This window comes from Setaria italica, chromosome III (genome assembly GCF_000263155.2).
Source record: "Setaria italica strain Yugu1 chromosome III, Setaria_italica_v2.0, whole genome shotgun sequence".
NCBI classification, from domain to species: domain Eukaryota; kingdom Viridiplantae; phylum Streptophyta; class Magnoliopsida; order Poales; family Poaceae; genus Setaria; species Setaria italica.
The window spans coordinates 11,682,800-11,752,390 of record NC_028452.1 but is presented as its reverse complement, the minus strand read 5'-3'; the positions used below and the strand labels follow the sequence as shown (position 1 = coordinate 11,752,390).

The 69,591-nt window shown below is 46.5% G+C and overlaps 6 protein-coding genes and 2 long non-coding RNA genes across 9 annotated transcripts in view; 2 read left to right on the top strand and 6 right to left on the bottom strand.

Annotated features, from left to right (window-relative positions):
* LOC101755647 (chaperone protein dnaJ 10) overlaps window positions 1-2,561 on the bottom strand; it is a 3,247-nt gene extending 686 nt beyond the window's left edge. Inside the window, exons 1-8 of the mRNA XM_004961285.4 lie at window positions 2,363-2,561; window positions 2,098-2,241; window positions 1,915-1,974; window positions 1,373-1,455; window positions 847-1,009; window positions 627-756; window positions 162-320; window positions 1-84 (exon numbers count right to left, since the gene is read on the bottom strand). The exon at window positions 1-84 is cut by the window's left edge and continues 89 nt beyond it. Of these exons, the coding sequence (XP_004961342.1) occupies window positions 1-84; window positions 162-320; window positions 627-756; window positions 847-1,009; window positions 1,373-1,455; window positions 1,915-1,974; window positions 2,098-2,184 (766 nt within the window). The 5' untranslated portion in view covers window positions 2,185-2,241; window positions 2,363-2,561. The remainder of the gene's footprint in view (window positions 85-161; window positions 321-626; window positions 757-846; window positions 1,010-1,372; window positions 1,456-1,914; window positions 1,975-2,097; window positions 2,242-2,362) is intronic.
* A 2,292-nt stretch (window positions 2,562-4,853) lies between these two features.
* LOC101755379 lies at window positions 4,854-10,239 on the top strand. Of its 2 annotated transcripts, none has more exons than XR_001163589.2 (6): window positions 4,854-4,969; window positions 5,144-5,221; window positions 6,422-6,490; window positions 7,431-9,294; window positions 9,419-9,522; window positions 9,907-10,239. It is a non-coding gene; the product is annotated as an uncharacterized LOC101755379 (long non-coding RNA). The 2 variants fall into 2 exon arrangements; XR_214834.2 differs by having other exon boundaries at window positions 9,419-9,527.
* Window positions 10,240-15,614: 5,375 nt separating this feature from the next.
* LOC111256629 lies at window positions 15,615-16,022 on the bottom strand. The gene is made up of 3 exons (XR_002676723.1): window positions 15,988-16,022; window positions 15,792-15,872; window positions 15,615-15,693 (listed from the first exon to the last, which is right to left on the bottom strand). It is a non-coding gene; the product is annotated as an uncharacterized LOC111256629 (long non-coding RNA).
* A 1,492-nt stretch (window positions 16,023-17,514) lies between these two features.
* Window positions 17,515-18,995, bottom strand: LOC111256731 (protein FAR1-RELATED SEQUENCE 5-like). Its single transcript, XM_022825216.1, has 2 exons — window positions 17,879-18,995; window positions 17,515-17,570 (listed from the first exon to the last, which is right to left on the bottom strand). The coding sequence occupies exons 1-2, from the start codon at window positions 18,993-18,995 to the stop codon at window positions 17,515-17,517; spliced, it is 1,173 nt and encodes a 390-aa protein (XP_022680951.1).
* A 3,751-nt stretch (window positions 18,996-22,746) lies between these two features.
* On the top strand, window positions 22,747-28,088 carry LOC101785621 (phosphatidylinositol/phosphatidylcholine transfer protein SFH8). Its single transcript, XM_004961275.3, has 15 exons — window positions 22,747-22,857; window positions 23,008-23,096; window positions 23,655-23,946; window positions 24,209-24,305; window positions 24,420-24,686; window positions 24,777-24,854; window positions 25,033-25,134; window positions 25,237-25,286; window positions 25,363-25,462; window positions 25,613-25,711; window positions 25,804-25,917; window positions 26,251-26,380; window positions 26,859-27,250; window positions 27,444-27,518; window positions 27,701-28,088. Exons 2-15 carry the CDS (start codon window positions 23,063-23,065, stop codon window positions 27,719-27,721), a joined length of 1,851 nt encoding a protein of 616 aa, XP_004961332.1. The 5' UTR covers window positions 22,747-22,857; window positions 23,008-23,062; the 3' UTR covers window positions 27,722-28,088.
* A 4,570-nt stretch (window positions 28,089-32,658) lies between these two features.
* On the bottom strand, window positions 32,659-38,756 carry LOC101786292 (PH, RCC1 and FYVE domains-containing protein 1). The gene is made up of 10 exons (XM_014804914.2): window positions 38,530-38,756; window positions 38,029-38,103; window positions 37,838-37,924; window positions 37,646-37,735; window positions 37,415-37,501; window positions 36,902-37,024; window positions 34,324-36,366; window positions 34,097-34,243; window positions 33,254-33,660; window positions 32,659-33,079 (listed from the first exon to the last, which is right to left on the bottom strand). Exons 2-10 carry the CDS (start codon window positions 38,044-38,046, stop codon window positions 32,989-32,991), a joined length of 3,093 nt encoding a protein of 1,030 aa, XP_014660400.1. The 5' UTR covers window positions 38,047-38,103; window positions 38,530-38,756; the 3' UTR covers window positions 32,659-32,988.
* A 5,949-nt stretch (window positions 38,757-44,705) lies between these two features.
* Window positions 44,706-46,267, bottom strand: LOC101786684 (mitogen-activated protein kinase kinase kinase 17). The gene has a single exon (XM_004961277.3). The coding sequence runs from the start codon at window positions 46,163-46,165 to the stop codon at window positions 44,729-44,731; it is 1,437 nt and encodes a 478-aa protein (XP_004961334.1). The 5' UTR covers window positions 46,166-46,267; the 3' UTR covers window positions 44,706-44,728.
* Window positions 46,268-50,947: 4,680 nt separating this feature from the next.
* Window positions 50,948-52,555, bottom strand: LOC101779583 (mitogen-activated protein kinase kinase kinase 17). Its single transcript, XM_004963569.3, has one exon. It carries the CDS (start codon window positions 52,442-52,444, stop codon window positions 50,948-50,950), a length of 1,497 nt encoding a protein of 498 aa, XP_004963626.1. The 5' UTR covers window positions 52,445-52,555.
* Window positions 52,556-69,591: the final 17,036 nt, after the last annotated feature.

Here is a 69,591-nt window from a genome sequence, read left to right as displayed (position 1 = left end):
AACTTTTCATAAGCTGCTCTTCATTGTCCTCACTTCCCTCCATCTTTTTCATTCCTTCTTGGAGTTGTATCAGAGAGATAGCACCTACAACAGGAACTCATTAACAGGGATGATACAACTTGTGGTTCAAACAAAGCACTAAAGGATGTCCTTGAACGTACCTGAAGCAGCATTAACCTGCGATTTAATGTGGTGGCCTTTGTCCCTAACCCACTCAGCTATGAACGGTACACCCATGTAAATTCGACTCTTTCCAAGTTCTCTTGCTGCTTGCCGCACATAAATGTACCCAATAGTGTGAAGCATAGCCTCACCAAATGCTGAAATTTTTGTTTGAAACAAGTTAGCAACTTGGAAAGCCAATACTGAAATATCAAATGTTCGACGATTAAGATAGAAACACCGGAGGGCCACCATCATCGCAGTGGAGTAATAGGGAGTCGTATACTCTACAGGTTTACATGACCCATAAAAAGAAATAATCCAAGTGGATGAAACTAAATATACTGTGTCTCTCTCAGATGATGAGTAAACTGAAATGAAGCATCTGCAAGAAGCAGATGGTCCACTTGAAAACATCACACAATGGTAGGCATGCAAGACAAACACACAATCGTGTGATATACCTGCTTGGGATAAACGCCGTGCTTCTGCACTCGCCCAGCTCACAAATTCATCCTTTCTCCCATCTACATACGGTTGAAGTCGGTCCTTAAGGCTCTGAGTGAGCTTTTGTTCTCTTTCTTTTTGTAACTCCTATACCATAGGAAAGTTAACTAGGTTCAACTTATAATTGAACATTACCCTAATGCAATTGATTCAGAAAAATAGAAGGAAGGAACATACCTTTATCTTTTCTTGAACCTTTGCTCTTGCCTCTTGACTGTTTGCGTTTTCCTCAATCTCCACTGAAGCTATAGATGCTAGGGCAAGCTGGCCAACATAATCTTCAAAGTAGTCGCTCCCAAAAAGCATCCCAAAGACAGCAGCAGGATCTATCATGTTATCCCTGAAGGAGGTGTCAAGCAACTGAGTAAGAAAACAACTTACAGAACACGACACAAGCAACAGATATTAAATTTTGCATAGAAGCATGAGTAGCATTTTAATGAAAAGAATATGTTTCAAAAAGAGTGGTGAAAGAGCAATTAAGCTTCCAGCCAGTAGCCAGTTGTCTGTTCTCCCTAAAACAGGCTCTTTACAGCTCACGAATTGTGATGTAATCTATCTATCCTCAGCCTCATCATGTTCTATGCCCCAAACCAGATACATAGATCACTTCAGTCTGAATAATCATGGAGCGAACTGCCTTTTTTTTTACAGAAGATATATACTTATATTTATCAAATCTCTGAAATAATTCATGACTTACTGGGGAATACCCTCCTTCCCGTACTTATCATAAGCCTCCTTTTTCCCAGGATCACTTAGGACTTGATAAGCCTCCCCAAGTTCCTGTTAAGATCAAGCAATATAATTCAATTTTGTAGGAGGCGAACCATGGAGAGGTGTTTTGTCCCAAAGAATATGTCGTGTACAATAAAGTCAATAGTTCAGGTATTTAAATAGGAGAAAGACCAAACTAGTAAGAAGCAGCATCCTATATTCCTATCCCATTCAGAAAATGAAGCATCGTCAGTGACGCTTGTAACAACTTGGTTTTTATGGTGCCAAATCCTGCCTCGTGGCAACTAAGAATAGACGCTACACTGCAAATTCTAGAAAAAAATTCGAAACAAGGCTTCAGAAGATCCATGATTCACTTCTAGCCAGCTAGCCTCAATGGGCGCATAGGAATAAGCATTGCTGTTTGTTGGCTGAATCCATCAATAGAGAACTTTATCTTCCGATGGACACACTATGTTACCGGTGAGCAGCTAATGGTACATAACGGATCAAACACGGAAAACCTACCTGAAATTTCTGTGCGGCATCGGGGTTCCCAGGATTCTTATCCGGATGCACCAGCTTCGCCTGAAGAAAACAAGCACCCCAACAATTGAGAAAAGGCGGGCTCAATAGCTACCACCAATCCGCATCATTACACGCGACTGAAGACAACAGCCAAAAGGAGCGCGGCGCGAAGGAATCGGTCACCTTGAGGTAGTACGCCTTCTTGATCTCGGCGGGGGACGCGTCGACGCTGACCCCGAGGACGTCGTAGTAGGCGCTTTCCTTCACCATGGCGGGATCTCGCCGGCGGCAGCTCCGAAGCTACAGAGAGATTTCAAATCTCCAAATCTTGAAATTTTGCGGCACCAGCGAACAATTAGCGCTAGCGGGTAACGGGGGGAATTGGCGCAAATCAACCTGGAAGAAGGGCTCGGCGTTTCCGCCGGGAAGGAGAGGAGAGGTTCCGTACCAGGGTCGGTCGGGCCTTCTAGAAGGTTCCGGGTGAAGTGGAGAACAGGAAGCCAAGTGGGATGCGGTCGAGATCGTCGCCCTGGGAGGGAAGGGGAGGGGAGGGGAGGGGAGGACTGGAGGAGGGAGGGAGTCGTCGTGGTGACGCGATGCGGTCGTGCGTGGAGGAACAGGTGGTCACGCGCCGGCACGGGCGCATCGCATCGCGACAGTTGTGCCAAAGAGGCAAAAGCCTAGCTTTGTTTGTGTGCTTTGCCAGAATGCAGAGTTCTTCAGATCTGAGAAGCTTCGGCCGTGTTTAGTTGGGGAATTTGGGAGGTGCCAAATTACTGTTACAGCACTGTAGCACACTGTAGCGTTTCGTTTGTATTTGTGAATTATTGTCCAAATATTGACTAATTAGGCTCAAAAGATTCGTCTCGCAAAGTACAACAAAACTGTGCAATTAGTTTTTAATTTCATCTACATTTAGTACTCCATGCATGTACCGCAAGTTTGATGTGATGGGGAATCTTCTTTTTGCATAGTGTCAAAGTTGGGAGTTGGAAGTAACTAAACATGGCCGCGACGATCTGTGCAGATGAGCTGGGAGGTGTGGGCGTGTGGCGAAGAAGTTCTCGCCTTTGCCGACTTGGGCGTGTGTTCGCGTCGACGTGTTGACTTCTGTGGAATGGGCACTAGACGATTCACTCATTCACATGTGGCCGGTAAATGGGCAACGAGTGAGTGACGCATCTGCAGATAGTGATAGCTTCGTCCTTGTTTACCGCGTCTGTGTTCTCTTTCATTTTTAAGCAATCCGCTTCTGCGATCGAACCAGGTTATGCAATCCACGATAGCACCGCCTGGTGTGCCTCCCGTTGTTGTTTTGCCCTCAACCTTTTGTTTTCCTTTTTGAACACGTACATTTTTTTTCTTGAACATTAAACACGTACATTTACATACGCAAAGCATACGATGATCCATGATCTTATTCTTATCTAAACCTACAAGCTCTTAAATTGAATATTTGGCATAGAGCTTGCTCCTTTTTTTGTTAGATGGGGTCCAGATCGCCGCAGATTATCCACCACTGGCGAAACTCGTTCATTCAGTAACAAAATGGAGGCGGATAGCAGAGGCATATTCGTTCGCGGGCCGCGGCTACACAGTGCCAGTGTGCAATCGAGCCCACTACGTGACGGATAACGGGCGCATTGGGTTGGGCCAGGCCTTTCTGTCAAGGGAAGAAGTGACCTCGTCGTATTCAGAGTTGCACTGCACTGACGCGGCGCCGTATGCCCGTATACCTGCAATGCAAGACTGACTATTCAGACCAGTCGCCTGGTCGTACGCCACACCATACCGCCGGGAGCCGGAGAGCATCTGGGCCTGACAAAGACGGACGCTCTTTAGTTCCTCGAGATGCCGTCCTCGTGTCGCCGCCGCTTGTCGTGTTTTCTTCCTTGGTTTCTGGCGTTGATTCAGATCTGCCGACCAACCTATTTTCATCCTGTCCTTGGTTCATGATGACAACTCTGGTATCGTCCCAGTGTGGGCTGTGGCAGCTAATTCACCCCAGCAGTGACGGCAACTTCCATCCATGTCAAGAGCCGTGACGGGACCCCAGGTGATGGGCGAACTCTTCCTTGTAGAGAGCATCAGCTCCCGACAGCGGCTAACGAAACGGCGCTCTCTGATCTCAACATCTCCGGCATGGCAGTTGCGTTGTGCCTAAACCTTTTTTGCCAATCATGTAGCTGCTCGTTCGATGCAATGTAATGCCAGCTGGTCCCAAATCGCAACAGATGTAGGTGGGTGTTTGGGAGACTGGGGTTAAATTTTAGCCCCTGTCACATCGGATGTTTGATACTAATTAGGAATATTAAACATAGGCTAATTACAAAAATAATTGCACAACCCCTAGGCTAAATCGCGAGACGAATCTATTAGAGCTCCTTTACCATGGACAATACTACCCTATACTACTGTTAGAAAAGGACTCGTATGTAAGGATCCAACGGTTGAGATTAATTGTATACTACTAAAACCATAAGCTGTAGTATATGTAGTATGCATGAGTTGTATAGGCAGATAAGGGTTTTTTTGGAAAGATGTAAAATGGCAATGATGTAATAGATGAAATGAAATCTTTATTAATTTTAATCTTATTTATTTTTATTCATCCTCATTTCAAATTTAGTCAGCTCGCGACTTGGCCTCTTCATTTCCATTCGCTCGCCGGTCGCAGGCTCATCTAGGGTTGGCGACTCGGGCGGTGGCGACTCCCCCGCGGCGGGCGGCGGCGACTCCCCCGCGGCGGGCGTCGACTCCCCCCCGGCGGGCGGCGGCGACTCCCCCGCGGCGGGCGGCGGCGACTCCCCCGCGGCGGGCGGCGGCGACTCCCCCGCGGCGGGCGGGGGCGACTCCCCCGCGGCGGGCGGCGGCGACTCCCCCGCGGCGGGCGGCGACTCCCCCGCGGCGGGCGGCGGCGACTCCCCCGCGGCGGGCGGCGGCGACTCCCCCGCGGCGGGCGGCGGCGACTCCACGGTACCTAGGCCGCTCCCGTTTACAGCAATTGGTTCAATGGTGTGGCCACGAGTTTGACGGTCTCCTAGTGTTTGATGAGGTTATGTATTCGATTTCAATTATCATCATGTCGTATAATATGCATTTTATAGCTAGATCTGCATACCTAAATAATGCATTTTATAGCTAGATCTGCATACCTAAATAATGCATTTTATAGCTAGATCTGCATACCTAAATAATGCTGTGTATGCTGAAACATTGTCTTTTGCAGTGCCACAAGGCCAAAAATCTGATTCCTGATGCAGGGAGCCAGCCCACTCGCACGGGAAAAGCAGTTCTTGAGATCCAGGTGTGATTTTTAAGCTTGAGCTTATTGTAATCTGTGCGGACAAAAACCTTTCATCTTTATATTTTCAGTTTAGTGAGTTATTGTGACGTACCAAAAAAAACTATGCTTAATACTGAAAAAGTGCTTGTGATGATATTGGTCATGTGCTATTAAATAGGGTTACATTCAAGGTGCCATAATCTGATTCTTTCTGATAAATTCCAGAGACTAAAACTGTAGTCAATATAAATGTTCATGTTTTAGTAATGTGTCACTGCGTGTAAAGTTTGGGGGTTTCCCAAGTATGAGAGAATACATTTTTAATACAACTATCAGGTGCGGTAATGCAGATACGTTAAACAGGTATGTTTGGGCAGACATAACTAGACTAGATCTTTTATTAGTTGTTGTATTTTAAGAACTTGGGTAAACATTTAACTAAACCATCAGCTACATGCAACACTGATGACATAATCAGCATTGCAATTGTGCTCTTTACAAAGCTTGACCTTTTAACGGAGGCGTACCATGCTATTGTTTCAATACTTTGGGCATAAATTTTTCCATGGTACTAGATGTGCAGCATGCCAAAATTAAAGTAAAACATACCATAAATTTTTCCATGCTGCTCCATCAGTCATTAGGCATGAACTATGAACATTGGCAGTATCCAACACTAAGTCAATAAAGGATCTGGCAATATATTAAAAATTATGCTACTAAAACACGGAAAAAATGGAATGTAATCTATTTTTCATTGTCTTCCATCGTGTATGTCTCCTCGGCATCGGTAGCTTTGTATCCTGGACTTCCCTTCACTTTGTTCCACGCATAGTTAACCAATGTGACAGCTAGCTTGAGCCTGAAATTAGTCATATCCTTCTGCACATAACAAATACAAATGCCTGTTAGCTGTAATGTAAGATGGGCATAGATTGGGTTGCAGAATTTGTGTTGTTCAACTTACCTGTGTGAATAAGGAAGATAATTTGTTTCCGGTCCAAAGCTCCATGAATTTAACCGTGAATAGTCCACACGATGCACTGCGAGTTTATTTGGTATTTACACAAGTTAGGAAGTAGTAATTATGGGAACCCGAGTATATTGACAGGTGTTGATGTGCTTGTACTTGTCAGTCTGGATTGTCTTTTTGATGCATTCAATGACTGGCCATTGTTTGACTTGGGTGTCCTTCCACCTATGTTCTTTGATCAATTGCAGGTCTTTAAGACGTGTCATACGGTTTTGCAACCCTTGCAACTGAGTTCAATAGAAGCATCAGTGGTTGAGGTAATCATGTATAAGTCGGTACCTTATTATTAGTGTATCACCAGTTGATGTAGTTGTGGCCGGCGAGTGGCAGTCCCCTTGGAGTCAAGTACCTGAACGACACCCTTACGACCATTGATGACCACCAAATACCAATGACAATCTTTAATGTTGATTGGAAAGAAGACCTAAAAAACTTATTTCATTAGATGTTTGCCTGCGCCAAATCAACCATTTATAGCTGTAATAGGATGCAAGTGGTACCATGTCATTGTTGAGATAAGTTAATGTCCGATATAAACGGAAGTTGCCTTCTTCTTTATTTCGTAATGAAGCGATGGTATCCCCACATATCATGTTGGCATTGTAAGTTGTCTCTAGATAGGCATATCCATCTTCCCTTTCGTTGATACTAGGTTGTGCTTTTAGTATTCGGATGTAAGCATTCATAACCTTCACTTGCAAGTTAAACTTCTTTAGATTGTACTGTTGAAATAGGAACATTTTTATGTAGAGATATACTAACCGAATCATTCAGGAACATTTCACTGTTGAGAAGGCACTCTAGATCCTTCTTTGTTGCTGTGTAAAAACCAATATCAACCAAAACTTTATCCTGTGATGTTGAATTTATGTACTGGACAGTGGACAACTCATCTGCATTGATCAAATACTCTGCGCATAATAGTTAGATGAATAATATCTTCTATGTATTGGTAAAGAGATTCGCACGGAGTAGTACCATTTGACGTGCTATCAGTTGATAGTGGTTCATCAGGCATCGCAACATCTGGGATCTCTTCCTTTTCCTTGTTCTTGTTGGGTCGATGACGTTTTGTGCCAATATTGTACTCATACTGGATGTTTGTTTGTTGGATGGGTTTTTTTTGACGATTCGATGGATTCCTTGATGTAGTTTTTTGCTTTGGTTGTGCCTTATCCTCCTTTATGTTCATTTCAGGCTTGCCTATATGTGTGTCCGTCGCCTCAAGCAGGACATTTGTATGTTGTACCACTGCCCTAGATTCCTGCAAGTTAGCAACGGCTACAAATGATGGTAGTCGAGCTCGGAACTGAATGAAGGTATGCCAAATAATATGGTAACAGACTTACCCGTTGTTCTTGTATTACATCATCGAACCGCTTGTTAAGTGCATTGAACCTGTCATCAATTTGATTTGATAGTAACCTGTACTGATTGGTAATGAACTCTTGAAGTTCCTGCATAATTTTATGATTGCTATCATCTTGTCCCTTGTCCGATTGTTCTGATGTTGTGTGGCATAGAGGGATTGAGCATGTGTTGTTATGTTTATGTCTTGTAATGTCATGGACAATCTGACATAGAATAGAAAGAAGGATTTTGTTAGTAGGTGCTGGGTTTTCTAAAAGTTACTGATCTCTGATATACTTTTACCTTTCCTTCCCCAAAATGATGGTTGCGTGCTAGTTTGCATCGTTCTTTGGCTCTCTTTTCGTCCCAATATTGCATAAGTGGTTTGTCCCCTCCAGGATGTTCTAATCTAGGGTACATATGAGACATAGACACCTTCTCCCAGTACCAGACCTGTAGTTAAAAAAAATGTAGTTGTGTTTGCTGTGAATATAAACATAGTGTCATGAGGTTATCTTCAACATTTCGAATGTACATACCTGCAATAGAACTAGATTCCCTTTAAGGTTAGCTGCCTTTACCTCCTTGTATTCCCGTATGCTTCTGATCAAGAAATTAAGAACTAGGCTGCTCCAGTTCAGGTTCTTGATATTATCAATTTCTTCAACGAGCCCAAGATAATCTGATTTGACGTATGGCTGTAGTGTTGGGCACAAGTAGAAACCAATGGTGTACAGCACAAATATGCGAATAAAGTCATCACCATAGGTTTTGTTCTTGCTTAAATATTCCCTCAACTCCGATGAATGAATTTTAGTAGAATCATTCCATGTGTACTTGTCAAACAGACCAGGTACATGTTTTTTTGGAGGCTCCTTTATTTCATCGCCTTGGGATGGAAGGCCTAGTATATGATCAACATCTTTGATGGATATTTTCACCTTCTTTTCTTGAATGTTGAATTCTTCTTTGTCTAAGTCGAAACTGTCCGCAATCTCCTTGCATAGCTCGCGTCGAATCTCTATGTCCTTAAGCTTAAGTAAAGAACCAAATCCTGCTTTCTCAACAGCATCCTTTTGTTCTTGGTCGAACATGCTTATAATCTCTACTAGTAATTTCTGCGAGCATTTACATGTACCCTGAAGGAAAATAATAATTAGGGATGTTTTTCTGCAGCTTATGTGAAGTTCAGGTATGTTTCTTGTAATTGGTGTTGATCTATTTTTTTTGTTCGATTAGGGGATATTAAGACATATGAGTTAATAATCTTACAAAGATAAAATCAAAAACTGGTACAGTTAGGATCAGCTTTGCAGACAGTAACTTAGGCCATCATTTGCCATAATTATTTTAAGAGACTGAATGAAAGGTGCATATAATGTATTCTCTTATTTAAATGTGCATGGTTACTGAGTTGCAGGCAAGTGGTGGTATTCTGCCTGTAAACTGCTCTGTTGGTTATTCCTGAAATGTAACAGCCTTGTTGTTTCACAAACAATGAAGGCTTATGATTGGATGGTTGCGCTTGAATGCATCAAGTGTTTTATGCTAGAAACTTTTGCTATCGCTACACTGCATTTGATAATTGCTGATTGTGTTCTGTAATATTTTTATGGCGCAACGGTGGATCAATGAGCATGTTGACATATCCAGTGCTGATGCTCTCAACGAACCTCTACTTGGCTCCAGCCATGACAACAGTGGATCAGAGGTTAGTTCTTTCTGTTTATAGTTTCGTTAAACGTTTCCCACAACTTTTCTAGTTTTCATGGATGAATGCAGAGTTCCATATTGTTGACCAATGTATGTATTGCTTTTTTTTGGGCCTGCAATAGGTTTATGATCCTAGAAGGCAGGACTTGTGGGATGCTGATAGAAAGAAGGAGCAACTGCACTGGTCATTTCTTTTCTGAAATCTGATTGCACAATGGGCACAAAGGTTGGGTAATGCTCTCATTTAAACCAGCATATTTATCTCATTTAAAACTTTTAGTCTTCACACTCTAGGCCAATATGCCTATGTTCATGTGTTCGCTATTTATGCATTTCTGATTCTGATTCAATCTGGTACTCTTTAGTAGTCATTGGGTTAAGTTGGACATTTCTGATGCTTTGTTTTGTGCTTGCAAATTTAGAACTTATGCAAGATGTTCATGTCAATAAGCAATCTGAGCAGGCAGCAAGACTTACACGGCTTGTAGAGCTTGGTTGCTTCTTGATCTGACTTGGTGGCTCAAAATTTGTTGAATGAATCTGGTCCTGTTCAGTTTTTTTATATGTCATGTCGTAATAATGAAACTGATCATAAACTTTATCGTTGCAGATGAGATTGAACTTACTGGATTGAATGGGAGAGATGTAATTGGATCAATTAGCGCAGGTGGTGCATGCTCCTTCTGTTGCGCTGGTGGTGTATGGTCCTGCTCTTGTGTGTCACGATTGATGGGTGTCACCGAAGAAGTAGATCCGTCCACATCCATGGTGGCTGAACTGCCGCTGCCTGCTGCCTTCCTGCCGTCCACATCCATGAAGCAAGATTGTTTTTATTATCTAACGTGTAGAGTTTTATTAGATTAGGCCTCACGTGAAGAGTTTTATTAAATTAGGCCTCACGTGAAGAGTTTGTTTAAATTAGGCCTCACGTGAAGAGTTTGTAAGCTAATACACGTGAAGACAAAGCCGGAGCCCTGCGGTTTCGCAGCCGCGTCACAGACTCATCACGAAGCAGAGGCAAACAGCGGCGGGGCGTCATCTCATGGCGGTTGGAGAGGGACGCGCGTATCCCATGCAGATCATATCGGTCGTGGAGGTCCATGCGGACCGCAACTGCCTTTGTCTATCCGCCCGGCACAACACATGGACGACACGCTCGAAATCGTCAAAACCGAAAGGTGGAGAGAATGCATGGACGCCAGATGCCACCGCGGACCCGGACACGATGATTCGGCGACCGAGACGCTAGCCACCAGCACGATGCGAGACTGCTAGCCGAGGAGAGCAGTGAGGAAGAGTGGGTGAGTACACGCTGACGATCGTGCGCCTACGCATTGCATGCAGAGAGATAGGCAGAGGCCGAGCAGCTGTGTGTCGCCGCCGCACCACCACAAAAAAAAGAAGAAGAACTTTAAGTGCAACTCAAGAACACTCATAAAATTGTGAAATTCCAATAGGAAGAGCCCAGCCTATGTAATGTATGAGCCGATATGAATGACGTGATCTGCAGCATTCCTTCGAGTATATAACCGGTATCTTCTATTTGGTGGTAGTGGTATTAAAACGAAAGTAGTAATTTTTTTTGGCACATATTATTTCCGATGGCATTCTCTTTGTCATCAACCATATGCACACTCAATATTTTTTAGAATATTACCATTTTTTTGTAAATTCATGTAATTTCAAAATTATGAGCTTAAGTTCATATATATGTTCCCCTACATGACCATACATGTACCTTGTTCCCCTACATGGCCATACATGTACTCTTGAAGACCACAAGTCACAAAGCACGCGCCTTCATCTAACACGAACACAAAGTACATGGATTAAGAAACTATATCATTGTTTTTTAATTATGACACAAACTATAAGGTCATCATGTAAGTTTAAAAATTGAAACAAAGTATATCATTGTTTTTGAATTATGAAACTTAAATTGTCACATATTATTTCTTTTTTATATTATCATGAATTATAAACTTTTTAGATGGTGTTACATGCAATAATACAGTTATCTGTTTATTTCGCCCGTACCAGGCCGAATTCAAGAAACGGCCCGGCCCAACAACATCTCGTGCACATAACCCTACTCATGCTGCCCTCTCACCCCGCATCGCGCCGCCCCCCGCATCGCGCCGCCCCCGGTCCATTCCGCATCGCGCCGCCCCCTCGCCCCGCATCGCGCCGCCCCCTCGCCCCACATCGCGCCGCCCCCGACTCGACCAACCAGCCGCCGACGCCGGCGCGGCGGCGGTGGCCACGGAGACCACGCCGCTGCAGCTGCACCCGTCCTTCCAGCAGCGCTCACTGTCGCCGCCCCTCGGACCGCGCGCCGATCCAAGAAGCTCGCCGCGCATCCGGCGCGGCGCCGCCTCCTCCGCCGCGCCTGCTCCTGCTCCTCCTCGCCGCCGACTTCGCCGGCGCCGTCTACCTCATCTTCCGCCCCTGCGCGTCCACCTTCTCCGTCGCCTTCCGCATCGCGCCGCCCCCTCGCCCCGCATCGCTCGCCTGGGAGCCCGACCCCAAGCAGCAGCAGTAGCTCTGCCGCCGGCGCCGACCAGGCAGACGACTTCAGCCGGCTCCGCGCCAGCGTCCACGACTCCACGGGCAAGGACCCTTCCCAGCTCGCCCCCCTCCTGTGTGTTATCCCCTCCCCGGACAAGGACAAGGTCAGGATGCTTAATGTGTGTTTCATGAATTCTTTGTTTGCAGACTTGTTTGCGATAACGAGCATGTAACACACTGAATAGCAGTACACTTAAATTGTAGGAACTAAAACTGAAGATAACTTTTTAAATTGTAAGAGTCGAACTAGATCTCAGGGGATCCCTTCATAGTCTGCTCCTCATTGAAGACCGAGTTCACCAGTATAGCTGCAAGCTTAGATCTGAACTCATCAATAAGGTTCTGTGTGAAGCCTTTTTGTAGTCTGTAACCATTCCAGTGCTCCATATACTTGAGCATGAATAGGCCCGATGATGTCCTGTCCTCCTGTTGCGGTAATCCATCCAGCATGTCGATGTCCCAGGTCTTGACATTGAAATCCTTCCACCGATGGTAGTCCTCCTTCTCATCGTTTTGAATGATATCCAAATAACAGTGCAAGCCTTCAACCTATTTCATATTATGTGTTATTTCAGAATGTGCAATCAAAATGGAACAGTACAGAGCATACTTAAACCTCACCATATTCCTGACTTGTTGCACTATTTTTCCAACGAATTGTTTGTCTGAGTTCAATACTTGTACAGTTCGCAAATAAGCGTTCACTACCACCAAGAACCAGTGTGTCTGCACACGCATTGGGAGAAATACCTACAAATGTCGTAGTCAGTAGTGAACGCATGATAGTATTGACTAGCAGTTAATTAACTATGTCGTACCATTTCATGACTGACGTATTTAAATGCAACTGCGCGCCTGTGCATTGTTTCTTCTTCACATATCTCAGCCTCATGTCTCTGTGTGTACTGGAACCTTGCAGGCATGTGCGTGGTCTCCAGGTAAACATTGGTGAACATCCGTTTGTCGTCCGGGATCTTCCCCCGCATGTCATGTATGCGTGCATCTACTATCTGCATGATACAATAATTATCTGTATGAGCTTGCCTTCATCTAATTACTAATTACAGTTTTGATGCATCGTTATTTTATTGCAGCTGGAGGTGCCAACTGACATAGAGCAATATAATACAGAAGCATCAGAACCATTAATTGATCAGGACAGTAAGAACAATGTTTAAGGACAGACCTTGCCATCTAAACATTTTTTGAAAGAGTCGTAGTCATACTTTATAGTCAAAGTGTGAATCTCCTTTCTTGTTAATACAATACCCTTTATTTTGATAATGATATCATCATCATTGCCTCTGTTCATATTCATAACTTGAAGAAATTCATCCATGAAACAGCTGAACTCTGCAATCACATCATCACATAGTATCAGCTACCGATATAAATTAATGTCATACTTTATAGATTGGAAACACTTCATATTACCTTTCTTTACATCAGGTTTATCCCACTCGCCTCGCCTCCTTTTTGTGCTATCATAGGGACCTGGTTTAGTATCATGCTCATAGAACTTACTTACTTTTTCATCAATTGGCCTAGGTGCCTCCCCGGCTGTGCTTGAAATCAGTCGCCCTTGTGGTACATTCTGTTGTGTCAATCCTAATTCGTTGATCTGCTCTTCAGGCTAGAAGGTTGTGAGTAGGCAAGTCAAACTCACATTTAGGATTCAAAATTCATCAGAACCTACCTGGTTGTAGCACTTAATGTCAATCAGTGAACGTTGAATTGTGTGAAAGGCGCTAGTAATTTCTTTCACTTGCTGACAGATTGAATCCTGTGCAGTTTTTAGGTAGTTGTAGTCCCTGTATTCCCGGGTATCCATGGCGTGTAATTTGGCCATTATGTCACCATAGGCCTTTGACACCTAAAAATTGTGATTAATTAAATCATAACGGTTTAAAATATGATGATGGCAACAAAAAGAGCAGAAAAAAATTTTACTGGCTTCCTTCCAATCTTGGGTGGATAGGTGAATGGGTTCTCAGTAAAGGTAACGATAGGGTCTTCATAATCTGATTCGTCATCAGTGTTATCCTCCAAGTTACCATTATAGATGGTCTGTACCCCATTGTTTCCCTGGGATGAATGGATCTGATGAATAAATTAGGACAAATATAATAAACTGATCATAAACTGTTGTTGCAGGCAAGATTGTACTTACTGGATAGGATGGCGCAGGTGTAATTGGATCAAGTCGCGCAGGTGGGGCATGCTCCTTGTGTTGTGCGTCAGGTGTATGGTTCTGCTCCATGTTGAGATGGAGGCGTCAGGAGATGGAGGCGTCAGGAGATGCAGGCGTGAGGAGATGGAGATGGAGGCGTCAGGAGTTGGAGATGGAGGCGTGATGGAGATGGAGATAGATGGGGGGTATTTATTTATATAGGAATTTGTCCTGTGTGGTTATTCGGATATCTGTAATTTGAATTTATTATCTTTACGTGTCAATTATGTCTTTGGAGATGATGGATAGAGTTAGTTTTCAAATTGAATTCTATATCTGTTAAGGTCTATTGTCAGATTGACTGCCGGTTCTGAATTTCTGGGACGTCATAATTTTATACCTTGAGAAAGTACTTTAACATGGTTGTGGACGACCTGAATTTGATCTCGTGTGTGTCCTGTAGCGCGAAACTGATCAGATCGGCCAAGATGATGTGATCGATGTCGACGAACATGATGGGGTTTCAGCTGCTGCGGGGATCTTTCTCCTGGTAGTGGATCTGCCTGGCCTGAAGAATTTGAGCACAAGATGATCTGCTTCGGTCTTTCTCTTCCTGTCGCGCTGCTGCTGCTGTTCCTGTTGAGGAAGAAGCCGACGAAGAAGAATTCATCAAGGATCGAGAACTGATGCAACCTGCGATGCAAGCAACCAGCATGGCAATTGGCAAGAGCCAACAGCAAGACAAAAACACAAGCCGCACATGTGCCCACGAGCTCCAGACTCCAAATCCACCTGTTCCTTTTCGTACATCGCCTCATGCTGTCATGCACCAAGCAAGAACAGCTAGCCACGAGCTCCGAATCAGCTCTCTCATCGTCCACAAATGGCTGCTGCTGCTCAGATGACACTGATGCTGACATTGATATCGCTTCACCTAATATTTAGTTACCATCACTGACTGCTAGTGCACATCATCTTGGGCGCGCAGAAGGGACAAACGAAAGATCACAAAATGTAAAACCATTTGCCCACATATTATAATCTCTAAATTTTAACTTCACCTCTAATAATTTGATAATCTTGAGAAATCCTGAGTTCAAGAATATATACATTTAATATTCTTTCCAAAAGACAATCAACTTACATTGTTTTGATCAACTTCTAAAATTATCTCTTCCAGGAAAGAGTCCTCCATGTTATTTTCTCCACAAGCTCGTTGAAGCTTGTCAACTGTGATATAACCACTTCCATCTTTGTCGAAGTAAGTAAAAGCTGCCATCAAGTGCTAATGACCGGTTTCCTGACTAGTGCAGTACCATCGAAAGTTACCAGCAAATCTGTTGGTTCAGCTGTGGGTGGAACTTCTTTAACTGGCTCAGGTTCAGGTTCTGGAGCTGGAGGCGGTGGCGTTGATGGTTCTTCAGCCTAAAAAACAAAGAAATGGACATAAATACACCATCAAAATCTGCCTTCAAGTGACTTCAATAGAGTAGCCAGAAACATCTTGCTTATACATAGTAACAGAAAACTAAGATCCCAGGAAACTGAAACAAATAGTACAAGCTTTTAGTAGTTGCAAACCTGATTTCTCTGAACTGTTGAAGCAAGGGGGGCATTGCTCACATACTCCTCCATAGCTCCCAGGAACGATGCAGGTGGCTGTTTGTTTTGGTGTTACCAATAGGTTATCAATAAGCTTCTCGCACAGAATATGACAACAAAGTACATACTGACGATCATTAGAGAATCAGCCAAACCTGTTCAATTTTGAGGAATCGCTCACCACGCCCAATATGTATACTTTTACACACTTCATAAAATTCCGAAAGTTGTTCTGCCTGTACAACAGTAAATAAAAAAAAAATCAGCCACGAAGCATGTGATTTCTGATGACCAACTAATGGAAAAAAGTTAAATGGATCAAGCACAAGCAGAAAAGGAATGATGATTTACCGGGCTAATTGCTCTTTTATACATGTCAAGTGCCCATAAAAAATAATCTGACAAGCAGCAAGCCCGCAGTCCCCACCTTGTCAACAAGATTGAGTATTGCATCATTGATGGCCGTTTGGATCTTAACACTCTCTAGAGCAACCTGCCAGTAACACCATTGATAGTGCATGCTGAATTATGATGTTATAAGATGATGACACTTATGGATAAAAATAAAATAAACGAAAAAGTCAGCAAGGCACCTTTTAAATGTCAATGGCAACTCTGGAACACAGAAACTGGTGTATTTCTACAGAGGATAACAATGATTAATTACCTGGCAACCAAGTAATCGAAAAAGAAGCTGCTGTAATGCTGGTAACTGATCGAGCAATCCAACTGTATCAAGATCTCGAGTTCTCTGTGGATACAAGAGTTTCCATAAATAAAATGCTCAACATCGAACTTTTCTTTGGTCCTTGGAATTAACAGGTTAGACAACATCGAACTTAAAGTTCAGACCAGTAAACAAGTAATTGGTACCTTATAAATAATTGTTACTATCCAATCAAAGGAAATTCTTTCAAGAAGAAAAAGGACAACACTAATGGCCTCAAATGAACCTTGGGACCAATTGACAGTAACATAATTATGGTCATACTGGCCCAAACCTTATGAATATTAAAAGGCACTGAATAGCTCTTTTGTGTTTGCTTTCTTCGAGTTCCACTAGCTGCAATCAGCGAAGCACAAGGGTCAGTGTCCTCTATATCAATGAAGCTGTAAGCTTATCTCCAGAAGATAAATCTGTGTACCTATACAAAGAGCAAGGAGCCAATGAGGAATTTGTTAATTATTTCATGGAGCCAATGAGCAAGGTAGCACAAACAAACTGCCCAGATACAACATCAGAATGAATAAATAAAAAATTTAACTATCTAACCTGCACATTGTCAAAAAGTTCCCCAGAATTCATGGCTTGCCTTCCACCTCTTGTTGGATCGCGGAGCACCTTTCGAAACAATCTTCACCGGATCAAGTACTTTGGTGCCACCGGGCTGGTTGGCTGCTGAGAAATGAGCCGGCAATGGCCCAAATGTTGTTTCCTCTTCCATCCCTTGCTCCTGCGTGTCTTCTTTCAAAATATCATCAAGTAACTTCATTACCCTATCCGTCTCATCTTGGCTCCTAGAAACTTTGAATAAAGCACGATTGCCCTTTGAGCGAAGGGAATGGTAACGATCCATTTGTTCAGTCCAAACATGCGTATTGGTACGCATCTCCGTTGGGAAAGCACTCTTCGCATTCATAGTCCACCTCACGTAAACACAACAAGGAGGGATGCTCTCTATACAAGAATACTTCATGACACAGAAAGTATGAGCACATGGAATTCCTTCCCGCTCCAGCTTCCGGCAATGGCATCTAGCATCAACCAACGATGACCCAAAGGTACAAGTCACGTGAAACGAACGCTTGTTGTTGCCTTGCAATGAAACCTCATACCTCAAACACCCATTCTGCAATGTCACCTCTGTCACCGACCAATTACTTGATTTTTTTATCTGGAAGCTCACTTTCTGGAATATAGTTGGTGTGAAGATCTGCGCAGCACTTTTCTCAAGAACATCAGCAGAAATCTTAGTGAATGGGATAGAGCATAGAGCCCTCGCATCAAGCTCAATCTCATTCCGACGAATGCGTGATAGGCAAAACTCGTAATGCTCCATTAAATCAACTAAGGACATCTTTCGGTCTAAATGGTTGTGAAGCCTTGAGTTCAGACTCTCGCTCCTCTGATTGCTCTGCATGCCCAAGAAATGTCTCCCTCTTGTGAACGTGGCAGCCCACTTCCTTCTAAGTTCGTACATCCTATTTACCCATAGGTTATCTTCTTTGATATTATGGGTACCTCTAAACTCTCTCCAAAGCCTATCAAATTCACCCTCCTCCATTGCATGGTATATGAACTTCCTGAAATCCTTGAGCTTCGAACCACGGAACCGTTTCAGCATGTTCTGCTCTATGTGCCAACTGCACAATCTGTGATCTGCATCAGGCATGACAATCTCAATAGCTCTCATCATCGCTGCGTCCCCATCAGTAATTAAGGATTTTGGATGCTTCTGGTGCATTGCCTCCAGTAAAGCCTCGAGGAGCCACACGTATGACAAGATAGTTTCATCCGATAAAATACCGCAACCAAAGACAACTGTGCTTCGATGATGGTTAACTCCTATAAAAGGGACAAACGGAAGATTGTACCGGTTCACTCGGTAAGTGCTGTCGAATACAACGACGTCTCCAAAAACACCATAGTCTATCTGCGACTGTGCATCCGACCAAAATAGGTTCTTCAACCTGCCTTGTGCATCCACACTAAATGTGAAAAAGAACTCCGGATCTTTCTCTTGCATCTGACGCATATGATTCAACACAAATTCTACATCGCTTCCTTCAACCTTTCCCTTCTTGTACCTTGAAAAGAAATTGTACAAGTCCTGCGAAAGAAATCCAGTCTCCCATGGACCACCGTGGCTGGCCTCCATTACGTCCATGATCTGAAATGGACGCAGCCCACCTAGTCCCAGTTCTACTGCCTCCGCTTTCTGAGGATCATTAAGCCCTCGATGAGACCGCAAAACAAAAACATGCTCTGGTTTTGCAAGGGCATGTGTATGGACATCCACAAAGTCCTTCACATACCAGGTGCCAATAATTTCACTCCACTCCACATCAAGCCTAGCAGTGCATCCACAACGGGTGAGGGCACGCGGCTGTCTTTTTTGATCCATCCTTTCAAAGTACTTAACAGATCTATATCCTTCACAGGAGCACATGAGTCTTCTCCATATCACCTCTTTGGTGCCTGTCTTGTACCTAACTCTGCCCTTTCTGATACTGAACCCTTTATGGTATGCATAATCATTGTAAAACTCATAGAAATCTTCCTCCCTCATAAAAGTCTGATCTACAATACACTTATATTCTTTAGTTTCCTCCAGGCTAACGTACCCTTCTGCCTCCATTACGGTAACCTTCAACAAAAAAAATTACAGGTATTTCAACCATTTCAAATAATACCTTCGTATCAACATAGGACGGAACTGAAGTCCTTCATCCCAACCTAACTAATCAGCAATTGCAGGTTAATATTAAAATAATCAGCAGCAATTAGCTAAGCAATACAACCTCTGACCTAACCAATGCTGGAAATGATGGACTTTGTGGTGGTAACCCTCAACTGAAATTGCCACCCTGCTCTAACCACTCAAGGAATAAGCCATTGCAAAAACTTGCCATAATAGTTGCCATATGCAGTGGTTGTGTTTTTGTTGCATTTTAGAATTTGCACTGTCTTCATTATACAGAGAGAATAAAAAAATAACAGCAAACCAACAGAGCTCAGTCATTGATGAACAACACATGAGGGAATCTTATGCTGAATTGGCCCATGCAACTAATGGTTTTTCATCTGATAACCTCATTGGGACTGGTAGCTTTAGTCCAGTAGTGGTTCCATTTGCTACAGCTCTATAATCTCTTCTAAAATTTTTTTGCAGTGCTAGGTTATACGTAAGTTAAAGCTTTGTTGCTATTTCTCTCGCTTAAATAAGTACAAGTTCAATGAAACTCAGTTTTCTACAGTAGGCTAGGAAATACCTGAAACTTGTAAATTCCTTGTAAGGGAACAATTAATATGATATTTCACACTTATTCGTAAATAAAAATAACAAAGAATTTCATAGTTGCATAAATGAATACCTCCTGGAATTGTTACTGGATATGTGGGACGTGGGGGAGTGGCGGCGTGTGGGGCGGTGCCGGCGAGGCGGCGGTGGCGGTGGCCGAGCGGTGACGGCGCGACGGACGGGGCGACGTGCGGGAGGTGGCGGCGCGGCGTCTGGGCGGGGTCGGGAGACGGCGGCGCGGCGTGCCGGCGGTGACCGCGACGGGAGACGGCGTGCGGGCGGGGTCGGGGGGGTCGGGGCGGCGTGCCGGCGGTGCCCGCCACGGGAGAAGGCGGCGCGGTGTCCCGGCGGTGCCCGCGACGGGAGACGGCGGCGCGGCGTGCGGCCGGGGTCGGGGCGGCGAGCAGGCGGTCGCGGAACAGCGCCCCCGCGACCCGCGACGGGAGACCGGCGGCGTGGCGTGCGGGCGGGGGCGGAGCGGCGTCCGGGCGACGGGAGGCCGGCGGCGCGTGAAGAATGGATCGCGGGAGCTCTGGCGTGCGGGAAAAAGGACCGGAACAAATATACTCCGAATAATATATACCGCGCTAATTACTATTTTATCCATACTAAAAAAGGACTTATACTCTATACTACCAACCGGTAGTATTGTCCACAGTAAAAGAGCTCATCTATTAAGCCTAATTAGTTCATGATTTGACAATGTGGTGCTACAGTAACCATTCGCTAATGATGGATTAATTAGGCTTAATAGATTCGTCTCGCAATTTAGCCTAAGGGTTCTACTATTAGTTTTGTAATTAACTTATGTTTAATCCTCCTAATTAGCATCCGAACCTCCGATGTGATAGGGTTAAAGTTTAGTCCCTTCCTCCCAAACAAGGTCTAAGTTCCCACCGAACTGTACTGGCCTGCAGCTGATTTCAGTGTATCAGGAGTGTCAGCTGAAGCTGCCCGTCCCAAATCGCAATGGTTATTGTACGTTATCATCCTTGAAAATGCAGGGTCAAGGAACGATTAGTCAGCCATATAGCTCCGGTTGTCAAGCAACAACTAAAGAGTCAACCATTCCAACCTGCAGTTCGTGAGCTGCATTAACACCCTCATTATTTCATTAAGTGTCTTCAGAGAAAAAAGAGATTAAGCGGCAACTGCTCCAACAGGGACCCCCTAACCTCCTCAAGCTAACGGCAGACAAAATGCCCACTATAAAATCGCCAGTGTTTCGTTTGGGGCGATTTATCCTATAATTCTATTTCGTAGTGGATTCTGTATGTACCCCCACTATGGCGAACAGGTGCAGGCGTTTATTCTCCGATGAGTACCTACCATTCCTTGAAAAGTTCCTGGCCTTTCTTTGTCCTCTGTATCTAGGCATGGATCACAAGCCAAATTGTTTATTCCCATTTGAAAAAAGAACAATCTTCGTTGCAACCAGTCATGTTAACAAGTCTCTTTATTGATTAAACGTGACAAAGATTTTGGTAGTTGCTGTTAGCAGATAGGAAGTGTCCTCTATTGTAGTGCCAGAATATGGCAGAGTTCATGAATTATTGTACGGCTACGTGGCTTTGGACAGCTCGGTTGCTGCCAGGAAGCTGATTCAGCCATTTCTACAGATCAAAACGCCAAGCATCAACATCACAATGAAGCGTGATTGGAACACTCAGCCACTTGTATCGTTTGTGTCTCCATCATCGCCAGTAAAACCACGAGATCATTCAACGGATATTTTATAGCGAATTAGCCATAGGATTTCCCTCTTTCCCTTTACAATACTTTTTGGACTATAGCCCACAAAGAAGAAAAAAAGGAGCGAATTTTATAAACAAAATCATGGTGGGAAAACTCAGCCAAGTTTGGCTATATTCCACGAGGCATGTGCTTCTTGCTCGGTTATATCATATATCTATACATCCTTAATAACAAAGCATATGTTCTCTTTAATCCTTTTGTGCTCCAGGCTTTCATCAGATCACACTACAAGCTTGTTTGATTTGCCAACAACCCCGTTCCCGTGTGAGGTGATGACAGCCAAAAACTGCTTTAACATGGTTCACGGATGATTGCAATCAGTGTAACAACTAAAGATACTCAGGTAGGTAGCATAGGCTCAATGGAAGACATGGACAAAAACTTTCCTCGATGCCGGCCCCATTGATGTGCCCATTTGTTTGGTTACTGTGCTGGGCTGATGCCAGCAGAAAACACAAAGCAGTGAGCAGTTCAATCAGTTTCCTCTAGCTTATGTGCTTGTTCTTTAGCTGAAGGGAGCACCATGGCAAGGCTACTGTACTGGCAGTGGCAGTTACTATCGTCGTAGTATGCATCTCAGCAGAGAATTATTGCTATGTTAGTTTTTAGAGTTCAAAGATGGGGTGCCTGATTGAGACATGAACTAACAAGGTGAAATGATCTATGAGCTTTGAGCAGCCAACCATTAATGTAAGGTAAGCCGAGAACTGACCAACAAATTTTCTTGTTATTCTGGTCAAGAATTAAACTTAAGTTATCGGGTAGCACTATTTTAGCAACATGGCCAGCAGTCACAACTGATCAAGAAAAACAGCAAAAAAAATCCAAGATAAAAATAAAAAAAACACATCAGTCAAAAGCAATATAACACAATGTTTAGCTTGAAACACACATACACGCAAAAACAGAAATGATAGAAGTGTTGAAGTGGTCTACAAAAACAAAAATGTAGCATCATATTTTTTTATACTATATTGAATGCAGGAAGAAATTCCATTCCCTAAAAAATAATTAATGAACAATCAGCAGCTGGAGGAGTTGTCCAACGCCTCCAACTCCAACCAAACAAGTCTGACCTGGCCAAACGCTCGTCCACGCGTCGCATCACCGGCGCACGCTCCTTGGACGCGGTCTACGGTTCGCAGCCACTGCGTGTGGGCCTCCCAATCGTGCCGCTGCACGCTTCCAGAGATCCTATCCTATGTAACCGAGGCTACCAGACGCCAGAGGCACCTGGGTGCACCGGGTTCATGGACCGAACACACGCGTGTCCTGCAGCTCGACCATTCGACTGGTTCGAGTCTATGAACCGGGTCCATTTGAAAAGTGATTGGAATCCTTCTCGCTTCTCCCTCCTGAGTCTCCCACCCATTAAAATGCAGCGCGGCAGAGGGTTGGTCTCCTCCTGGACAAAATCAGCTCCCGAAATCCAAAACTGAAACAGGTAAGAACCCCACGAAATCCTCCGAGCTGCTTCCTCCCTGTGTGGGCATCAATTCATGAAAATTATTTATTGGAAAATTGTTTGGAATTTCGTTCTTTCGCGGCACAGTTCATCAACCATAGTGCTTTTCTCTGAAATGGGCGATTGCAGGGGATTTTGAGCTTGGTGCTTGCTCGGGAGACCGATTTTGGAGCCGGCGGAGGGGATGTCAGGACCCCTCGATCGATTTGCTAGGCCATGTGAGTATGAGGCGCTTCTTTCCCTTGGGCACAATGAATCGATTCCCAACGAATTAGCATATGCTGTTCCTTCGTATTGTTCTTCCTTCTTTCTTTGAAATTTAATAAGTTCATATTTCTGTTTTAATAATAATGCTATTACCGGAGGGGTAATAATAAATTGCTGTTACATGGTTGTAGCTTTATTGGTTTGGGGGGCTAAGAACCCCAACGTACTTTTGTTACAGGGGGAAAAATATCAATACAGTACATTAGTTACCACCAATTGCCTGAATTCACCTGGTCTCTGAGGGCCTTATTATAGCTGATGCTTGAAACTTATCATCTACTCATCGTCAAGGATAACCACAAAGTGGAATCGAGGCATTTAATGCTGGTAATTGACATATAACAATGTTGCTGTAACATGTGCCAACCAATAAGACATGTTACAGTTCTATTTCCCTGGAAAACATCATATTCTGTCTAGTCAAACCACCTATCGGTTACTGTTGTTATGGAAAAAAATAGCTTTCTTTGCTTTGATTTGGATATAGAAAATTGAGACGGCCTGTGCAGGTTTTGAAGGGTTTGTCCATAACGATGAAAGGAAAGAGAGCAAATCCGATGCAGACAACTCAGAAGGAGATAAGAAGACTAAAGTCAGTTCTTTCAAGAAAAAGGCAATTAATGCGGGGAATAAATTCAGGCATTCCCTGAGAAGGAGAAGCAAAAAGAAGAACGAACCTAGGGATTCCATCAAGGACATAAGGGATGTTAAAGAGCTTCAAGACGTTGAGACATTTCGGCAATGCTTAATTGATGAGGATTTGCTGCCACAACAGCATGATGATTATCACATGATGCTGAGGTACAGTAATTTCTCAGTTTTTTCCCCCTGAATAGCCTTTGAAAGGGCAGGGAGTTCCTTGTTCTCAGGGTTTTGAATTGTCTTGGGGCTGCATATATACTTCCCCTTTCATAATCATACCTTCCCAATAGCCCCGCAATAAACCTTGCAGGCTTGCACCGATAAACTATATCTGCTCATGGGGCCATGAGTAGTGCACTAGAAGAAAGCAGTCATCACCTTAGTTGAGTGGGATTCTCATTTGATCTCATTTGCATTACAGGTTCCTAAAAGCGCGGAAATTTGATGTTGAGAAAGCAAAGAATATGTGGTCAGACATGCTTAGATGGAGGAAGGAATTCGGGACCGACAAAATAGAGGTAAAGCTGAAGTTTAAATAGAGTATCAAAATATGCCATCAATATCAGTTTTGTTCTAGCTCAGAGTAACTTCTGTATCTTGAGTTCTTGACTCTTCTTGGCTCTATATCACAGGAATTTGACTACACCGAGTTAGACGAAGTTACAAAGTATTACCCACAATTTTATCATGGGGTGGATAAAGAGGGCAGACCTGTCTACGTAGAGTTAATAGGAAAAGTTGATGCGAACAAGCTAGTGCAAGTAACATCTATAGATCGGTATGTGAGATACCATGTCAAGGAGTTTGAAAGATGTTTCCAGATGAGATTTCCAGCTTGCTCAATTGCTGCAAAAAAACATATAGACTCATGCACCACTATTTTGGATGTGCAAGGAGTGGTATGTCGCGTTACAATATAGCTAAACATTGTTCTTTACATTTAAAGCCACATTGCTAAGATTTTCTTGACTTCTTTTATGTAAATTAAGGGTTTCAAGAACTTCTCAAAATCTGCGAGGGAATTAATCACACGATTGCAGAAGATTGACAGTGATAACTACCCAGAGGTAGGTAGCGATGTTATGTGGATGAAAATTTTTATTCCAGCATTTGGAAAAAATTTCAATGAAATATTCCCATGAATAATTTTACTAAAGTTAAAATAAGAAATATACTTCCTTCTTGTCATTATGTTTATCTTGGCCCATTGTTGCAATCTCTGATGCATTTTGAATGCTGTTACAGACATTGTGCCGGATGTATATCATTAATGCTGGTCAAGGCTTCAAGATGTTATGGAGCACAATAAAATCATTCCTTGATCCAAAAACTGCTTCCAAGATTCATGTATGTAATGCTTTGTTAAGCAATTATTTAATTACATCTTTCTTGAGTGATTTGGTATACACATAATAGTTACCCTTTATCATTTCTAATTTTCTCTTGAAGGTTCTTGGGAACAAGTACCAACATAAGTTGCTTGAAATTATTGATGAATGGTCAGTATCTTTTTTCTTGGGCATACATTTGTGTTGTTGGCTTCCATCCTAATTTCTATTTAATACATGCATGCAGTGAACTACCAGAATTTCTTGGTGGAAAATGCAAGTGTGAAGAACATGGAGGTTGTCAAAAATCTGACAAAGGTCCTTGGAAGGATCCTGAAATAATAAAGGTAATAAATATCCTGCTACAATGGCCCCCAGTCTTGTGAAAAGTAAAACATGATTAAATATCAAAGAAGAAAAGGGAGATGTTTCCGGATGAGATTTCCAACTGGAAAAACGTCTTAGTTGCTAATGTGAAGCATCTTCAATTTCTCCAGAGAGTGCTCAATGGCGAGGCAAACTACGGAAGGCAAATTGTGACTATATCCAGCACAGATGGAAAGATTATCGGTTATGCTAGGCCAGATTACCCAACAGTAAGTCTATAAGAATGCTTTAGTGTAGAAATTTCTAGGGACATCATTCTCGATCCTCAGTCACTACTTATTCCATTATTTTACTGAAACAGAGAAAAGGTAGTGATGCATCTGCTGAGTCTGGGTCTGAAGTGGAAGACGTAACATCTCCTACTGCATCAAGGAACCTGATTACACACCCTATCTTGACCCCTGTTCACGAAGAGGCAAGTGGCTAACCCTGTACAGATTAGTGTAATGATTAAAATCTTGATGTTACTGGCATAATCTGCATCAGTAATAAGTGGTGACACCACCAAGGGCTAAAAAATTATTGATGACAGGTCACTAAATTAGAATTGTTTTGTAAACATTCGTTGAACTGTAAATGACACAACACGCCCTTTACTTTCCTGTCGCTTTTAGTAATACATAATTTTAACCATATGCTGTGCGGACAAGTACCAAATGTAGCTTTGGGCTTCTCTTTTTAAAATGCTATTGCCCCTTTTGTTATTCTATACCAGTTATTAATGGGTAACCTCTATTTCTATCTCCAGTCAAAATTGCCGGTACATGCTTCTGCATTTGTTGCTCATACTTCTATTGAAGAAAGCATTCCTGTTGTGGACAAGGTGGTTGATGATGGATGGGGTAGTCCAAGAGCTAGTCTACAAGCATCTTCCTCAGGTATTCTATGTTGTTATATAATTATTTTTCTTTAGTGTGAAGCTCTTAGCTAAAGTTTTGCGCTTAATTTTACTTTTGTTCAAATTACCTTTCTTAAATTAATATCCACGTGTGTTCCCGCCATGACTTTCTACTGTCTATAGATAGATAACTAAACTAGCAAAAGTAAATACATGTGTACTCATCAATCCTTGATTATTTTAACCACTGTGCCAATGTGTTTCCATTCATGTCAACATTGTTTTGAGCTACATCCATTGATTGATTAGTTATTTTCTTTTACTTTTTTAAAAAAGGAACTTCAAAGGCCCCAGCTTATAATATAAGCTGAAAAGTTTGCTCTGGTTTTTGGACGTGGTTGTCAAAATCGCAGCAACATGCAATACATACGCAAAAATGCTATTTTGTATTTTTCTTAAGACAACTATTTTGTATTGTTGTGTGCTGAACCCTTAACCTTTTATATTATCTGCACCAGGTTCATTGTCCTTGAGAAATTTTGAAGGACTCCGAGCTCAAATTATCACATGGCTGACAGTCTTTATCATGACCCTTTTTGCCATGCTTTGTTCGGTCCCAAGCAAGGTGGCTAGAAGGATCTCTAACCAATCTATTAAGCATGATGACTATCATGTTGAGTATCCTCAAGAACAGGAGTACAAGGAGGAGTTCCGACCTCCATCTCCTGCCCCGTCGTATACAGAAAAGGATGTACTTTCATCTATGCTGAGACGGCTAGGTGAGCTGGAGGATAAGGTGCAGGTGCTTGAAACAAAGCCGTCTGAGATGCCATTTGAAAAGGAAGAATTGCTCAATGCAGCCGTCCGCCGTGTGGATGCATTGGAGGCTGAGTTAATTTCCACAAAGAAGGTAAGCTTGTTTTGTTCGAACCTGAAGTTTTTACGTCTCTGATCTCAGTTGACACAAACTACTGAACTAGAATTGTCTGTTACGCTACAGACAATGACACCTGTTGCATACATGAAAATATTTCTTGCCCTTTTTCTAAGTATAAAGCAGCGAGGTTCTGAACTATCTAATCTAATCCAATATCCATGATCAGGCCCTCTATGATGCCTTGATGCGACAGGATGAGCTGCTCGCGTACATCGACAAGCAAGATCTGATCAAATTCCGTGTATGTTACAGATCTCTCACGGTTATTTCCTTTTTTTTCAATCGTTCAAGAAAGAGCTGATCACGCGTGATGTCTTTCTAGCCTCTCAACTGCTGATCATTATATCCTTGTTAGTATAGTCTTGGTTCTCTATCCCAATTCCCATCTGATCAGTGTGACTTCTGTATGCATGCCATTTGCAGAAAAAGAAGTTCTGCTTCTAAGAGCTGGACGGGGAGCAGCTGTTGTTCACACGCATAGCCGTTCGTGTATATTGGATTGCGGCTAATGTGTTGTGTGTATGTATGTATATTTTGTTGGTCCGTAGAAGTGTGTAGCTGGTAGTAAAAACTAGGCGTGCCGTCCGGCGTCTTTGGGCGTGTTTGGCTTGTTTGCTAGCTGGCCTTGCCTAGGCATTTCTTGTTTCGTGCCTGTTGAAACAGGACGATATATCAGGTGAAGGTGTTTTGTATGCTCTACCCTGTCAGGTATCTAGCACTTGCTAGCATAAGCTGTAATCTTGCATGTTCTCACAAATGATTGCGTGCTGACAATAATTGTCGTAAACGAGCTGTGTGCGCTCTTGTGCTACCCACGATCTGCTTCGTGCGTTCAGGGCTATAGGTGTGCATTCGATCCGTCGGTTGCATCAAGCAGCACACACGCGAGCGTTTGTTCCTCGAACACACACGCGAGCGTTTGTTCCTCGAGTTAAAGTTTAGTCTGTGTCACATCGAATATTCAGAAGCTAATTAGGAGGACTAAATATGAATTAATTATAAAACTAATTGCACAGATGGAGGCTAAATGACAAGATGAATCTATTAAGCTTAATTAATCCATCATTAGCAAATGTTTACTGTAGCAGCACGTTGTCAAATCATGGACTAATTAGGTTGAATAGATTCGTCTCGCCGTTTAGCCTCTATCTGTGTAATTGGTTTTGTAAATAGTCTACGTATATCCTAATTAGTATCTAAATATTCGATGTGACAGGTGTTAATAAGCAACTGGAACTAAACGCCCCCTAGTCTGCTGATACGAATCAAATTTGCAAGCAGCCTTCAACAAAAATTACTGAAAAAAAAAGAATTGGCAGCACAACAAAAAGGCTGCCGCGGTTGGAGCATCCATCAGCCGCCTGCTTTTTATGCCATGAGATTTTGCTAGTATCGTGCTTGCCGCACGGCTGTTTACTGGGTTAGTAGTATCCATCAAGCCAGAGCTTGGATGAAAGAGATCGGAGTGCAGCGCTGTACCTGATTGCTTGGACTCGGAGATCGTTCAGAATACTTATGAGATTTGCTAACTACGTGGTAGACGCCTCCGGATCGCGCTTTTTGTCTCACGGTAACCCCTCCCGCGCGGCCGATGTGGGACTAAACCAACACGTATCAGCGACATCGCGCGGGGCTCGGTGCCTCTCCCACCGCGGCCATTGTCCCGCGCCCGCGATGCCCCGGCCGATCGACGAGGCGCACGAGCGGCGCCGCGGCGGCGTCCATTGGAGCGTCGCGTCGCGGGCTCTCGATAGGGTGGTGCGAGCGGCGCGCGGTTGCAGTCGAAGTCGAAGCACGGGCACGCCGCACGCGACGCGGCGACGGCGCGCGTGCGCGTGGAGTTGGGCGCCGGGACGCGGCCATCCTTCGCCGCGCCTGTGCGTCCGCGTGCGCTTTGGCTGCCTCGGCGGTCGTCGTTGGCCGGCGCGCGCATCAGGAGCGTCAGCTAGAACGAAATAGCAGGGTAAGGAATTAAGGATGCTGCACTTGGCGACTAGTGCGGGACCGGTGAAATTTCAGGACATCACTTGTGAAAGACTTTATCTGTAAAACACAAAAAGTAACATAAATTAATTTATTAACAAATTTGCATGATAGCTACCTGATTTCGAGTTAAGGACTCAAATCTAGCTACATGGTGGGGATGGACACCAACTAAGCTATGCACATTTTCCTCCAATTTGTAGTACAATTCGGTACACACAGAACGAACGGAATATTCAAATCCTAAATGAAATGACGGGGATGGATCATGGGACGGGCGGGCATGAGCTGGGCAAGGGTAGGACCGGGCCCATTCGAGACCCAGACGAGAGGTAATTAAGAAAATAGTTAACTAATTGGTGGTACGCTTTAAAATTCGTGCCAAAAAACTAAAAGATGAGTGCTGAAGCAGTTCTCAAGAAGTTTATGATAGATTTTGACAAGGCACGTGGACCGTTTTTTTTGGGCCGGTAACCAGCATCTATATGGCGGTGGTCCTGGCATTACAGATTTAGATTCCTTTTTTGAGCCGTGTGCCCAAGCCGACCATGGGTGGATGGAGCTGCTGGTTGATGAGAAAGACATTGCACTCTTTACTGCAGCCACAAAGGTCAATGTCAACAATGGCCACATAGCAGAGTTCTGGACATCAATCTGGATCAAAGCTTCAAAGGCACTTCCCCAGAGGCCCTGTTCCTTAACCTGTTCAAGCACAGCAAGAGGAAAAATCGAACTGTGGAAGAGGCCCTGCAGGAGGACCAATGGATCCGAGACCTCATGCGCGACCTTACAGTTGAGCTATTGTCGGAATATGTTCAGTTATGAGCGCTTATCGAGGAGGTTGGCTTTTAACCCAGCAAACACAGCTGGTGATGAGATACTGTGGACGCAAAATGTTGGCTTTTAACTACACGGCAAAGTTTGCGTCCGATAAAAAGTTTCTTCCTGTGGTCACGAGACGGTCACGTTCATTCGTCATACTAAATCCAAGCACCCGAGTGTTGGGCATCAGACAGGTTTACAACTCCGTGAATGGCCGAATGCATGTTTTTGTCAGCTCTGTTACCAGAACCTGGAGACCGCTCATCACCTTTCCACGGCGAGGACCATTCGGCAAGTGTTCAGTAATTGGACAGGTTGCAATTGCTAAGCCCGTCTACCTGCTGGGAGGCAATAGCACAATTCCCCGTCAAAAAGGACAATCATCCGCTCGATCAACTTCCTACTCCGACCGTCGAAGTAGGCAGCTATATATCCAGCCAACTTTCTGATCCCGGTTGTAGTCTGATGATGATCCGATCGATCGATATCCCGCATTGAAGTGAACCTAACTAATGGATCTTTTAAGTTGAGGTTAAGGAACGAGAAGATTTTCGGAGTAACTCGATTGCAATTAGCACCAAAATGAGAAGGCACCTAGTTTCAGTCCATCGGCTGCACCAAAGAACACACCTTGGCATTATACATCTCTAATCTGATGTCTACAATGAAATTTGCAGGATCGAAGAAAGACGCGTACGTATAAATGACAATTGCCTGTGTCATATAAAACCGGTTGGCAAAAGATTTCAAATAAATTGCATGCGTTAAAATTAATCAGGTTCAGTAATAATGGCAAAAGAAAAAAGATCTGCTTGATTGGTACAAGCAGTGTCCAAATCTTTTCTGTCTATATTTTTTATTAAAAAATGGAACCACCAAAAAGACTGCCCCCATATGTTGCAAAGAAGTATTGGCAGCACCCAAAAAAAAGCTGCCACCTGCAATGAAATGCCCTGTTCATCGGTTAGCATATATATTTTATCGTGGACTGTTTGATGCAAGGACTAAATTTTAGTCTTGCACTTTTAGTTCAAAATTTAGCTCTTGGGATCCAAACAGGAGGGGTTAAAAGTGACAAATGGCTAAACTTTAGGCTAAAAATTTTAGCCCCCTAAGAGGTCCTAAAAGGGGCTAAAAGTGCTCCCAAGACCACAAATTCCACCCCTGCCCCCCTTTCCTCTCTCCTCCGCGTGGTCCCTTGCCCCTCCCGCACTTCCTCTCTCCTCCGCCTCCCACGCCCGCCGCCTCCGCCGGAGCCCGCCGCCTCCGGCCCCCCGCCACCTCCGGTCGGTCCCGTCGCCTCCGACCTCCCGCCTCCTCCGCCCCCACCGAGCCCAAGCTGCCGCCTCCTCTTCTGCCTCCACCTCACCTCGCGCGGAGATCCGTCAGCGCAGGGCGATGGCGCACCGGCCCTCGGATCTCGCTGCGCGACCCAGCGTCGCGTGTGGTGGGTGACCGTCGGCAGCGGCGGTGGCTTCTGGTCACCGTGCGCACTGCGGATTTGGAGGAGGAAGAAGGGCGGTGAGTGCAAAGGTTGGGGAAGAAGGTGTATGCGCCAGGGGCAGGCAAAGAGGGTAATAGTGTCTTTTTCAACAACATTTCTGGATTTTAGCCCATTTTAGTCCATGGATCCAAACGGTCCAGCAGGACTAAATTTTAAGGGCTAAAGTTTAGGAGCTAAAGTTTAGTCCATGAACTACTAATCCAAACACCACCGTAGTGTGGTTCATCCACATCACAGTTGAGGATAATATACACCAAGCGCTGTACGTACCAGCTGCAGGATGGCGCCGCCTACGAGGTTGCCGGTTGGAGAATCATCATCATCACAGCCTGTTTACCTTGAGGGGTTTGCGCTTGACCCGTGCTTGCCGCACGGATGTTTAATGGATTAGTAATGGTCAAAGCTGAGGGATAGATATCATGAGGGGTTTTTGCTTGACCCGTGCTTGCCGCACGTCTGTTCAAATCTGCTAATATAAGTGCAGGTCAAATGCTTATGAGGATAGCGCTGTACCCGACGAGGCGCACGAGCGGCGTGGATCAGTTGGGTGCCGGAAGGCGCTGCTAGCTGCCTCGCCGGCGGCTCGCTGTGTCCGCGGTGGAGCTCGGCTGCCTCGATGGCTGACTGGCTGTCGTTGCATTGGCCGGCCGGCGCGCGCATGAGCGGAGAAGGCTGCGGGATTGCTGTTGCCGTGTGGCCCGCAGGTAGGAAGGAGGGTGGGCCGGGTTCTGGAACCAACCGTGAGGCCCAGCTTGCAGACATGCCAGGCGCGGGCACGGGGCGGTGCCGCAGTAGAGGTGCATGAGGATCTTTCGCCGCCGGCAGGCCGATCTGCTTGGCCAAATAAAGCATGCATGCATTTTCTTGAAGGATACATGTAACATGATCACCTGAAACATTCTAAGCTCGCTTACCTTTACCTCACTCGAGAGCATGTCTTTCTTTTCAGCCAAATGAAAAAAAAAGAATCTACTTTCTTCATACAAGGTTCGGCATTGTAACCTCAAGGGGGGAAAAACAAAAGGATGAATGGATATCAAAATCCTGAAACAAAAGGTTATGCGAGGTGTGAAGAAAGGTTTCACAACAAGCTACAGCCTGTCGCTTTGTCAGGAAAGACACCACGAACTGCCAGCTGCCATGTTCAGTAAAGCAAGCACAAAAGGGATGATGAAGACATATGTCTTGCATCTTCCCAGTTCGCAATCTAAATCCAGTAATCTATAACACCAGAACACAGCCGCAAGAGATTGGACTTCCTTCAAGCACCGATCGGAGCGCCATTGTCCAATGCCTCTCCCGCCCAATACCTCGTCTGCAACTAAGCTCAGAAGGGTGGATGATCCTACTTTTTTTCCTCACAATGCTGGGATGTTGTGTTCTATGACAGTTTCTGATGAACCTAGTTAGACGGATGGTTGTATTTCCTGAAGACTCTCTCCTGGTTCTCCCTCCACCATTCCTCGGCCTGCTGCTCCGCAAATCTCCTCTTGCTGGTCGTGGGGAAAAAAACAAAGAGAGTAAATGATCAGCTCCTGGAAACAAATTTTATCTTGACATAAAGTGAAATTTATGGTGTTTTGGATGTACTACGAAAGTGATTGGTACTGATAAGGTTCAGAAATCAATGCTGTATTCAGGAAGAGGGCCTGTGGTAGCTAGGTTACCTGAATCTGACACGCTTGAAAACTTTGGTACCATCTCTCAGCTGGATGAGTGTCACATACACCCCTGGTTCAAACTGCTCAATCAGTTGCACTTCTCCGTGAGTACCGAGCTTTGGCGCAAAGTCACCATTAGCTTTCGTGCTGTTTTCCATGATACGGTGGCATGGAGATTCACTCGTCAAGGAAGTGGCCGAGCTACTGGCAGTTCCACTGCTTCCATCCTGAGACAACATCAGATTTCCCATGCTTGCTGACCTCTGATGCGCTGTAGCATGTGCACGTCCACTGGCACCAGTGACTTCCAGTGGATGAATACCTTGCCCTGTAAGAAATCTCTCTGATTGACTTTGCAAGGCTTTTAAGCTGTCAGCAGTATCACCGGGCACCTTATCTGCGATACTCTTGAGCTGAAGAATGAATGGACGTGATACAGTGAGCATCATCCAAGACAGATCCAGCAAACACGTACAGACGTACAGTGAAAAAACCTTTATTCTATGAGCTACTACAAAGCTTATATTTTTTTTCCTCGAATTACGTAGGAGAGCTGCATGTCATTTGTTTAAGAAAGAAAACGTACACAGACCAGAAAGGACAAAGGTTATATCAACTCAGGTTATTCTATGTTCCAAGGTAACAATAAATGCTTTTAACATTATGCTTATTTCATTCACAACATTATTGAAGCACACCCCTATCTGTATTTGATTTGGATTATAGAAGTCATGGTACTGTAAAATGGTAGATTATTGGGTCTCAAGTACGCATCATGGTAAGCACTTAAAATTTCATCGTGAAAGCTCAAGAGCTGTGTATGTATGCAGAACTAGTTTAATACTGTACCTCATTGTCAAGAAACCTAATGAACTCCAAGACACTATTACACCTCGAAGACTCTTCTGCAGCTATAGAGGAAGAATTTTCAGTTTTTCTTTCCGATTTCTGCAGCTGTTCCTCTTGGGCATCGCATTTTTGTTTCAATTTGTTTACCTGTTAAAAGTTCAATAAGTTTATCAGTGTCAGCTAAACAAAATTATAGTAGCAAAAATATACAGTATTCTTAATCATACCTGAGACTGCAACTTTGATATATCTTCATTCAGCCCATCTTTAGTCCTCTTCAAGTTATCAGTGTCACTTTTACCACAGAGAGGAGCTGCTGCAGGTGGATTTGCCTTCTTCATGAGAGGAGACGGTGACATAGGCATGGCCATTGGCATTGCAGCTGCCATTGCCATGGGCTTTAGACTTGGGCCAAACGTTCCACCAAAAGCGAGATTGTTAAAAGGTAACATGGAAGGAACTTGGCCTGCCTTCATCATGGACATCGGATCTGGTTTTATCTCATTTCGAACTGCTTTTATCTCAGCTTGCTTGAGTGGTTCTGCTGGTGATCCTGTTGCAAGCCTGGAAGGCCTTATCTCTGGCCTCTCTGACTTGTCTTTGCTATCTACGGAGCGACGAGCATTGACATTCCTTTTGTGATATGAACTGTTGCTGCTGGTCTCTGCAGTTTTCAGTTTCATGAAGCATGAATCGCATACACGATGTGGTTTGCCGGGAGTTGGTGCCAGAGCAGCTTTCAGTACTTTTCTTGAACTACATGCATGGCAATGGACAAGACCACAATTGTAACAATTGTGTCTCTTTCTTGTGAAGCCAAATGGTTGCCTACAACCTGAGCAGACAGACTGATCTGCACCTGAAACCCACTTATGTATACAAATGCAGGTAGTGAAATTCGAACCACATGCAATACTTTTAACATGACGATCTTTTAATGCTTCCACAAGGGTTGGTTTTTTCTTATCTTCCACACCACCGTGCCCCAGCCTACCATTGGCTCCCATCCCCCATGTATATACTTCACTTCGTGAAGTCAAGACTGCAACATGGCATGAGCCACAGGCGATCTCTTCAACCAATTCGCCTGCCAACCTATCTTGTACCAGGCTAGGTTGTTTACCATCAGACTTTGGATTCCCAAGCTGACCATTGCTAGAGCTCCCCATTGTGAAAACATGACCAGATGTAGCGAGGGCGATGGTCATACTATGTCCACAGGCCACCTGATGGAAGTTATAATCAATGAGAGATTGAACACATGTAGGAACTAGCCTAGCATCTTTATCCCCATGACCTAGGAGATTCTTGTCTCCAGCACCCCAGGTATATAGCTTCCTGGACACCACATTCACGCCTGCCTGATTACTGGTCTCCACAATAGCTGCAGAATGCCAGAGTCCACAGGCTACTTTCATTGTTCTGAATCCACTCAAAGTTTCAACTTCCTTTGGGTATGCAACACTTTCATGATTTCCATGTCCAAGAGCGCCAAATGTCCCATCGCCAAAAGTGAAAACTTTCCCACTTGACGTGGTCAGTGCTGAATGCCATGAGCCACATGCAACAGACAGTATCTGAACCCCTTCTAAAGGTCCTGAGACTTGTTTTGGAAGCCAGTGGCTAGTTCCAGCACCATGTCCAAGCAATCCAGCATTGTAGTATCCATCACCCCAAGTATACAAATCACCAGAGGAAGTTACAGCACATGTATGGAACTCCCCACACGCAATATATTCTACATTTGACACTGCTAAGGCTTCAACAAGTTTAGGACGGCTAATATCTGCATCAGTCCCATGACCAAGCCGCCCTCCAAGTTCTTCACCCCATGCGAATACTTCTCCTTGCCTAGTAGTAAGAGCAATGTGCCTGGAACCACAGGCTATCTGCTGTACGTCCAAAACAACATCTGATTCCAGCGGTTTGGGAATTAAAATGTCTGCTTTGGAGCACAAATAGTTTGAAGATCCTTCTGCGGGGATCACGTCAGTCCAGACCTCACCCCACACATAAACATCACCAAGGGATTCAATGTCATCTTGTCCAGAACCTTGACTTGAAGAACTAGGAACACTGCTGGAAATGCTAACCCGACCACCGTCTGTACTTGCTCTTAGCATATTTGCACGATCCGATCCAACATCTGCTTTTGCTGAACTGAGAGAATTGGTTGCGCTGTAAGCACCTGAGTTAAAAGTGCGTGTAATACTTGAGGCAATATCTAGTGTCGTATCATGAAAATTGTTATCTTGATAGTGTGATACTTCCTGAAAAGGAAAAGGAAAGAAACATTTAGTTCGAAAATTCTGCAACATTTGACCAAAGGTAAGGCAGAGTCTAACTGAAACAAGAAATCTTAAGTGGATAAACTATAACTAAGTAGCGGTAGTTTATTAGATGCTAGCTAATACACAGCACAAATAAGAACTAAATGGTGCCTCCATGCTTCGTTTGTCGGTCAAAGCCATAAATCACATCCACGATTAAGTTATAGTCTCTTCTAGATAACAATTATAACCTTGTACAATCAAGAAGGATAAAATGTCATGATTTATGTGCGCATCACAGTATAATATAATCACAGTATAATATAAATGCAGCTTCTCAGGCATCTTACTTCTGGCTTTTCATAGAACTTGACTTCAAAACAAAACTTAGATTTCCCAACCAAGGCCCAACAAATGTACTGATGAAATCTGAATCCAATCTCAAATACTTAAACTAGAACTCACAGAAAGAAATTGTAACATATTCGATTTCAGTGTAAACAATGTGACCAGCTATTCAAGAATATCAACTCACATCAGAAACTGAAAGCCTATCACTTGGACCATCAGTCGAACAACTTTTACGGCCTGAAGTAGAAGTAATAAGTGTCTCAAGTGTTGAAAACCAGACTTCAACTTCAGCTTGATCCTTGCAAACCTGTAGATCAGCTAGAATCTCATGTAACTAATGTCTTCCACAGATCATAGTATTAGATATACCCAAAGAACTTGACCACGGGGAAATGACATCCCCTGTAGATCAGCTAGAATCTCATGTAACTAATGTCTTCCACAGATCATAGTATTAGATATACCCAAAGAACTTGACCACGGGGAAATGACATCCCCTGGTTTTGTCTTAAATAGGGGGGGTACCAGACTCTGGTTGGCCAAAAAAACTCATGAAACTTGAAACTAGTTCTCATGGAGGTACCCACATTTTGGGAGCCCTCGGGTTTGAGCTCAAGTGGATGGCCTCTTTCTTTAAACACAAAACTTTTACCACTAGTTCATTAGAAAAAAGGAGTACAAAACATCTACATCTTACCAGGTCAAGGGAACGTTGACCTTTCTTGTATATCAGAGAAAATGATAGGTAGTCCTTCTCAGGGTGTAAAAACCTCCTAAAAACAGCCTAGCGGGAAAAAAAAAGATGAATTCATTTATGTCAATCCCTATGCCTTAATAAACTTTCTATCATTAAAAACTGTGATTGTGACTGTATCAGCAAAGCAACCATCTAACTCAGTGGTAACTGCAAAGTGGTGTTTTGGCTTACAGTTCTCTGTCCAGGAATGATTCTAGAGACAGAAGACAGTACAAGGTACTTCTCTTTGCTGTGGGAGTACCAAACTAGTGTTGTTTCATCCTGTAATGCAAAATCATCGAGGGATGTTATGTTGTTTCTTTATTGCAAAGAGATACTTGAGAAGTTAAGATTGGTATTACACTAGTGCATGTAAGAACTTACACTAGAAAGTCTGAACTCACGAATCTTTGGTTTTCCCTTCCGGCTATACTTGATAAGCTTGCTGCCTTTTTTGAGAGTTATAAGGGCCTTCGGGACATAGAAAATGTGTATGTGTTACTATTTCCAATTGTTTAGCGCATAAGCACGTGCTCAGTCAAAATAGAATATAAGGGCGGCATTTAGGAACTCACATTATCATCGGGTGTCATCTAAACAGTAACATGTCAACATCCTATTTTCAGGTATTGAATCTCGATCACCTGCAACTGCACATAAACATTGGGACCTCGGCATCACAAGAAGTTATTCAGAACAAATGACATGAAACGTCGTTTTCAATGATATCAGAGAAAATTATACATTGAATAACAATAAGGAATTTGCAGTCCGATCCACCGTAACACATACGTTCTTATATGCAATCAACCCATGCACAGATAGATCTCCTATCCACCCAATGCTGCGTACCATTTTTTTTCTGAAACATTATTAAAATGGTTTGATATTTCCAAGACAGCAGATTAACAATTGAGCGCTGATGCAATAAACAAATAAAAAATGAAGCGGAATGAATCGATGAAATACTCGACCACCCAACACATTAATCCATTCCGGGAAAAATGGAAGATTCGAATTCGTAGGCGTACAACAAAATGCGCAACCCAACCGAAGCAAAAGCCCGTCTCGCTTACCAGCAAGAGAAGAAATCAATTGGAATTCCTACGGATCTCCACTCCACGCCAGTCTAGGGCGGACGAGGACGACCAGGGAAGGGCAAGGGGCACAGCTGCGGTGGAAGGATGCCTTGATCTGCATGGAGGGAGAGGGAGGCGTGTTCGGCGGGGAGGAGCCTACAATAGCTAGGGAAGGAACGAGCGGTCTGTGCTTTCGGTTGAACTCGGTCGCGTTGAACCCACCCAGTACGCAACACAAGGGCATGTTTGGTAAAGTTCCTGCGCTCAACAAGGTACTAGTTATTCATAAATCTTCTTAGCATGATGTGCCCTTCTCTTTCTAATGCAATATCTTACCAAAGAGTTTCTCCGTCGCTTTTCTAAACCTTACCGAGTGTTTGGATACTGAGGTGCTAAACTTTAGTATTGTCACATCGGATGTTCAAATGCTACTTAGGAGGATTAAATATGAGCTAATTATAAAACTAATTGCAGAATCCTGTGCTAATTCGCAAGACGAATCTATTAAGCCTAATTAATCCGTCATTAGCAAATGGTTACTGTAGCACCACATTGTCAAATCATGGACTAATTAGACTTAATAGATTCGTCACGCGAATTAGACTCCATCTGTGCAATTAGTTTTGTAATTAACCTATGTTTAATACTCCTATTTAGCATTCAAACATCCAATGTGACATGTGCTAAATTTTAGTGGGGGAGTATCCAAACACCCCCTAAAGGGAGCAATTTCGAAGTAAAGCTTCTTCAGGACTTTCTCCATCGGCTCTTGGCGAAACCTTACTAAATGGGCAATTTAAAAATGGCTCCATCACCGAAGCCAGGAAGAAGCTACGCCAATTTCTCCTCCATCTCCAAGCATTAAACTGACTGTAAAATTACTCATATTGTCATTAAGAAGCCATTTTACCAATACATTTTCAAAATAACTTTAGCTCCACTAGCCGCTCCATCAGAGAAGAGCTGGAGCTCCACCAAAAACCTAAGATTTGACTGTCTTTGTTACTGCAAAATCGCGTACTCCAATTTTCAGATGATTTTCTTATTGGAATCATCATCAGTAACAATCCTCGTCGTCCTCCTACTTGCGGAGCAGGTCCAGGCCTTCTAAATTTTGGCCCAAGAGTAGCAGGCCTTGTTGGGCCAAATTCATTTCGCAACGGTTCGGGAATTCGGCCCATCCAAACAAATCCTCGGCCTGAATTTTTTTCCTTCTTCCACCAAAGTATGCATTTCCAAAAAAAGAACAAAGCTTGCATTGCATACATGTCCATTTTCTCAATAAAATAAAAGGAAAGGAAAAGGAAGCTTGGATACATGTCTATTATTTTGTCAAAGTTGTTTCTTTATGCAACTGAAAATTGAAGTTTTAGGCTCCTGATTCGTGAGCCACCGTCCTTGAATTTCTTTTGAGGGCCACTCTTAAGTATGGAACACTGATAATTTTGTCTGCGTTCGGTGCCTGACGCGGGTGAAACAAATTAAAATCGGCAGTTTCTAATCAGAACTTTGGTAATTTTAACTTTGGTTCGCACTTTCTAATCAGAACTTTGGTATGGAAGTGCGAACCAAATTCAGCATTGCACTTTGGTTCGCTAACACGGCATAAGCACGCCACAAAGAAAGGCCACCCAAATGTGAGCCCCATGAGTGATGAGCCCATGGACTCTAATAGCCACAGTGAACCCAGAGCCAGCGAGTCCGTGTTGCCCCCTTGCCCAACCCAGCACCTGACGGTTGAATTGACTCGTTTGCACATCCACGCGCCAGTCAGTCTCTAATAGCATCTCACCAACGATCACTTGCCTCGTAGACTATGGGTCTGTTTGAATGCTGTTGGGGGAAAATATTAACGACCTCCTAGTGTCCCTTAAAATAATAATCATGAAGGTCCAAGCCCACCTGCGGTAATGCCAATTACCGCCGACCCAGCATGGGCAGGGAACATCCCGCTCTGTCTCGCCCGACCGAGGGCCCCGGGGTCGGACACTCCCGACCCCTCGACGACGAAACTCCACCTCGTCCGACCCACGGTCCCAGGGTCGGGTGCGTCCGACCTCTCGCCGCGAGGCTCTGCCTCGCCCGACCCTAGGCGTAGGGGGTCGGACTCATCCGGGCCCATAAAACAAGGGTCCGCCTCGGGCGCAGATCGGCAGACAAGGGCGCGGATCTCGTGGGTCCCTCACCGATCTTGTCATAAATGTGCCGCGGCTCTGAAAGGTGCCCGCGCCCCTCGACGTAACCCGCCACAAGTACCCGGACGGAACACTATGGCCACGACCGCACATGCTACAGTGGCCTCGGCTCCCCCTGATTCGCCATAAGGCACTCATAGCATGCGCCGCCCCGCACAGGAGGGAGCGCCGCCCGTTCTCGCGCCCAGCGTATCCGGCAAAAGGGACGCGACGTCCGTGTTCCACGGGACGTAAGCAGGACAACAGGGGTCAGCCGTCTCCCCCAACGTGCACAGTTGCCACGATCGGACACCATCATCATGCCCGGCGGCGACGGTCGCCTGGAGGACCGGCGACAGGATCCGGCGGCAGCCGCCCTCCTCCAGTGACTGCTCTGACAGGAGCCGATGGCCGGAGCAGAAGGCGGCGACCCGGGGACTTGGTACTTCTCCTTGTATTTTACTTTACTTAGCTTATCTCTTTTACTTCTCCAGACACACCCGGCTCACCTGTAACCCTGAGCCCTCCTTGCTCTATAAAAGGAGAGCCAGGGGCCCCGAGACCGGGGGTCTCAAGCCAACAGAATCCACACACTCACCCCACGAGCATCAGTGCACACCCAAGAGACTTGGGACCGGCTCCCTCTCTCGCCCGTTTGTAACCCCTACTACAGACCTTGCGTGAGCAACACGAGCAGCTCCTCATACTGGACGTAGGGTTATTCCTGCCCGAACCAGTCTAACCCCGTGTCCTCTCACGCCACCATCCGAAGCCTTAAGCGTATAAAAGAAATTTACTAGCCGTAGTCTTGATCCGCTAATCTTGACAACGACAGATGCAGTGTGAGCATCAGTCACATCGGATGTTTGGATACTAATTAGGAGTATTAAATATAGACTAATTATAAAACTAATTACACAGATGGAGTCTAATTCACGAGATGAATCTATTAAGCCTAATTAGTCCATGATTTGATAATGTTGTGCTACAATAACCATTTGATAATGATGAATTATTTAGGCTTAATAGATTCGTCTCGCGAATTAGACTCCATCTGTGCAATTAATTTTATAATTAGCTCATGTTTAGTCCTTATAATTAGCATGTGAACATCTGATATGACACCGCTAAAGTTTAGCACTTAGTATCCCCTAATATTCGTCGGTCCATAACGCACGAGCTTATAGTATACCATCTTTCTAACATGCGTTCGTTACGTTCGTTGCCTGTGTGGCTGTGTGCTGCAGAATGGTCTGAAGTCTGAACCCGTCTCTCGCAGTCCATAATTAAAAAGAGCACAGTCACGGCATCTCGTTTTGCCTTGCTCGCTCGTCAGGAACAGTCAGTCCGCCGTTCAACCTTCGCCGGCGGAGCCTCACCCGCTGATCCGCACCCGCACCTGCCGAGAATGACTTGGAAAGTTCTGAAACGAGAAGGGATTGACTCGGAAAGCTGCCAAAGGAGGAGACGGCCACGGGCGACGAAGACGACACGCACCTGCAGCAGCAGGCACCCGGCCTCTTCTTCTTGTGCGTCACGGCCAGCGTCAACTGCAGGGATGCTAGTTAACCGCTGACGATGCACCAGTCACGCAGGGAAAATACGGGACCTCCATGCCGTGGTTCCAAGAACTCTCGCCCGGGCTGACCTGAAAACTTGCTGACCTCGCATGGTGACGCGACGCCTGACGCAGGTCTTACGACTGATTGGCCTGATGGTTCAGATTCCGGGACTCAACCACCTTCTAAAAAGTCAGATTACATTAGGTGATAATCTTCGTCAACCAGGGCAAAGAGCATCGTTTGCGACTGCAGCGTGGCGCCTACATGGGACCATGGATGCGGTTGCAAATATTTGCACGCTGTGGATACAGTTTGTTTGGTGGCCCTGCGCTGGTGCCTTTTGTCTGTCTGGTCCCTCTGGGATCGTTGTACACCTGGACAGGTCTCTAGATGCAGCAAGGCCACGGCCACCATTGCTAGCTCCCAAAAAAAGAGAGGGACTCCGATCTCCCTTGAGGAGCAAGGAACTGGTTCACACGAAAAGCTCTTTCCAAGAATTCAAGCGCAAGGCAGGCGGATCGATCAAAGCGCAAAGGCGACGAGGGGAGGTGACACTGACACATGCATGCCAAGGTTGTTGACAGTTCGACCTGGCACTCTTGACTTGCTCCATAAGAAGCACTCGTTCCTTGAGGTCCACTCTGGAACGGCACATGAGCAGTGCCAATGGGAATGTGTGCGATGTGAACGCAAGACTCGAACTGCTCCCGTCTAGCCGGTGCGTTTTCTAACATTTACCCCGGCAGGTCAACTACCTCTCGAAAAACGTTGGGGCCATGTTTAGTTACTCCCAACTCCCAACTTTGACACTATGCAAAAAGAAGATTCCCCATCACATCAAACTTGCGGTACATGCATGGAGTACTAAATGTAGATGAAATTAAAAACTAATTGCACAGTTTTGTTGTACTTTGCGAGACGAATCTTTTGAGCCTAATTAGTCAATATTTGGACAATAATTCACAAATACAAACGAAACGCTACAGTGTGCTACAGTGCTGTAACAGTAATTTGGCACCTCCCAAATTCCCCAACTAAACACGGCCTGGGTTTACTAGTAAATGGCATCTAGATACTACAGTATACAACACATTGTCATCAGTAAACGGTTAGTCCAAGATCGTAGAAAGTTAAACGGTGCCAACAAAAAGGAGATCACTGGCTCGACAGAAATCGGTCTAGAAACGAGCACATACAGAAGCTCCAGACAACAAAGACCTTTGTTTTCACCCACATGTCACGCGTGAGCTCATCCAGAGCACATGGACAAGTGTCGCCGTGGATCACACACACAGCTAGCTTTCCTGCTTCCAAGTTCCAACAACCTAGCAAACGTGTACGACTGCTGCCGTGTTCCTGGGCTAATCCCCCCTCTCGCCGTCTCGTTGCAGGCTATAGGGGAGTGCCCACCATCACACGAGCGCGCGCCACTTGGACGGCGTCGCGCGAGGACAGGTCGTCACGCGGCCCCGCGCGTCCACAGCGCCGGCGTTTTCTTGCCGTGGGAAAAAGAAGAATCTCTAGAAGCTGGGCCGGGCACCGATCGAGCGACGACGCCATGTCGCCACATGACACGATGGCCAGGGGTTCGTTCGAGCGAGCGTGTTTCTGGAGCTGATGGATGGATCATGGATGGATGGAGCTGTGGTTGCAGCGTACACCTGTGATGAGATGATGAGGGCCGCGAGCGTGTGTTTGCTTGCCACATTTGTCGGCAACGCCCAAAGTTGCCGCGAGATTGTCCAAACTCTTTGGGTGTTGCTTTGGGTTTGGGATATGAGACTGGATTAGATGTGGTTGGGTTGGATTTCTGAGTTGTCGAGATGGGTGTTGATCGGGGTCACGGTTGCTGTCACTTCGTGTGTTTCAGAGGATAGGACGTTTCATGGTTTTCACTCAAACGGTTACTACTGCATGGAGGGCTCATCGTTCTTCTACTGGACAGTGATGCCGCATCAAGTTCACGACACGAATCTTGGTTCAATTTCACGTGGCTACGGTTTGGGGTGCGGACATTTCACAGGAAATTGTTAGATTCTCGCAGGATTCAATGAAAAGCTCCTGTACTCAATCTCAATGGTTCCTAAGGGGGTGTTTGATCTTTAGCCCGGACTAAAATTCATGTCGCATCGAATATTTGAAGGCTAATTAGGAGAACTAAATATGAGCTAATTATAAATCTAATTACACAGATGGAGGCTAATTCCCGATATGAATCTATTAAGCCTAATTAATCCATCATTAGCGCATGTTTACTGTAGCACCACATTATCAAATCATGAACTAATTAGGTTTAATAGATTCGTCTCGCAAATTAGCCTCCATCTGTGCAATTGGTTTTGTAATTAGTATATGTTTAATACTCTCAATTAGTATCTAAACATTCGATGTGATAGAAATTTTAGGAGCTCCTAAAGAAAGGCCTTAACTCTGTCAGTTTGGAGTCGGTAGGGGGCAAAATTAGAAGACGAACAGAGGAGGAGAAAAGGGGGCAATTTGACCATGAAAAGGACTTTTTCCTATTTCTTCATCAGAAATATCAGAGTGAAGTAGTACAACTGGATCACTTGCGAAATTCGCATACACATCTTGCTGTTGCCGATGAGCATAAGCATCTGCAGCTCCTACATTGTGCACAGGACCATCGCCGACATCCAAGTCAGCGTCAACAAGCTCGGCCTCCAGTTCTGCTTCCGGTTCTTCCCCCCAGAAATTTTCGTAGCTCCTCGTCTCCGCTTCCGGGGCAGCCATGGGTGGAAGAACATCAGGAACTTCACTGCGCAACTGCTCCGATGATGCCGCCACCGCCGTGCTAGGAATTTTGCATTCCGTGGCCGGAAAGTTCACTTCTTGGGCAGCGGCCGCTGCGTCCGAAACTTCAGAGCAACCGCCGCACACTTCGATCCAATCGTCGTCGGATTCCCACTCCGGCAAGGCCGAGCATGGACCTGCCAATGCCCTGATCCTGTCGGCTGCGCTCTCTGGCATCTCGTCGTCCTCGTCGTCGGCGTCAGACTCCCAGAATGCGGCATCCAGCGTGCTCTTGGGGGACACCCACATGGGCTTTGCATCCTCTGCTTTGACGCCGCAGCCGGCGGTTGCCAGGAACGGGTGCTCCAGAAGCTGAGCCGCCGTCCACCGCTCGCTGGCGTCACGCCTCAGGCACTTGTCCAGGAAATCCTTCGCCTCCGCCGATAGCCACGCCGGCGCCTCCGGCACGGCGTCCGTGTACCCGATCAGGTGCACCACCGCGACCACGTCGTCGAGGTCCAGGTCGGTCCACGGGGCGCGGCCGGTGGCCATCTCGATGACGGTGCACCCCAGCGCCCAGACGTCGGCCGCGGGGCCCTGCTCCTCCCCGCGCGACACCTCCGGCGCCATGAACGCCGGCGTGCCGCCGATCGGGCCCTTGGAGCCCACGCGCCTCGCGCACCCGAAGTCGGCGAGCTTGGCGCGCCCGTCGGCCCCGATCACCACGTTCCTCGCCTTGACGTCCCCGTGCACCACGGACTCCTCCCCGTGGAGGTACGCGATGCCCCGGGCCACGTCCGCCGCGTACGCCCGCACGGCGGCCTCCCCCAGGCGGCCGCCATTCCTCCCCACCTCGTCGGCCAGCGAGCCGCCGGGCGCGAACTCGAGGAGCAGCTGGAACTCCCCGCCCGCGGTGGCGCGGAAGCCCAGGCAGGGGAGCACGTGCGGCGAGCGGAGGGAGGCCATGATCCCGCCCTCGCGCAGAAGCTGCGCCGCCCCCGCGGCGCCGCCCGCCGACTTGACGGCCAGGAGCTCGCCCTCCTCGCCCACCGCGAAGAGCGACACGACGGCGCCCGACGCGCCGCGGCCGAGCGTCCGGAGCCGCGTCAGGCGGCGGCCGCCGATCTCCGCATCCATCGCCATCATCGGTGAACTCGTGATCCCACTGGATTTCTTTCGGTTTCGTTGGGGGGCTAGGTCTCGGGAATTCGCTTCCGATCTGCGTGGCGCGATGCCTTGCCGCCGATCCGGCCGCGGCCGCGTATTTATAAGCGTGGGTAGGAGGAGGAGGTCGAGACGAGTTCGGTGGCGTGCCCGACTCGGTGGCGGGTTCTGGTTCGGTGGCGCGCTCGCGAGAGCACGTGAGGAATGCGGTGACGCGGGGGTGGGGGAAGCGTCGGGCGGCTCGGGCGCTCCGCTTCCCTAGCCTGTGGGCCGCGCGGGGCGGGTCCCGATCGGTCGAGATATTTGGCCACGTGGGGCGCACGGAACGTGGGTTTTGCGGGCAGGGCAAGTGGAAAACGAGGGCTAAATGCCTATTTCGGACTGGATGCGGTGACTATTCGTGTCGATTTGGAAAGGAAGCTTCATGGGTTCTATTTCCGGATGGCGTCAATCCGAGAATGAAAAAAATATTTCTTGAAATAAAAAACCGAACTATGAAGATGCTACAATATTTATTTAATTTTAATTTTATGGATGATGCTACAACATTTAGTTCGATAGCTGTAAGATTTTGTTAGTTGATAAGATGAGACTAGTAAGGCACTGCCAAAGACGTAGAGGGTGCTGGCTGTAGAGATTAGTTAATAGTTATAAGATTTGTGGTTACGACTTACAAGAGAGAAGGTGTCGTGCACTCTAGTACCCGGTATCATCGGCTTTTCTCTAAGAGCAACAATTGACGTGTAAATTATTCATAGGAAAAACAATGTACTAGTTGTTTTTCCTTTATATGGAGCATGAAATGCCAAAATAATTATTAAGTAGATGACGTTGTACAACCAGTTTTACAAACTCTTATGTAACGTCGCTTGTTGTGTAATTGTTCACGCTAAAAGCATATTCAAATAGATACAATCAGCATCAGAATCCTTTACCAGTGTTGTTCATATTCGGAATATACTTTAATTAAGAAATTTCAAAGTAATCTTATTTTTGGTAAACTTAAGGTGTTGAAGTTATCTGTCGGCATAAGATAAAAGTCTAGTCATCAAATTATATTCGTCCACAGTTAGTAAGGAATCAATATTCACATAGAAGTATAAAACTTATTCTTAGACGACCACGATCGGTTAAACGTGCACAAAATACTGGAGACACACCGAAACATGTACGAGGATATGATTTGATCCAGTCCCACCACCGTCTCGATCATGCTACGGAAGGAGAAGCAAAACCATGGCAGAGTCGTGTATCGAAACTTCTGAAGATGAGCTGATCTGGACGCCGTGTTAGGCAGCCGCGTGATGATCCGCTCTCATCAGACTGTATGCTACTATGCTTTATCACGAACTCGATCTCGCCAGTCGCCACGTCTATTAGGTGATGCAAGCCATGCCCGCAGCAGCCAGCACCCGTGGTCGATCCAACCTCGCTACCGCTCAGCCCCTGCAGCCTCGCTCTCTAGTCTCTAGCATCTCTCGGCTGCAGCCGGCCGGGCGTGGTGCCATCTGTTGGCGCACCTGGTACCCGAAGAGTTGGCCGAGTACAGGTTGGGTAGGTTCATCCGGACAGTGGCGTGCTTGCCGGTTTGACAGGTGTGAAGCGGAGCCAGTGTTTGTTGCCGCTCGCTCTCCTCCTTTCTTGTTGTGGAAAGCACACTTGTCCCTCTCTCAGATCGTTGCGTCGTTGGTGAGCTGGTGAACGTGGGAACAACGGTATTGCCATGGGATCGCAGCCCACCCTACTCTGCATTCGTATGTTGTCAGCTTGACTCAGAAGCTGTGAATGCTTTGTTTATGAACGCAGCGCTGGAAACTGGAACTCTGGAAGCGAGTTCAGGACCGGCAAGGTACTCAGCACGCCTCAGAGCAGGAAGTGGGGGGAATGGATGAATAACGTTGACTGATCGAGTCCACGCGACTCGACCGAGTACGGCTGTTGCTAACTGCAATACCAGGTAAGAGTATATCTGCAAAATGTTATTAAACAGTCGTCGGTGTGTGATCTTCGCTGACGTCTGGTGGCCTTTTTGATCTTTTGACCAAACTAATGAAGTGGGCATTAAGTTTTGCGTGCCAAATCGATGCCGCGGCCCGTGGCAAGCCCTACTACGCACGGCACCACCACCACCTCTTCTCTGCTCAAGCGAATGCGAGGTGATGAAGTCAGCTGGTGTCGGTCGTTGTTTATCCCCGTGCAGGTCCATCCCCCAACAAACAGCCAAAACAATACAGCAACAACAACAAAAAAAACATGTGGGCAGCGCGACGCGCAGCCATGTGGCTCACGAGCCGAACCGGAGCGAAGCGGAGACGTGGTGCGGAACACGTAAACCGAGCAGCAGGCGACGCCTATCCAGTTGGCACGGCGCCGGTGGCCTAACGATACGATATCGGGGGCGATCCAGGAGATACGTTACACGCCAAAAAAATAAAACAAATGCGCGGTTCGGTCTCGGTGGGCTGCACGCCACCGCAGCACATGCTGCGGCGTGCCGAACGGTTCGCCGCCTCATGATTGGCAGCGCGAGACCTCGTTGGGGTACGGTGTGGTCGATACGGCAGCCGCAGCCGCAGGCTTGTTTTGACGCCAACCGGTCGAGGCCGGCTGAGGTGGTCAATCTCTCGCAGGATCCAAGCCCCCGTCGGTAAGCAGCAGGAGTACGCGATTAGTTGCTTGTTTTGTTTATTCGAGCTCATCACTAGCTATAATATCGGCTTGGGATCATGGGTCCTCATGATTGTCCTGCATGGGACGTTCATTTGGTATGGACTCGCTGGGTATTTTTATCGGGGTCAACTGTTGTTGTAAGGGGAAGCATTCAGATGTTCAGATGCCCTGTTCTTCAACAACACATAAACTAGCTTAATTTTTGAACAGTAAGCTCTACTTAACTGGCTGCAAGATTTTTTTTTAAAAGTTATCTGGCTGCAAGATTCATTGCAAGTTATGGTATGATGATGAAAGTTAATTTTTGCGACTCTTACACAAAAGCCTTATTACTAGTACGTACAGGCGCTTGACTGGCTATTAGTTACTAGTAGTACGGCGTTAACTCGTTAAGTAAGCTGCACCCTTCTATACTGGTCCTGAAGTTCGCCTATCACGTACCACCAGGTGTACTTGGCCTTGCTTGGCTCGCAAGAAGCATTCAGTTTAGCCGCACTCTATCTAGAACACAAAAATATCTGAACTAGTACTATTCCTAATCACGTCATGTCACGGGATCCGAGACTGCACACACTCTCTCCATGATCGCCGACGACGGGTGTTCTAAACGCGGCATCAGGGGTTCGAATTTCGATCAGGACACGCCGTGACAGCGATGCGGATTTAAGTTTTAACCGTCCGGATCTCTCCGGCCCTTGAAGATTCCTTCACCCGGCGGCCCCGTTGCTTGGAAGGGAGGGGAAAGGCGGCGAAAGCAACAGAAAGCACCCGGGGAAAGGCTCGGCGGAGTCAGCCTGGGGAGCACTCGAAGGAAGCCGAAAGCCGCGGGCTCTACTACTCCTCGGGGGATAGGACAATTCAGATCGGATGACAAGGAACGAACGAGGCGGCGGTGGCGGCCGATGCATATCAGCATATCGCCCCGGCCCGGGTCAGTCGTGGACGGTGGTGGACCGTGGATTCGCTTCGTGCTCCTTCCGGCCTGCCCGCCCACCGGTGCTGCTGCGGCTTGGCGACCATATCCAAACCCACCGTCCTCGCACGCTTTTGCCTAACTGTTTGGGGGTACGGTCCAGCGTGACGCAAGCTGAACACCTGGATCGCGTCGCTAATTTGTGTCTTGAGAGGAAGATCCGGGTAAGATTTCGCGAGGGAGAGTGAGGTGTCGAGGAGGAGGCGCAGAGGCAGAGCATATGGTTCCCTTGCGTGATGATCAGACGCGGCTGGCGACGCACTGTACGTGCCGTGTGGACCAAACCGAGCAGCGGATAACCTATGAGCCCTCTTTCACAGTCTGGAAACGTTGGAAAGCGCAGACAGCGGTGAACCTACAGCGCGGACCAGAGCCAGCCGGGCCAAGGTCCAGCTCCTCGTCATCCCGCACCGACACGCTACCGTTCCAGAAGGAAGCGCGCGCGACGAGTCCGTGGCCGGGTGGAAATGGAATGGAAGAGCCGGGCGCCCACGGCAGGATAATGGATATCCCTCGGCTCCTCCTCCCATCCCCTGGCGCCTGGCGGATCCCCACCGGAGGAAGCAACCGGAGGACCTCCGCTATGCTATACTAGCTCTTTTTTCTATCGCCGTCGCCCGTCGGGGCGGGCTCGCACGTGGCCTTTCCTGGCCCCCCGAGTTACGGAGTTTTAGACAGCGGGAGCGGGCGAAGTAAGGCCTTGTTTAGTTGGGGAATTTGGGAGGTGCCAAATTACTGTTACAGCACTGTAGCACACTGTAGCGTTTCGTTTGTATTTGTGAATTATTGTCCAAATATTGACTAATTAGGCTCAAAAGATTCGTCTCGCAAAGTACAACAAAACTGTGCAATTAGTTTTTAATTTCATCTACATTTAGTACTCCATGCATGTACCGCAAGTTTGATGTGATGGGGAATCTTCTTTTTGCATAGTGTCAAAGTTGGGAGTTGGGAGTAACTAAACATGGCCTAAGTAAACTCCGGAATGGCAGAAACCCCTTTCTGCGTCCGCGCTGACGCTGCGCTTTTCCGTGTCGACGCGAGTGACTCGCTCCCTCCGCGTTGGAACCTTCGGCGCGTGCCGTGGCGGGGAAGCTCAAAGCTGGGCCGGGGATTGGCCGCTAGGTTCCTGCGCGCTTTTTTTCCTCGTCAGAGTCACAATCACGGCTGCGCGGGCGGCGCAACGTGCTGTCCAAAGCGAAGCAAGCGGCGAATTTTACAGCGCTCTGGAATTTAGGTGTGAACTCGTTCATGTGAGCGCTCCGAAGCGAGAAACAGAGCGCATTCGAAAGAACAGGAATTTCTGCATGTGGGAATGGGGATGAACAGAGCAAGATTTGGGCGAAAGCAAATTTCATTGTATTGTTTGTGTCGCGAAGTAATTTACATGGGACATCGTCATCATCACAGCCTGAATTCACACACGGATGACGCCTCTCGTGCTCAGCTGAAGAGTCAGCTTCTCCTACATTGTGGGCGCCGGCGCCGCTGTCCGCATCAATGTCGTGGGGCACGGCCTCCGCGCTCGCTTCCTCTTCGCTCCCGACACCGCCGTCGAGGCAAGTGGCCTCCACGGCGTCCGCTGCGGTCGCTGCCTCGGACGCTTCGGTTGGCGTGGAGAGCACATCGATCCAGCCCTCGTCGGAGTCCCAGTCCGGCAAGGCCGAAGCGGGGCAGGCCAACGCCCCGATCCTCTCGGCGGTGCTCTGCGACGACACGTCGTGGTCCTCGTCGTCGCTGTCGGACTCCCAGAATGCAGCGTCCAGCGTGCTCTTGGGCGACACCCATTCGCCCTTGGTGGCTTCGCAGCCGCCGGCGGAGGCGAGGAACGGGTGCTCGAGCAGCTGCGCCGCCGTGGGCCGGTCGCCCGGGCGCCGCTCCAGGCACCTGCCCAGGAAGTCCCTGGCCTCCGCGGACAACCACCGGGGCACCTCGGGCGCGGCGTCCGTGTACCCGATCAGGCGCACCGCGGCGAGCACGTCGCCGACCACGCCGCTCCACGGCGCGCGGCCCGTGGCCATCTCGATGACGGTGCACCCGAGCGCCCAGACGTCGGCGGCCGGGCCCTGATCCTCCCCGCGCGCCACCTCCGGCGCCATGAACACGGGCGTGCCGCCGATCGGCCGCGCGGCGGCGGCGGCGGCGCTGGCCCTCCGCGCGCACCCGAAGTCCGCGAGCTTGGCCCGGCCGTCCCCGCCGATCACGACGTTCCGCGGCTTGACGTCCCCGTGCACGAGGCCGGCCCCGTGGACGTAGGCCAGGCCCCTGGCGACGTCGGCCGCGTACGCGCGGACGTCGCGCTCCCCGAGCCGCCCGCCGCTCCTCGCCGCCGCGTCGGCGAGCGTCCCGCCCGGCGCGAACTCGAGGAAGAGCTGGTACGAGCCGTCCCGCCCGGCGCGGCCGCCGATGCAGGGGACGACGTGCGGCGAGCGGAGGCCCGCCATGACCCCCTGCTCCCGCTGTAGCGTGTCCGCGGCCGACGCCGGCGCGGCCTTCACCGCGAAGAGCTCCCCGGACGCCTCGTCGGCGGCCAGGAAGACCTCGGCCCCTGACGCGCCGCGGCCCAGCGTCCGCACCCGCGTCCACCTCCCGCTCACGGCCATCGCCGTCGCCGCCATGCCTTCCGCTTCTCCTTTCTTGCTGTTGCTTTGATGGTGGTGGTTTCTGTTGGGCCCGATGGCTCTTGACTTGTCCCGAGCTGGCTTTGCGTTGCTCTCGTGCTGAGTCTTTTTGTGGCGGGTGCCAGGTGAGGCGCGCGTTTATATATACACACTCCTGCTATAGGCGGGAGGGGAGGGAGGACGGCTTGTGCTTGGGGCCCGCGGGATTAGGGAGGATTGCAAGTTTAAAACATGGAAGGTGTTTGGCGTGTGGCAAAAGCGCAGGATCGATTAATTAGGAAATGGATGGCCAAAAGGCGTGGGAAGCAAGTCTTTTTTAGAGATTCCCTGCGTGGCACTCCATAATAAACTGATTCTCTATATTAGAAATTTTTGTCACCCTTATTTACCACCGGAATTTATTTTTCATTCTTTTTTAACACTTATATTCCTTATTTGGTACTAGGATTTATCTATTTTTATCTTCCTTATTTGACACCGAAATTTATTTTCCATTCTTTTTTAACACTTATATTCCTTATTTGGTACTAGGATTTATCTTTCGTTCCTTTCATGACACTTCGGTGCCATGACCATGAACTTTCATTAGAAACGGAACAGTTATTTAAGGAAACTTAACGGACAGTTATTGGAGGACTCGATTCGACATGTGAAATGGCACTTTTGCCTCTCAATCTACTTATCTGACGGGCCCACTTCGCGCGACCTTATCTTGATCGGCCGCGGCTCCCGTCGCTTTGGCCTGGCGGGGCACCGCTCTTCCGCATCGCAGGGCCGAGGGACAGCGCGCCCGCACCAGCCTGCTGGGAGCCCGCCTCCCCTTACTTAGAATTATTTCCATCTCCATTTATTTTGCTACGATATGAATCTGAAATGGCATGCAAGGAAAAATAGCCAAAAATTTGATGGCACACAAGAAAGTGATCTAAATTTCAATGGCACTAAGAGGATTGGCTCTATATCATTAGATAAGATGAGGGGTAAAAATGTCTTTTTAGGTGGACCTTACCATTCAAACTAATAGAAGTGCTAATAAAGGAATGAAAAATAAATCTTGATATCAAATAAGGAATAAATGTTAAGAAAGGAACGAAAAATAAATCCCAGTGTTAAATAAGGAAGGTATTTTGTTCGGTTTGCTTCAGCTTATCAGCCGGTTTATCAGCTATCGAACAGTGTTTTTCTCTCACAACAAATCAGTCATTCCAATTTTTCCAGCGTCTGTCATCCATATTATTTTTCCGCCGCGTGCCGGGCACACCACGCGCTCGCTCGTGTGTTAATGCGGCGGGCCTGCGCCTCTGCGTCTCAGCGTCTGTGGTGTGGACGCCTGGACGGATAGGCGTAGACTTCTCCGTTCTCTCCTCGCGCGGTGGGAAGACGCGGGGGTCTGCCGGTCTGCGCTGCGGGTAATCAACGGAGGAACCTTCAGAGCCCGCGTCCGTCAACTCCCCTGCCCCAGATCAGGGCGGACGGCACTTTCACCGCCCGTTCCCCGCGCCGTCCTCGCCCTCGCGGACAAGTTCAGGCCAAGTTCTTGGATGCAGTCTGCTAGTGTGTAGAGGAGACACCGCGACAGTTCTACGAAACCGAGTAGCGGCATGCACAGTGCCGGGGCAGGTTTGGGTACTTGGGTGTACTTTGGACGGGCGAGCGATCAGCGTCGTCGTGCAGGAAAGAATCGATCGATGGTCGAGGTCAGCGCGGGCGCACCTGAAAGGGGCTGTGCCTGCCTGTGCGCTTTGGGGGGCCACGGTTGGTCCATCGACACTCTCTTGTCTGTAGCGTTGTAGAAGTCCACAGCAGAATTATGGTGTGTAGCCACCAAATCCTCTGTTACACCTACACATTCAAAGGGGGAAAAGGAGGCATTTTCGAAAGAAAAAAAATGACTCTCGCGTCTGGACTGGAGTGGACGACCTGTTCGCGGTCGTGTAACGCAAGCTCAGACGCAGCGCCGGCGTCAGCAGCAGCAGCAGCAGCCGCCCTGATGTGGAATGCGGATGGCGCGCGGTTGCTCCTGGTCCAAGCTCCAGTCGTGGTCAAATCCCCAATTGTACGGTGTCGTTCACGAACCCTACCCAAAACCCGTCGCGTGCATGCACTGGTGCATGTGGTCGTGAATCATGCCAGTCGTTCGGTCCACCTGAAACTTGCCGCCGATCCGGATCCATTCATCGGGTGGATAGCGCAACGCGGGCGGCCGTCGACGGCAGCGTCTCCTCCTCGGATTAAAAAGAAAAAGAAAAAAAAGACAGGAATCCGTTCCGATCGGATAGAATATCCCGTGGCCGTGGGTCTCATCGGCGTCAGGGGGCGACACGCATCCGCGCCGTCCCGTTCCGTCCCGCGGCGGAATATTCCCGTGCATATGCAGGATGCAGCGCGCCGCGGCGGCACGTTCGCCAGCGGCTGCATATGCTGCTGCTGCGCGCACCGGCGGGCCGCGCGCGTCTCGGCGGCGCGAAGCCTGCAGTGGCACGCGACGCGGGCGACGTGCGGCCGGCGCAGGCCACGCCGTGACGCCGAGGCCGAGCCGGCCGGCGCAACAAGTGGGGTCGCGTGAGGGCGCGGCCAGGAGTGTGCGGTGTGCGACGTGCGAGGGGCCCATGCCCCTGCGCCGACCGAAAGCGGCGAGGCGGATGCGTGCGCTTTGCGGCGCGGGCGGCCGAACCGGGTGGTCCTACCTGAAAAAACGGTGGATGGATCATGGATGGATGGCCGGCTCTCGTCGCGTGCGATGCGGTCGCGTCGAGTGCGTTGCTTCCTTGGCCAGCGTGGGCGCAGCTCCACTCGTCCGCCGGCCCCCGGCTGCCAGTGCGGCGTCGGCCCGCCCTCTCCCTCCCCCGGCCCCGCTTCGGTTCCGCCGGGTTGATTCTACGTCACTTCACGTACTCCCCCATTTCACCACTCACCCAAGTAAGAATCCGAGCTTTACTTCCAGTCTCGCATGGTAGGGGCTGTGCCGTTCCTGCCGTCTCGTCCATCAGATGAGACAACTCGGACGACCATTTTAAAGCGGACGGCACAGCAATAATGCTCGGGGATCGTACAATCATATACGTGCACGGCGAGTGATGGGATCCAACGGAAGGCATCGGTGTGTATCACGGCACACGGATTATGGCAGCACACTGGTTAATGGTTATGATGCTTCGCTTGAACTCGATTTCACCACGAGCTGGCGCTGCAGTGCCACTGAAGCCCGTGACGGTGCCCCGGCCGTGCCAGCCTCTGAACGACTGTAAACGCGTCGGTGAGATCTGGCGACGGCGGGGTTCAGGCGGCTTGTGCACATGAACTCGACCTTTTTGGAGATCCGGAAAACCTGCCTTTGCAACGCCGGACTCGTGATCCCGAAGGTCCACTCCTCTAATAAGTCAGACAGCCGGGATGCACACATACACAATGTCAACCGTAAGGTTCTCTTTAGGGTTTATAAGGCTTAGGAATGCCACCACCTCACCTAATGATTGCACTAACAAAGAATCTTCCATCATTGAGCTCTATACCGCTGTTCCATTGCACATTCCATTTCTTAATCCCTTTCGCACCAATTGGAATCAGGGCATCGCAAGGTGAAATAACACGGCGCCTTTTCGTTGCACCGGCTCCAGTTGTGAGGAGGCTGCTGCAGCAGGTCAACTGTTTTGACACCTCTCAATTGGTCTCTGTCCCAGAAAAGATGGCCATGTACTTGCAAAGTTTTAATTTGCCGGTTGACCGGAATCGCTGTTGACGATGTGCGAGCATGAAGGCGATGCGGTTGACGGAGCGACGCGGATATGGCGATACGGGGATCCGAGGTCGTGCGTCCGGTCCGATCTCGCCGGACCGATCGAGAAGATCTCTCCGTGCGAGCAGATAAGAAAGTGACGGACACGAACTCAGGGGGGGGGGGGGGGGGGGGGGGGGGAATGCGTGCGTGCGTACGGACAGCGCGATAGAGTTGCATGAAGCCTACCTGGAAGCGTAGTGCTCGCAGAGTGCCCGTTTCGGTCGACGGATGCATCAGTGTCGTTTGACTTGGCGCGCCGTTGCGCCCAGCACCCAACTTGAAGCGACCGTCCTCTGTGACCTGCACTGCTGATTGGTCTCGTAGTCGCTTGCAGAGCAAGAGCACAAGTTCAGTGGATGCATCCATGTCGTTCGACACTGCATCCGAGTATTGAACGCGTAGATGTACTAGTATTCTCTGCACCTGTGGCCAATCTCCTAGTTGCTTGCAATAATTCGTGCATCATTTTGGGCTCAGATTTGATTTCTTTTCTTTGTTTGTATGGCTTTCAACAGCAGGAAGTATGAGGATTGTGCTGCACTCCAGTATTCGCCAAAGGTGAGGTGGAGCTGATCGGTGATGCTTTTCAGAGCTTCAGGAATGTCAACGTTGTTGTTGCTTGTGAATGGCGCAGCGCAGTCGACGAAAACTGTCCGCGTGCTTTACTTTGTGTTGCAGATACATAATAAGGTCAGCGGCCAAATTATTCTTCTAAAAGAAAGGGAGGTCAACGTCCTTACAAAAGTAGGAGGGGGTACAGAAAAGGGAGACTGGACTTTAGGCCTTTAGCCGAAGGATGTTGACTTGCTGAGGCTTGACGAATACTACTAGTTTATTCGATGAAGGGGTTGACGAACTGAAAAGGATGCCAATTTTTTTGTTGTTGTTAATTTCGTCGTCTCCTTTTAGTGACGAGCACTGTGTCGTCATCTATCTACAAGATGGAGGATATCTTCTTTGTGAAATGGTTAGAAATGAGACGGAGAGAAGTACAGCCTTTTTGGCCAACTCCACCGGAGCACATCCCAGTCTGAACCCTGAATTCGATTCCCTGCAATTGGCAGCTTGCCACTGGCCTTTGGCGCCGCGAACTGGTGTGTTGGATAAGGCTCATGGCAGGCAGTTAGCTAACCACTCGGGCATCTCAGCCTCGGGTGATCGAATAACGGGCCAGTGAGATGAGGCTTTTGTTTAGTTCCCGATTTGGGAGTGGCAAAGTTTGCATTTTGCTATAAATGCGCAACTGTAGCATTTCGTTTGTATTTGTAAATTATTATTCAAACATTGACTAATTAGGCTCAAAAGCTTCGTCTCGCAAAGTACAACAAAACTGTGCAATTAGTTTTTGATTTCGTCTACATTTAGTACTCCATACATGTACCGTAAGTTTGATGTGATGGAGAATCTTCTTTTTGCATAGTGCTAAAGTTGGAAATTTGGAGGAAAAGGGCCGAGGACTAAGCACTGGAGCGTCGCTGGTGGAGGCAGTTGTTGTCTGCACTGCACGGTCCTGGTCTAGACTCTATATGCTATTAGACTACAGTTGAGAACTCGCTTGACAAATCGATAAAAGGGGTGCTACATCCATTCCTCCAACAAATCTCTACGGGCACAATCTTCTTTCTTTTGAAACAAGACACCATGTTTTCTTTTTCTGTTTTTGGAAAACTCCATCTTTGCAGTTAGCAGTAACACCCCATAATTGCAATGTGTTGAGCTGGCAGTTTCAAACTTTTTTCTTGGGGTGTGAGTTTCAGTCGAACCACACCACCAAACAACAGAACCGAAAATGCCCGGTGAGGTCGTCGGTTCGATGAAAAGCCCAGCACGATGAATGGTCCAGACCTGGCTCACTCATAATTGGACCGCAATTAGGCCACATTTGAGCTTTAATTTGGTTTATGGGCCTTTCCTGTGGCATGGAGGTGGCCCATTTCTCTACTGTTGTGTTGGTGTGTTTTTGCAGTTGCAGTTGCTGAAGCGATCCGAGATGCACATGCGTTTGGACATCTCAGACAAACAGCGCATTGACCTTGCAGTGAGAACTGCAAGCACAGCTGAACGGTTCGATGTTTTAACTGAACCTCAACCCAAGGTTGCTGTATGTTTCTTACGAAAGTGACGACTGACGAGTTACTAGTTTACACAGGTACACTGTTCCTTTGCTTCGTGTGCAATTCTCCACTTGGATGACCATCATTTGGTATTGACTGATGTTGGTCAATACAATGGAGGTCCTTGTATAACTGGTATCGCATCAGTTGACTTTGTAACCCAATACCCTCAGGTCCTGACGAGAGCTGCATGCTTGTCGCTTCTCCTGTCAAATGCATGGTTGCAGCCTCGCGGACTCATGAAATTCCCGACAAATAGAGGTTCCAACAACTTTGAGAGCGCATACAAAAGAAAATAGGAAGACGCATGGATGATTGGATGTTGGTTGCAGGTGTACGGATGCGTGATAGGGTATTTGGATATCAGGTGCTAAATTTTAGCAGTGTCGTATCGAATGTTCAGATGCTAATTAGGAGCACTAAACATGAGCTAATTATAAAACCAATTGCAGAACTCCTGTGCTAATTCGCGAAACGAATCTATTAAGCCTAATTAATACATCATTAGCAAATGGTTACTGTAGCACCACACTGTCAAATTATGGATTAATTAGGCTTAATAGATTCGCCTCGCGAATTAGACTCCATATGTGCAATTAGTTTTATAATTAGCCTATGTTTAATACTTCTAATTAGCATCCAAACATCCGATATGACAGTTGGTAACTTTAGCAAGGGGTATCCAAACGGGGCCTAATTTAACAAAAATGGTTCTTGCAGACTGCATTGTACTGATTTAAGTAGTGGTTCTTGCAGTCTTGGTTGTCAGTAGTATCGAACGGAGCCCGTCGAGAATGAAGAGTTGACTTGCCCACTGGCCGTCTTGCCGTCCTGTCCGCGTACAACCAAAGTAAGTAGGGGTACCGCTAAAAGGTAGCGGATACAGTTTGGACTTAACTATCGCTATTGTCCACTATTGTATGCTATTGCGGCCCCTTTTGCTCATATTAGTCTGCTATTCGCTACATTTATGATTAAGTGACATATAAATATGAATCAAATGGTAATAATAATGTTCAAAATGATTATTTAGGTAGAGGCAAAGGATTATGGGATGAAAAATGATTTTTTTATTTATTGATATGAGAATTTAATGTTAATATATATCCATACATCTTAATTATATCTATTTATTTGTGATTCTTACCCTGAAATGTAATGGCTAACTTAAAATTTAACTTTTTTTTAAGTAAACTTGATGTTAATATTCATATATGCTCTAAAATTATGAATATTTTTAAATTCCGCTATTTGGACGTAGCGTCTGCTATCCGCAATCCGCTACACTGACATTAATCCGCTACCATACCGCTAAACGCTATTGAGTACCTTGCATACAACCACTAATCCAGTGTATACATAAGCGCGCTACGCTGTCTGCAGGCACTCCTCAGAGCTCAGACCACAGCCAAGAAGTTCGCAAGAGAGATCATCCCTGCCATCAGCACCCCATCTCGGGCTCTCGCCCGCCAATCCGCCATAGAGAGACCATCCCAGTCAACGCCTCTTCTCACTCTCGTGCTCGTGCTGCTCCTGCTCGCACCGCTGTAGCATGAGAGCTCGGTGCGGGTACATGCACGCTGCAACCGTCCGTACGTTTTGCATATTTTTGTTTGATTACTCACTAACGAAATTATGTTTTCTTCTCTTGATCGCCAGGTTACGAGTTGCACGTCCGCACGCCGTTGATGTTGCCGAGTGTCGCCGACGGGTGCGGTCGACCCTCCAGAGCTCGACGCGCTGCCCGACGGCGTGGGCAGGCCGGGAGGGCGCGCACCGCCGGCACCGAAGCCACTGAAGTTCCAGTTCTAGAGTTTTCAACTCGTCTCCACAAGACTAAAGCGGTTTCATAAAGCCACGACCACATCATTAGTCATTTTTACTCAAAAAGCACAAGTCGGACAAGTACTCAAGCTTAATCGCATCCTTTGCATTAACGAAACTCCAAAGAGTTACATTCGACTACCCAATAAAATCAGGATATACAAAATACAACACAATTGCACAACAACGACTGCAAGCAACTACCTACTAGCAGTTAGAACAGAAGTCCCAGGCTTTTTCTATATCACAAGGATACACAGGCCTGGCAACTGTCTGACTACCACAGTGCAAGCAGTGTCAAAAGGCAGGACCTGCACACGAGAAAACTGCGCAATACGTAGGCTTACCCTGGTCCTTTTCCCTTGATAGCACCACATACTCCTTCACCATCGCAACAATGAATCCTCGACACAGTATCTGGACGAAAAGTACCAGGAAGACAAAGTGCACTACCCAAGCTGTTCCCTGGACAGTTTCAGTGCATAGATCCTTACCGTACGCCACACCTCCACCTCTAATCAGGGAGCCGGATAAAGACCGCGGCACTCATCACCCCGCACCCGCGAGTTCCAACGCGTACCCAGTTGGATCGCGACTTGTAGGACAAAGCACGCGACAAATCCTCCTACAAGGATTCTTCTAGCATCGCGGCTATCCCTACGAGCGCTAGAGTCTGTGGAGGGAAGGTGTCTCTCATCTACAAGGAATCATCTAGCATCGGGGCACTCATTGAAAACTCTCTACTATCAAACAACAACAATATGAAGCAAGCCATCGCTATACTGAAGGGCATGCTCCTGGTCGAGTACCCAGGAGCCTATTTATAAGCCGAAGGGCTGCAACTACCAACCACTAGAAATTATTGCTTGCTTGTGACACAACTTGAAACACTGACAAGGGTCAGACAGATGTCTTTGACTCCACCTACGTGACGGTATTGAAGCACAACAGATAAAAGTACATAGTTCACCCGTGAGCCTTCTCAGAGTTCAAGGCAATAACAGTAGTAACAACAACAACACCAATGATTGACGACCGCAATAGATACTACGACTACTCGGTTACTTGGACTTGTTCTTCCCGACTACAAAGATCAGCCAGATAAGAGATCACCGATCACAATTCAGACTTCAATAAATATAATTTACATAGAATTGTTTGAGTACTCCCATGAGTACTCGATAGATTACAACTCGAGTTCAACAAAACTAGGGTTCTTCTAAAGACATGAACTCGATCATCTTTGCGGCAATAGGTTCAGCCTCCTTAAGATACTGCGCATAAGCATCTTCCGTGCAGTTCCGGGCAACCCCATCACCAGCCACCGACAAGTCTGCCCTCGGGTAATATGATTTGATTACTGCAAGGATTTGCTTGTAGACAATCTTACAAAGTCCAGCAATTCTACCCAGGACAAATCTTAGTCTCTCGACTAACGTGCGTGGCTCAGCATCGCCTTCGAGTGGAGCAAGGGCGTTTACTGCATCCTGGGCGGCACTAGTCAACTCTTGGAGCTCACCTTGAAGTCTCCCTATAGTTATACCGTGATCCCTACATGCCACCATTGCCATAGCAAACATTACTCCATCCTGATTCCTCCTGCTCCTCTGATGCTCATAGGCAGCCTGAGCCTCAGCCAGTGACGCCCTGAGATGGGCAGCCTCATCAGCTATCCGGTCATGAGCGTTTCTCCAATCAAGCAGTTGGCTACTCGCAGCAGCCTCTTTTCTCTTGAGCTCTGCGCCAAGCATCACAGATCAGAACCTATGACTACAGTCAAACATACTCAAAAGATCATGAGTACTCACCCTGATATATCCTATTCAAAGATTTATAGCGATTCTTCCAATTGCTCCTGGAGGACTTCATGATCATTCCGCTCAACTGCAAAAAACTTTGCAGCCTCCTCATGAACTCTCAAGGACTCTATAAGGCGGCTATATTCTTGCTCCAGTTGCGCCACCTGTTGCATGGTTTCACTGCCCTCCTGGAGAGTCCGAGTATTTCTTTGGGCTTTGTCATACAGGTCCTGCAAGCAACACAAAACAAGTCATCAAGACTTATCAAAACATAATTAGTCAAAGAAAACAGCTCATACACATCTGAAAGCTTAGGATAGCTCTTCGAAACTTTGACTCTGATGCGAGTACCGAACCCCCAGTACTCTTATCAACTTGAGGCTCCAGATTTTCACCCACAACAACCCCTGATAACAAAAACTCATGGGTAAATATTGGATGCAAAGGAATTTCCCTTCAAAAGCATTCATACTCCAGCAACATACTTGATGCGCCGACTTCACCCACTTCAGTCGCATCAACCAAAGCCAAGGTGCCACCAGCAGTCGTTGAAGACGGCACATCTCCAGAACTCGAGGGAACCGATGGGCCCTCCACTGAGTGGATGACCTCTTGTAGCATGGATATAGTGGCACCAAGACGATTTGAGTCTTCAACCTCAGGTGCATCATCCATTGACAAATCGACTAACGGGCCAAAGAGCGTAGTCGGTAGACTAGCCTCCACCGTTGTCTTCATGGGAATAGTATCTTCAGCATCCCTGGATCAAAACATGAGATCATCATCTGTTTTCAGAATTCAAAAACAATCAAAAGGAAAGATTATATAAAATCTCACCAGGATGATCGCGGCGGCAATTGAACATGTTTTTTCTCGGCTACCGCCGGTTGGATACTCGGCACTACAGGAGCCATGGGAGGAACAACCTCCACTCCTTCGCCGAGTCCTGAAAGAACCAAGGTTGAGACTACGTACGCATGACTACCAGAATGGATCGAGTACTCACCACTGGCGATAACATCAGACAACAAGGCACCAACAGCCACCACCGGTGTCTTCACGATATTTGCCAGCTTAGAAGACGTAACCTTATCAACTGATGACTCAGTAACCTGCTCGAGGGCTGCCAGCACAGACACTGCCGGAACGGGGGCTACTGACTTGGGGGCTGCCGACGCCGACGCTACCTGCTCGGAGGCTGTTGTTTTCGAGTTCAAAAATGGCACCCCCACAGGCAGCTCTTCAACAGCCGTGACATTGAAAACTGTGTCTTTAGCAATCGCGACTACTTCATCAGAAGTAGCCTCATCGTCACCAAAAGTTAAGTCCGGGCCTTTTCAACACAGAGACTAATATCATCAGTATTCTGCAAAGTAATACGACTGTTAACAAGAAACTCAAGAGTACTTGATTGCAACGTGCAACTACGCACCTTGGTACCCTGTGACCCCTCAGGGGTCAAGCTCGAAAAAGTTACAACCTGGTGAGTAGTGGGTTTCTTCCGCACTGCTCGGCGTTTCTTAGCCGGAGGAGCAGAAGGAGAATCGTTAGCAGCAACTATGGCCGCCTCCTTACCCCCGGCAGTCGGGGGTAGGAAACCAAACAACACCCGAGACTACAATCCACAAAGACAACACCATTAGTTAGAAGGCAGTACTATATCTTCGACTACTCAAAATGTGCAAAGAGAAGCAAAAGTACCTCTGCTGGTGAATACCAACTATCAAACTGACGGAGGACTCCTAGGAGTATTGGTACTCCTTGATAGTTTCTGAACAACTTACCCAGCAATGCCTCCATATCACCATCAGATATGTCCTCAAGAGCCATACGCGACGGGTCATTAAAACCCGTATACTCGGAGCCTGAGTGAGCACACCGCTGCAGAGGCTGGACTCTGCGCTTAAGGAAACTGGCGGCCACATTAATCCCAGTCAAGCCCAAAGATCTTAACTCAAAAATCTGCGTCAGCAAATTCGTGATCTCAGGAGTATCCTCAGGTTCAGTCACCCAGTTATCAATATGTTTGGGAGCATGGCCAGTGACTACAGGCAAGACAGGATCATGATTGCTAATGTAAAACCACCTCTTCTTTCAATCACCGTGGGAATCTGGCAAGTCATACTCGAGATATGCACTCGAGTTCCTCAACTGAAAACCGGCCCCCCAAAGACTTCTGTCCTAGTCGTGCTGGGTTGCAGTTTACAGCGAAATAGCTTCCTAAACAAATCCAGACTAGGCAAAACACCTAAGTACACCTCGCACAAGTGTACAAAGATAGACATGTGCAGCACGCCATTCGAATTCAAGTGGACTAACTGAAGATTATAGTACTCGAGGATACCTCTGAAGAAGTCAGAAGTAGGCACCGCCAGTCCTTTCTCAACAAAATGAGCAAGGATCACTGCCTCTTTAGGGTGCTCTTCAAATTGCCATGCATTCCCGTATGCGGGCCTCCACTCAAGTACAAGCCTTGGTTGAAGAAGCTTCGCGTCAACCAAAGCCTGTACCGCTGGTGCCATCATCACATAATGCTGCCAGGTAATCCCAGGCGGCGGCGGCGCAGTCTGATTTGTCGGCCCACATTTGGGTGCCGGCAACTCAGGCTCCTGACATTTCTTGGATCTGGATCTTAACTTGCTAGTAGCCACGGGCTCCCCTTGGATCTTCTCAGGCTTTTTGCCCATCTTCTTCACACGCATAAACAGATCTCGAAGAAAAGGGGGGGGAGGAAGAGGCCGTAGCAAATCCCTCTCCTAACGATTAGGAAGGGCAACAAGGGCGGCGACGGAGCAAGCAGGAGCAGCGGAGCTAGAGATGTGCTTAAACAAACGTATCAGTAATTAGCGCTGACCCCCCTATTATATCAGCAATATCTTTGGTTTTCCTCCCGGTAATTAAGCAACGGTCATATACGACTCAGATTTACCACAACAATATCCAACGGTTACCCCGACTAGACGATTGACCCCTTCATCGACTACAAGTAGTTGCCCAAGTGATCGGGAGCTACGTACACCGTACCCATTGGATAAAGTTTTCTTTTTTCTGAAAGATCAAGTTGAAGCCAAATTACAAGTCTAACCCTCAGCCCGATTCTTCAATTCAACCTAAGGCTCAGGGGCTACTCCATATGGAGTCCGATTGTCATCGCACTACCATATAGTCTTAAAGCAAAGATTACTCGAAGCAAACATCAGGGACTGCTAAGAGTACCTTTCAGTCATGCGACAACACCAGTACTCGAGGGTTCGTCGCATCGAGGAGCACTCAAGGAGCACCAGGAGGAACTCGGACGGCATCCTCAAGTACTCGGAGCTGTTTCTCTCGACTACAAAGTACTCGGGGGCTTGTCGGCTAGGCACCCCTCGGCCCACCAGAAGACTTTACGGATCCTCTCAAAGGGGACGTACCCGAAACCTACTCGGACATGAAGACTACTCTACAGGGCGCGTAGGCTTCATGGTTTTTCCTCGACTACTAGTCGGATAGGAAGGGGATTACTCTGCCGAGTAGGAGTAGGACTCTGTAATCGTGTTCGACTAGGACTCCACCATGTAATCCTGCTCCCCCGAGTATATAAGGATGGGCAGGGACCCCCTCCAAACAACGAAGTACAACTCAATACAATCTACACATAGGACGTAGGGTATTACACGATCTAGTGGTCCGAACCTATCTAAATCGTGTTCCTTGCATCACCATTGACTCCTTCATTCTCGACGACACCCACCGCACAAAAGACCACCTAGGGTACCCCCTAGGTAGGTTGCCGGTCTAAAACACCGACAACATCACCGTCGCACGGCCTCCGCTCGTCCCCTAGGCCTTGCTACGTGTCCAGCAGGCTGAGACACAAATTTACGTGGAAATTCCTTTGGAAGCAAGACATAGATACACAAAAGTGATCTTCATTATTCAATATATCTGGAGGTCTACAAATGCTAGGAATCTACAATGAGTGGATAACTTACAATAGGATTAGAAATGTGGAATGACTCTGCTAATTGTGTTACTCTCTATCGTACGACATTCAACTGGTTTATATAGGCCGGAGCATGCAGACAATCCAAATAACGAATGGCTGAAAAAGCTCATGCATGCAAGCATGCTACCACAAAATACCTCCCTAATTTAGCACAAGCTAAGTTAGATGTCCAACGGTTGGTGCATGTAGAAGGCTTTAGCAATTCAGAGCATATTCCAACAAACTCCACCTTGAGATGAATTTCCTTCTGCAATTGAGTGAAGTAACATTAATATAATGCCTTTAACGACAACGATAACCATACACCAAAAATTCATGGATTATAGACGGTAACACCAATCAAGTTTAAACAACTTAGTAGCAGAAACTGACTTTGTCATCATGTCTGTGGGATTGTCATGAGTACTAATCTTGCAAACTTGAGCATCTTAATAGTAGGAACTGACTTTGTCATCATGTCTGTGGGATTGTCATAAGTACTAATCTTGCAAACTTGAGCATCTTAATAGCAGGAACTAACTTTGTCATCATGTCTGTGGGATTGTCATGAGTACTAATCTTGCATACTTGATATCACCTTGAGCAATAACTCCTCGAATACAGTGATATCTAACATCAATATACTTTGTTCTCTCATGTAGCATTTGATATTTTGTAAGGTATATAGCACTCTGACTATCACAAAATATAGTGATACAAGAACTATCGCTACATAGTTCATTATATAAACCTCTCAACCAAACAGATTCTTTGCATGCAAACTTGCTTTTCAACTAACAGGGCATCCACCAATGGTGAATACGTAACATGTGAGTGATCTTCTTTTATCTAAATCACCAGCATAATTAGAGTCCACATAACCAACAAGTCCAATTTTAAACTTTCCAAATTGTAAATATGCATTTGAAGTTCCTCGCAGATATATGAAAATCCATTGGACCGCTTTCCAATGTTCTTTACCTGAATTAGCCATGTATCTACTGACAACACTCAATGCATGAGATAAATCAGGACGCGAACAAACCATGGCATACATAAGATAACCAACTGCGCTTGAATTGGAACTTTAGACATGTACTTGACATCTTCATCTAAAATGTACAGCTAATGGTGTACTCACTGGCTTAGCTTCATGCATGCTAAAACAACGAAGAACCTTTTTAATACACCCTTGTTGACTAATGTATGATTTTCCAGCATGTCTTTCTCTAATAATTTCCATACCTAGAATTTTGTTTACTACACCTAAGTCCTTCATCTCAAACTCAGTACTCAATTGTGCTTTTAGTTTTGCTATTTCCTCTTTATCTTTTGCAGCAATCATCATGTCACCGACATACAAAAGCAAATAAATGGTTGGGCCTTTGATAGTTTTTAAATAAACGCAACTATCATAAAATATCTCTTAAAGCTGTGAGAGATCATGAATGAGTCGAATCTTTTATACCACTATCTAGGAGTCTATTTTAAACCATAAAGAGATTTCTTTAACCTGCAAACGAGGTCCTCTTTTCCATGAATAACAAAACCTTCTGGTTGATCCATATAGATGTCTTCTTCCAATTCCCCATGTAAGAATGCAGTTTTAACATCCAACTGCTCAAGCTCATAGTCATGCATGGCAACAATACTGAGCAATGTTCGAATAGAACTATGCTTAACAACAGGGGAAAATACATCATTGTAATCAATTCTTGGAATTTAGCTATAACTTTTAGCAACCAACCTCGCCTTGTATCTCACTTTGTCACTTGGAGAAATGCCTTCTTTCCTTTTGTAAATTCAGTTGCAGCGGATAGGCTTCTTTTCTTTTAGTAATTTTACCAAGTCCCAAGTGCCATTCTTTTCAAGTGACTCCATTTCATCATGCATGGCAGTCACCCAATTGTTGCAGTTGGTTGAATTAATAACCTCAGAGTAAGTTGAAGGTTCTGTATTACCTTCAATTTCTTCTGCCACACTCAAAGCATAAGCGGCAATATTGGTTTCATTAATCAATCTCTTTGGTTCTATAATTTGCATCCTAGGCCTATCAACGGCAATGAAACGCTGTCGCGGTGGTGGCTATGGTGAAACAATGGGAACATCCTCGATAGTAGAGGAATCCTCAACAATAGGTTCAACTGGAACACTATCAATTACTTTTCATGGTGCATCAACAAAATGCTCCACATGCACACTTGACTTCTGTTGATTCTCAACAGGAACATCAATAGGACTGTCATGTAGCATAGCAGATTTATTAAAGATAACATTTCTAATGATCAAAACCTTTCTAGTTTCTGGATTCCACAATTTATATCCTTTGACTCCAGATTTATATCCTACAAAGATACACTTAACAGCTCTAGGCTCCAATTTTTCCATTATCAGAAAACTCTCAATTCTGAATAGTTTGTTGGGCATCCAGACCAAATCTTTATTGGAGTTTTCTTATTAATCGGAATGGAGGCTAATAGATTAATAAGATAGCAAGTGGTGGAACCAGCTTCTGTCAAAAATGTCTATGCAATCCTGCATTAGACAACATGCAACGTGCCTTCGAGATGATTGTTCTGTTCATACGCTCAACTACACCATTTTACTGGGGTGTGTAAAGAATGGTGTAGTCTCTAACAATGCCTTCTGACTTGCAATATGATATGAATTCGTGAGAACATAATTCCATCCCATTATCAGTGTGAAGCTTCTTTACCTTCTTTTCGGTTTGCCTTTCAACCATTACCTTCCGCTCTTTAAAGGCTAAAAATACTTCTGATTTATGCTTCAAGAAATAAGACCAAAATTTTCTAGAATAATCATCAATAATTGTCAACATATAACGAGTACCACCTAGTGATGTCTTATAAGATGCCCCCCATAAATCATAATGGACATAGTCTAGAATACCTTGAGTTGTATGTGTTGAGGTATTGAACTTCACCCTCCTGTATTTGCCAAACACACAATGCTCACAAAACTGCAGCTTATTGATGTTATGTCCATCAAGAAATCCTCTCTTGCTTAACTCTGCCAAACCAAGTTCACTCATATGGCCAAGACGCATATGCCAAAGCTTTGTAGCATCAAAATTTGATAATGCCTTTGAAATTACAGCGGCATTACATATAATTGTAGTACCTCACAAGAGATACAAATTGGCAGATTTCAAATCACCTTTCATGACAACAAGAGAACCTTTGGATATCTTCATAACTCCCACCTTCAGCAGAGTATTTATATCCTTTCAAATCTAAAGTACTCAACAAGATGAGATTTCTCATCATAGTTGGAATGTACTTCACATCAGTTAAGGTCTTGATAATACCATCAAACATCTTAGTTCGAATGGATCCAATGCCTACAATCTTACGTGGTGTGTTATCACCCATGAACACAGAACCACCATCTTGCACTAACTCATAAGTGCTAAACCATTCTTTATGAATGCATATATAAAAAGTGCAAGCAGAATCCAGAATCCATTCATGAAGCGTCCTCACATAAGCAGAGACTAAATATGATACAAATATCAGTTTCAGGAGGCTGATAACACATTTATTCAACATATGGTTCATAAACCGTACAACTCCTAAGGCAGTGGGCGCGAAAGCCATGCCGAAATAATAAGTAAATAAACAACAATAGCTAGCCAAGCCACT

Excerpts from the sequence above, each read along its gene's own strand:
- LOC111256731 (XM_022825216.1), bottom strand. The coding sequence starts at position 18,995 with ATGGAGGCAGAAGGGTACGTTAGCCTGGAGGAAACTAAAGAATATAAG. Across the intron at positions 17,571-17,878 it reads GCTTTGGAGAGAGTTTAGAG|ATCTTCACACCAACTATATT; the intron begins GTACCCATAATA and ends AGTGCTGCGCAG.
- LOC101785621 (XM_004961275.3), top strand. The coding sequence starts at position 23,063 with ATGTCAGGACCCCTCGATCGATTTGCTAGGCCAT. Across the intron at positions 23,097-23,654 it reads CGATCGATTTGCTAGGCCAT|GTTTTGAAGGGTTTGTCCAT; the intron begins GTGAGTATGAGG and ends CGGCCTGTGCAG. Across the intron at positions 25,287-25,362 it reads CTTGAAATTATTGATGAATG|TGAACTACCAGAATTTCTTG; the intron begins GTCAGTATCTTT and ends ACATGCATGCAG.
- LOC101786292 (XM_014804914.2), bottom strand. Across the intron at positions 37,025-37,414 it reads GTCAACGTTCCCTTGACCTG|GTTTGCAAGGATCAAGCTGA; the intron begins GTAAGATGTAGA and ends GCTGATCTACAG. Across the intron at positions 33,661-34,096 it reads TTAGGTTTCTTGACAATGAG|CTCAAGAGTATCGCAGATAA; the intron begins GTACAGTATTAA and ends TTCATTCTTCAG.
- LOC101786684 (XM_004961277.3), bottom strand. The coding sequence starts at position 46,165 with ATGATGGCGATGGATGCGGAGATCGGCGGCCGCCGCCTGACGCGGCTC.
- LOC101779583 (XM_004963569.3), bottom strand. The coding sequence starts at position 52,444 with ATGGCGGCGACGGCGATGGCCGTGAGCGGGAGGTGGACGCGGGTGCGG.